This window comes from Ursus arctos, unplaced genomic scaffold, assembly GCF_023065955.2.
Source record: "Ursus arctos isolate Adak ecotype North America unplaced genomic scaffold, UrsArc2.0 scaffold_9, whole genome shotgun sequence".
NCBI lineage: Eukaryota > Metazoa > Chordata > Mammalia > Carnivora > Ursidae > Ursus > Ursus arctos.
This window is the reverse complement of record NW_026623111.1, coordinates 16824820-16896908: the sequence shown is the minus strand read 5'-3', so window position 1 is coordinate 16896908 and position 72089 is coordinate 16824820.

The window sequence follows — 72089 nt, the reverse complement described above, 5'->3', positions numbered from 1 at the left end:
AATTCAGCCCAATCTAAACTCCCTACTCTACTTTCCTTAGAATCTAGCACTACATAATCCTCCAGGATTTTTGTTTACAGTTTTTGGCAAAACCTCGCATTTTTTTGGTAGACAGTTTTCTCCTCTCAGGTCTGACCTTGCCATCTTTTACTCCCCAGTCCTGGGAATGCTGGAACCTGCCTCCAGTTTTAGTCTAAGAGGCAATGAGAGTTGGTAGATTTAAGACAAGAATTAATTACAAGAATCAGCTCCATAAGCATCTTCTGCTAGCAAAGGAGATTCGGGTGTTCCTCTTCCTTCTCAGAGTCTCATTCTCTCCCAGTCAACACCCAGGTTCTCATGTAAGAGACCTAGGCAAGGCCAAGAATTTAACCTACATTGCATTTCAGTAATCTTCCTGATCAAATTTTTGGTCCAATTATAGGCTCTATCAGCTAGCAGTGTGGTAAGAGGTAATGTAGATTAATATAGTTTTAAAAAATCCTTGGTTCCCTGCCTGTGTCTTAAGAATGAAAAACCACGAGTCTGTGATTTAATTGTTAAAATTACCCCATGCAGTTAGAAGTAACCAGCCTATTCCTCAGATTCATGATGATGTTTCTCAGCATCTCTTCTGCCAAAACTTTATCCCCAATAGACACTGCTGTCCGGGAAACCATAGGTAATTCCAAGTCACTGTTTTGTCACTGTGTGCAACAGGTGGCTAGTGTTGCATTCTCTAATGACAATGGTTGGTCACTGACTCCAACTCAGGTCAGTCCCAATTGAGATCTTCATTTCTTTGAGTGTTGTGCCTGCAACCACTTCTGTCAATACTTATCCTACTTGTCAGGATATTTACTTAGAAATAATATATTTCACTCTTAGTAGTTTAAGCAGATAGGACTTTTTTTTTTTTTTTACAAGTTATTCTATTACAAATAGGTAGCTTCAGAATTATTTTTCTGTGGAGGTGGCACTGGAGAATGTAGGGAACAAAATGCAGACAGATGACTCATAACCAGAGAAAAACACATTATGGAAACCTCCATTATACAACAGATTGTTCTAGCAGGAATCTCAGTGCTGCCACTGACCTTCACTCTATTGTCACGGGATAGACACGAGAACCTCTGCCATTAGTGGCCTAAAAGAATCAAGCACTTTTTGCCATTATATTTGAAAGAAAACCTAGTCTCTCCGGGTGTCACCTGTACCTCACTTTACTTTCTTTCACTTTCCAAATCTCACATCAAACCCAACTCACATGCAAAATCCAGGTTTCTAGATTTGGGAAAGTTACGCCTGCTGAATAGGGCAGAAATATGTTTGCACAGGAAAGCTCTATACGGTACACATAAAAATGTTCCTGACAATTATCTCTGGCTGGAATGGCATCTAACATGTCATCTCTCTTGCCTATTTATATCTCTAAATTCTCAATAAACATACTTTCTTTATGAAATAAGAAAACGTTGATTTAAAAAATTCAATAAAAAAACCAAAAATGATATCTTCTGCTTTTCACACACTGTGACTGTCAGATTAGCAGGTATTTGCAACAACACACTGAATTCACTCCTTAAGAGCCAGAGGACCCACATGTCATTATTGTAGTTTATTCTCCCCTGGAAGTTTATTGATAGATTGATTCACCAAACAGTAAGAAGTTGCTAATGTATGATTATTTTTGTTCTAGGTTCTGGAGAATATTTCCAGAACTTTCCCCTGGGAATATGCTGTCTGGACACAGGGGTAGATAAGAACACAAAGTGTAATAAAGCGACATAAGTCAATCAGAGAAAGGCAATTATCATATGATCTCACTCATGTGTGGGATTTAAGAAACAAAACAGAGGATCATAAGGGAAGGGAGGAAAAAATAAAATAAGACAAAATCTGAGAGGGAGACAAACCCTAAGAGACTCTTAACTCTAGGAAACAAACTGAGGGTTGTTGGATGGGAAGGAGGTGGAAGGATGGGGTAACTGGGTGATGGGCATTAAAGAGGGCATGTGATGCAATGAGCACTGGGTGTTATATGCAACTAATGAATCACTGAACTCTACTTCTGAAACTAATAATACACTATGTTAGTTTAAATGAAAAAAAGTGTAATAAAGAGTTACTAGTGCCAAAATTGGCCTGTATACATGAGGCTCATAGCATATGCACACATGGATTTACAATAGAAATTGGACCATTTCTACTAAAAGGAAAAAAAAAGAGGGGTTAAGACAAATATCAAAGAGGTTGTTGATTATTTTGAACTTAATCTTAAAAATTAAATACATGTGTAATATGTGGACAGGAGGGTGAGGGAAGATCATGAGTGATACATAGAATAAATACCATGTTGCCCTCCCTTGGCAGCACTCACTTTAGTATCACACATTACTTTATGATTCTGCTCCTTGGCTTCTTGCAGAAAGTAACAGATTTATAATTATCATAATTGAGTCTCAATCAGAGAATTACACTGAGTCATCTTGAGGCAGAATGTGGGATATGGAATATCCCCACAATCATGCTACAAATAATGAAAAAGACTGCAGAAAATAAACCTAAGAGCTTCCAGTCTGAAGCACAGCACACACCTGCTTTAGATTCTGGTCCCACCAGGTATCTCATCTTGGGAAAATAATTTAATTCCTCTGAGCCTCAGTTTCCCACACCTATCAAGAGAATATCTAAATAGTATCTACTTCTTAGGGTTGAGGAGATAAATTTAACAAAATAATGTCTACAAAGTACTTACCTGTTCAGTTCCTGACCTAGAATAAATACTCAATAAATATTAGCTAATATTATTAGATTTATTTGACTTGGCTTTCATTGTGTGACTCCAAACATCTAATCAGTCCTGTGCTATCTATTCTGTGAAAATTTAATTAATACCAGACAGCACTTAAGATTAACTAAGAAAAGAGATTACTTGAGAAACACAGAATCCTCCAGGTAGGCATGCATGGTTTTCTGTTTTTTGTTTTTCTCCCCCTACTGATATTGCTTGAACTGACAGATTCATTGTAATGTCACTTTCAGTGACACACACGGAGTAGAGCATTTAGGGATGGGGTAATCACAAACTCCAGTTGACTGACTCAAAGACACTGTCCTCTACAGGGAGCAGCTGTGTGCGTGGTCTCAAGAAAAGCTGAGGTAATTCAGCACCAACACAATCATTTGAAAAATGATGTCAAACAATTAGTCACCTCAGAAAAAAATGAAGCAGATAATTTGTAATTTGACAAAAGTCCTCCAAGTGTGGAGTTCTCTTTCCATGTTTTTAACCACATGTGTTGGAGTCCTGGGCAAACTGCTCTTGGTCAATGCGCTCAAGGCTGTGACTGTGGAAGAGGCTGTTGACTGACCTGATGTTCTTACACAAGAATAGACCTAAAATTATCTCAAATCATAAGAAAAGGAGGCAGTATGGTTCAAGTGGGAGAAAATGGATCGTCAATTGCTTTATACGCATTAGCAAAATGACAGTGTAACATGGTGTTGAAAGGTGAAGGCCAGAATGCCTGGTTTGCACTTCTTTCTCATCCATTTACTATCTGTGGGAACTCGAGCAAGCTTAATTTCTCTTTGCCTTAATTTTCTTTACCCTAAAATAGGAATAATAGTACCTCGCAGGACTAAAAGAATTAGCACATGTAAAGTGTTTAGAATCGTGTCTGGACCTAGTAAGCTTTCAATCAACATTAGTTATTTTTGTTAGCTTTGTGATTTTGGCCTAATTGTCTCTGAATCTCTATTTCCTCCCATGTACGATGGGGATAAAAGTAAAACATACCTTAGGTTCTCCCTGACCATAAAATGAGAAAGGTATATGTAAGCGTGTAGGAAAATACACACACACACACACACACACACACACATGCATAGCCATATTCATCCTTAACAAAAGTAGCTATTGGTCCATATTGCTCTCTGCTGAAATGCTGCAAAGCACTCACACATCCTCTGCAAGGAGGACGAGGGATGCAGGTGCATGGCCTTCCTAAAGAAAGAACAAAAGCTGGTGGTGGAGGCATTCCCTAATTTTAGTTTAAATATGGCAAGTTTAAGGATTAGCTGTTATTCGGAAACAATGTGATCCCTAATTCCCTGTGACTCCAACTAAAACAGCTCTCCTAAACTTTATTATCTGAATGTTAGGATGACATTATCATTCAGAAAACCTTGCTTTATTTCATTAGTTTATGCTTGTCCTTTGAGAATTTTTTAATTTCCTTCATTTCATTTTATTTTTGGTTATAATCTCTTGCAAGACATTTCATAGAAGATTGTAAATGAATGTTACGGATGAAATGTATCAGATCATTTTTAAATAAATAGAATTTAAATCTTTCCAATATAACCTAAGTTCTTTTAGATGTGGGGTTAACATGACAGATCAGGCAAACTGGAGAAAAGTGTGAATTTCAATTCCTGGGGGCACCTGGGTGGCTCAGTCAAGTAAACATCTGCGTTTGGCTCAAGTCATGATCCCAGGTCCTGGGATCGAGTCCCATATCGGGCTCTCTGCTCTGCAGGGAGTCTGCCTCTCCCTCTACCCCTCCCCCATTCATTCTCTCAATCTCTCTCTCTCCCTCACTCAAATAAATAAAATCTTAGAAACAAAGAATTTTAATTTCTGTCCTCCACCCAACAAATATTTGAGACTTCCCCAGTTGCCCATGATGGGGCATGGGTTCCTCTCCTTCCTCGTTATATTCAGCCTGAACAAATTATGTGTCTGTTCCTTTTTATTGTCTCTTCAAAACTCACCTGTCCAAAGGTCTTACCTCAATTCCCAGACTTTTCAAGCAGTTGGAACTCTACTGATGGAATTAACATATAAGAAGTTGATAATGTCTAAATATAAGGTAAGAATAATATGTAATGTAATCTCTCTAGATAATGATTATTTTTACTGTAATAGGAGAAAGCCAATGCCTTCAAGCAAACTCATTATTAATAATGGATGTTTTAGATTTAGGGAAATGGTTTTGGAAGAAAAGTTCATAGAGTTCTTCAAATCATGTACACTCCTGAGAAACCTTTGCCTGGGGAAGTACAATGAACCAGGAATGGAAGAAGGAATCCGGGGTCCCATTGGCAGGCATGTTATGTAACAGTCAATGGCTATGGAGTCCTCCCTAAGGGTCCCTGCATTTAGCATGGGTGTTAGCTTATTTAATTCTCATAACAACTCCATAGAGTAGGTAGTGTAAAGAGTCTTATTTATGAATGAGAAAATGAAGGGACACAGTAAGTGAGGTTACACTGCTAGTTGTCCTACCAACAAAATTCAAACCCAGGCTCTGTAGCTTGGAAACCTTGTCACTTGCCTCCTCAGCTATGTGGCCTCCCAGGAAGTAACTCATTCAGTCCCCAGAGAAGCCATGAACTATGTCAGTGCTATTAGTTCCACTTAATGGGAAGAGTATTTGCGCAAGGTCCCTCAGCAAGGAAACAGAATTGGGATTTAAATTCAGCCTTGCCTTTTCCCAAAGGCCGTGTTATTTCCATGTTACAAACTGCTCCTACGAAGGCCTCTATTATATGGCCAGTTTCTCTTGCAATGATTTCCTTGCAGTGAGGTTGATACAGACGATGTACTTCGGGCAAAGGGACACCCGTCTTTGGTCATTCATTTTCCTGATGACATCTGGCTGCAGGTGGGGTCTCCCACCTCGGAAACATTTTCCAGAGTGCTTCTGACAAAACAAGTAACTGTGGCCTCTTCTAGCCTTAAAGCTGCCTAATGACCAACTTCACAAACTAAAGGTGACTTTACTCAGATAAAGTAATTCCTCTGGCACTCCTCTAAAGTGATTTAATGTCTCGTAATTCCATGTGCCATTAAGGGACAATTAAAAGCAAACACAGTAGGATTCAATTCTCTCCACGCTGTAGCACCAAGTCACAGATCTTAATTCCCATTTCATTTGTTTTTAGTGGCAAGGCAATCAGGGCACGGATCTTTCTTATTTCTTTTTCTGTTCCTCATTAGCCTTCATATCCCCCCTTGCCATTTAAGGGACATCCGTTCCTGTGATAAATCTCCAGAAAAAAAAAAAAAAGGATTAGGATGATACAAGGTATGAGGGGTGGAGGTGGTATAGAGAATAATGAGTTCAGAATAATCCAGACAGGCTCTGATTTCCAGAATGGTTTCTCTTCCTAAACCCCTCTTTTCAGCTCTTCAACCATGATTGACTGAATTAGCCTTTTATTACACTGAGGGAAAAGGCCGCAACAGAAAAATGGCCCCAGGAGAGGAAAACTCATGATGGGAGTATAAATGATGATTTGTACCAGATTCCCCCCCACCCTCGAGAGCAGATTTTATTAGGGGGAAAGAAGAGGAAGGGAGTTCACAGTTTTGAGTATCTCTCTGCCTCTACCAGCATTGGGATGAGCTACTGTTTATTTCACCTTCCAGAGACTTCTGAGAGCTAGGTAATTAACATCTGGATTTTACAGTTGATGAAATCACAAGGAGGTTCAGTGACTTGCCTGAGGAGATACAGTCAGAGAGGTTCAGAAGCAGGAGGCAAATCTGACTCTAAAAACTGGTCTCTTTGGAAGTCATCATCCTTTAACTTTTATCAACAAGTACTTTTTGATCAGGGCACTGCTTTTGATACTGGGTATGAAAAAGGCTAAGACATGAATGCTGCCCTCTATTGGAAAAGGGTGGAACTTTTCCACTTTGAGCCACGCTCCCATTTGAAAGGACCCCTGATTAGAGTAACGCTCCTCATGTTTTGCCCTGACCCTCAGACCCTCACTGTCCTCCAAGGCAGAGGAGGGACTCCTATGACTGGTGAGTTAGGGAAGAAAATATTGAGTACAGGTTAGCCCTCTTCTGTTTTGGGAACTGCCTATTGGCGGAGGGGATGTATCCTTCTTCATCTAGTCTTACCTTTCTGGTACTTCTAGGTTTAGAAGCCCTGCCCTTGGGTGTGGGGTTGGGTTTTCAGTTCCGCTCTTGAAGGGTGAGTAGGTTTACCTCTAGGGTGTATTCCTATTAGCAAGCCGATAAAACCTTCTCTCTATGCCCTGCTTTCTTTCAATATCAACTTGAGCTCTGATAAAGGTAATAATTCACACTTCCAATCTCTATCTGCCTGACTGTTGCTTTGTCTATCAATTAGTTGCAAAACGAGTTGCAACCCCCAAACCCTCAATGGGTTTGATCTCACAGGAAAAGCCAAATGTAGGCCATGATAAGATAACAATGCATCTGTCATTAACATGTATTAATTTCTTTTTTTATAATAATATTTTTATTATATGTTAGTCACCATACAGTACATCCCTGATTTTTGATGTAAAGTTTGATGATTCATTAGTTGCGTATAACACCCAGTGCACCATGCAATACGTGCCCTCCTTACTACCCATCACCAGCCTATCCCATTCCCCCACCCCGTCCCCTCTGAAGCCCTCAGTTTGTTTTTCAGAGCACCATGTATTAATTTTTGTAGAAAGAACCCCACATGCAAGCCTGAATTCCTAGACTTTGGTAAAATAGTCTCTTAGTTGAATAGCTGTGGTTTTCAAAATTCAAAAATGTTAACACCCTAGTCCTTGTCAACACAAAGAATTCTGATGAAGGGAAACATCAGGTCAGTCAACCTTACTTCTCAGGATCTAGAGAAACACTGTCCTCCTTTAAACCAGAAGCTTTGACATCCAGAAGACATTGTCCTTTTTGGTATCTCACCCTATAACCACCCTTACCTACAAGATGCCAAGTGAAAGCAACAGAATCAGCCAGATTTACCGTAAATCAAGCAACACATCCAGATGATTAATTGACATTTTCTAACAATCATCCTGATGTTTTGGTAATTGGCTAAAGAGGCCAGCTTTCAAAGAAGTATCTTCGCAAGTAGTCACTTTGAACATCAAATATTCATAGAGTGGCAAATGTTAGCTTTTACCTAAACATGTTGGCAGATACGTTTTAGTAGATAGTGTCGGTGAGTGCAGATTTTTAAAAAATTGTAATTATCTAGGTCATTCAGAAAATCGTAAAATTCTTTCTTCATCTGAAATACTCAAAAGATTGCGGTTGTATGGCTCTCAGCTGAGTTCTTAGTTCTGTGAACTCATTTGGGCATTGTTGGAAGGTGATTCTAAAAATAACCAAAGTCTCAAAAGGAAGGGGACTGAAACCATATGTAGATATTTAGATATATCAGAATCAAGTCATCTGTTCTTTTTTATCTGCTTGTTAAGTGGAAGCTTTGAAGCTGTATGTGTTGCTTCTTTTCAAAAGGCAGGCAGTAAAGGAAATACTTTTAATCAGGACTCCATTCTCCTGTATTTTACTTAATGGGTTACCTAGGTAACTCACCAGTTTTCAGTGATCCTTAAACCTCCCATTTTTATCTTGGAAGAGAAATGCTTTATAATACACTTCGAGGATTTATGAAGGATGCTTTAATATCTCTGGCTGAAGAGAGTCTGCATAATCTTTTGGTTTGGACATTAATATACCTTTACATTGTGAATGAATTATTCATACATTTATTGAGTATCTACTATGGTCCAGGCACTATATTGGGCATTGAAATGGAAAATCTTTAACATGTTTTATTGCTCATTTCCTTGTGATTTAGAATTATGTACATATTACGTAAAATTACAATATATGTGTGTGTGTGTACTGAACCACATATTGCCTATAATTTTTGTTCACCATGTGTAATCTTCTATGTTCTATTTCCTGTTCTCAGTTCACAGACACCATGTTCATCTTCTTAAACACCAATTTTGCCAAGTCATTTCCGTGATTAAAAATCAACATGGCTCTTTATTACCTGAAGGATAAAGTTAAAATTATTCACTCTGTCATTTAAAGCTCTTCCGGTTCTAACCTATATTTTATGCCACGTTTTCTTCTCTTTTTTTTAATGCCACATTTTCTTTAAGAACCCTAACAAAATCTTCTTCCACTGTAGTCAAACCATTTCATTTGCATTTTCCCCAAGATGTTTCTTGATTCTTCTACACCAAGCCTTTTGCCAAAGGCATTTTTATTTTCTAGGAATGTCCTCCCATTGTCTTCTGCCTCTCTTAACTCTATCTTTCCTTCAAGGAAGAGAAAACATCATTCCCTGATACAAAACATCTCTGATTTTTCCCTAACATGGACATGAACACTTTGTCACTTACCATGTATGATACTGGCTTACACTGTTGTCTGATTTTTTCTGTCTAAAGATCTTGGGCCATAATGTGATGGGACTGATTCCACTAGCTCTGCTTTAAAACTACTCTTGCTATTTCATAGTCCAATGAAGGCTTACCTCTTCTTCTAGATTGCATTCATCTTGTAGGAAAGGAATATGGTCTTGTACATTCTTGCCTCCATATATCACCAAGCACAGTACCTGGCTAAAAATAGGCTATCAGTGTGTAATTTTCTCTTCTTTTCTTTTCTTTTCTTTTCTTTTCTTTTCTTTTCTTTTTTTTTTTAAGATTTTATTTATGAGAGAGAGAGAGCATGGGCAGAAGGGCAGAAGGAGAGGGGCAAGCAGACTCCCCCTTGAGCAGGGAGCCTGACACAGGGCTCGATTCCAGGACTCCAGGATCATGACTTGAGCTGAACGTAGACACTCAACTGACTGAGCCACCCAACCGCCCCAGTAATTTTCTTTAGTGTGGCAGCAGGAACAGTGGAAATGGTGCTGGATTGAAAACCAAGAGGCTTGGGTTCTAGTTTTGACTCCGTTAGTTGTGTCCTCTTGGGAAATTCTAATATTTTTCTGGACCTATTTCATCAGCTGTCTAATGAGGGACTTGATAACGTGATTTTTTTTAGTCCCATTTCAGCAATAATAATACGTGATTGGTTTGGTAATAAAAGTCTTATATCTCCCTCCACATAAATGCTGGAGTTAGTGGAATTTTATATAGCTGCGTGAAACTTGTAAAGGATTGATTTTTCTCATGCAGCATACCAAATAGGTAAGGTGTTCCAGGGCTGGTTCAGATAACTTTTCACTTTTTGCTCTCTCATCTTTAGCATCTGATTTTCTCCCTCTCAGTCACAAGATGGCTGCTGCACTTCCAAGCCACTCATTCATGCTCTTTAGTCAAAAAGAAAGGGGAAAGGGTGAAGGGCACCCTTCACCTGAGCACACCCCCTTTTACCAGCAAAAAAATAGTTCTCCTAGAAGCCCCAATTATAAGACTTCCATTCTCATCTTCCAGCCAATTGTATGGCACATAGTTACCCCTGAAGAAGGTCAAGAAAATGAAGTTTTTAGCTAGGCATGGCCATCTCAGTAAAATTAATCTCAGTTTCTCCATCTCTCTCTTATTTGGCCTTGCTTGTTCTCTGTCTTTGTCTCTCTCTCTCTCTCACACACACACTCTCTTGCTATGGGATAAATGGAGGATAAATTAATAAGGTCTTCATACTGGCACATAAATATCTGTATCTTCACATCTTTACATTTTGTTGATTAATTACTGTGATGAGACAGTCTACAAACAAGTAAGAGCCAACAAAACATTTTGCGGAGAAGAGTTGAAGGACTTCAGACAATTTGGTTTTGGGTATGTGCTACCATGTCTCTTGATCTTTGGATTTTCTTGTCCAGAAGGTTCTATTGTATTTTTAAATCATAACTTCATTGATGCATGATTTCTGTACAATAGCCACATTTATTTGAAGTGTATAGTTTGAGTTTTGACAGGTGTATTATACTCATGAAACTACTATAAAAAACAAGACACCAAATATTGCATCATCCCCCTCAAAATTTCTCTTGCCTCTTTGTAACCCATCCCATTCCCAACTCCTGCCTCAGACAACCACTAATCTGCCTTCTTTTACTACATATTCATTTGGATTTCTAGATCTTTATATAAATGTGATCATTCAGGATCTACTCTTTCGTGTCTAGCGCCTTTTCCTCAGCATAATGATTTTGAGATTCATCCATGTTGTTGCATTTATTAATAGTGCATTCCTCTTTGTGACGGAATCATGTTCTACTGTATGGGTATATCACATGTTTTTCATTCACTTGTTGATGGACTTTGTTGTTTCCTATTTTTTTTTAAAGATTTTATTTATTTATTCGACAGAAAGAGAGACAGCCAGCGAGAGAGGGAACACAAGCAGGGGGAGTGGGAGAGGAAGAAGCAGGCTCATAGCAGAGGAGCCTGATGTGAGGCTCGATCCCAGATCGCCGGGATCACGCCCTGAGCCGAAGGCAGACGCTTAACCGCTGTGCCACCCAGGCGCCCCTGTTGTTTTCTATTTTTTACTATTAAGAATAATGATGCTATGAACATTCATGTGGAAGGACTTGTTTGGACATATACATTCATGTTTTCTTGGTTAAATACATAGGAACAGGATACATAATTGGTAATGTAAGTCTGACTTGTAAGAATCTACCAAATTATTTCCAAAGTTTTGTGCCATTTTATATTCCTATCAGCAATTCATAAAAATTTGAGTTGCTCCACATTTTTGGTGACACTTGGTATGGTCAATCTTTAATTTTAGCCATTCTGATGGGACTGGAACCATTGGATTTTGTATATTCATTATGATCTGACCGTGTCACTGGAAATAAATTTCCATATTTCTGTGACACTTAAGTTGATTATTTTTTTGAAGTATTATCTGAAAATGATGGATAATTTTGTTTCCTTATTTCCAATTATATAATTTAAAAATTTTGCATCTCAATGCAGTGTTAAAACTTCTAAACTTACATTAAGTAGTATTAGAGATAATGAATGTTCACTGTTTATATAATATTTAACCTATTCCCAATTGAATGGCAATTTATTTAGTGATTCAGCATTTGGGATAGGTACCTTTCATCACAGTAAAAAATAAGCCTTTGAAAATTGTTGACAAAGAGGTTTTTTTTAAATCATAGCTACATGATGAATTTTTTTAAAAAGTCTTTTTGGCATCTAGTGATGTGATTTTATCCCAATTTGATTCAAATTCCTCAGATGAACTCTTTTTGAGTACATATTATTATAAATTTTCATTTGTTAGTACTTCATTTATAATTTTGTCAGAAGTATTCATAAGCAATATTGATCTTTAATTGTCGGGTTTTCATATCAGCATTGTACTATCTTTACAGAAATCAATATGGAATCTTTCCACTGCATGCATGATCTGAAATAATTTATACATTATTGATATATCACTTCTTGAATATTTGGAAACTCATCATATGAACTTACATAGCCTTTTGGAAGAAAACAACTTTTTTTTTAAAAGATTTTATTTATTTATTTGACAGAGACAGCCAGCGAGAGAGGGAACACAAGCAGGGGGAGTGGGAGAGGGAGAAGCAGGCTCTTAGTGGAGGAGCCTGATGTGGGGCTCGATCCCAGAACGCTGGGATCATGCCCTGAGCCGAAGGCAGGCGCTTAACGACTGCGCCACCCAGGCACCCCAGAAAACAACTTTTCTGAATGCGTTCTATAATTATTAATCTATTAAGATTTCCTCCTTCATGAGTTTTTATTGTTTTTCACCATCTCCTGTTCCCTCTGACAAACACACAAAGTCATTCATTTTATTGCATGGTTAATTTCATTAGCACAGGGCATTATTTTTGTGCTTAACAATTAAGAAAAAAAATCTCTGCATCGGTGGTTTGGCTCATTTCTCTTCCTTAGTTTCCTGTATTGGGCTTTTCTTTTATTAGATCATATTAGATTTTTTATTTACTATTTACTAATTTCTTAGTTTTTTCAAAAAATATTATTGGATATGTTTATACATTTAGTATTTTTGCTCTTTTTAAAAAATGAATTGGTATTCACTTCCTTTTCTATACCTAATTGCAAGTAGTATCTGTTCTAGTCTCAGGTGTCCCTTTCTTGTCCCCACTCTTGGGGGTTAGCATTTGGGGGAAGGAGCCATTAGGAGGATAGAAGTTCAAAGAAGATATCATGTCAATCTTTCCAGTGTTGTCTGCCTTGTTTCTGGAGATTGATTCATCTGTTTTTGTTTTGTTTTGTTTTGGTTTTTTTTTTTTTTTTGGTGGTAAATCCTATGTTTCCTGGTATTTTACTTCTACATAGCATTCATTCATTCAACAGGTATTTTTTAAGCCATTTTTAGAACTGCAGATACTGCAGCAGTGTGAAACAGGGCTTAAGCAAAACAGATAAATTCCTGCCTTTGTAAAATTTCTGGTCCAGTAAGGAAGAAAGGTAATCAACATATGATGATGATGAAGTGTAATGAAGGGTCACATTGAGAAAATAAAGGGTGCTATGGGAAAAAAACAAGAGAATGTAACCTAGATTAGAGCGCACAGGCTTCGTTTCTGATTTTTGTTCTAATCACTTGTTTCCCCATAACATCCAGGAATAAGTTACTCATTGGCTTTTATGAGGTACTCTGAGATCATGAAAGATTAAGTCGTGTTTCTCATTCTCAGATTATTTTCGTTTAAGCCACTTTGTTTGGGAGGAAGAGCTGAATCAATAAAATCAATAAATCAGTAGTATTTGTGCTTCAGGTCTAAATTGCAAACACACCCTTAAGCAGAAGTAAAACTAAATGTAACAGTAGTGAAATTACAATTGCAGGGAGATTAACTAAAAACTGGAATAAAAAACACTAAAAGCCACTGGGGTTGTGTTCAAACATAATTTATGAGAGACTGTTAGTCTTCATGTGGATAAAGCCATATGGGTGGAATGAGGGAGAAAGCAAAGAATAACACATCCTCTTTCGGCCCAGTATTACTGCAGCTACTGAACTATCAAGACAACATTTCTCAGAAAGCAGAGTCCAACACCTGCTGCTAAGGGTGGGAGCAACTTTCTTTGACGGAGTGACCAGCCTGTCATAAGTGAAATATCTCTAATTTGGTGGTTGCATCCAAAAATAATGAAAGAAGTTTCAATAGGAAAATCAGGTTATAGAACTGAATATTTAGCATTGGTAGGATTTGCAGAGTGCAAAAACTCACCATTCTTTCTTCTATATTCCAGACCTATAGAGAAATAGACACAGTAGCCAGGTGAGAAGTAAAGTACAATATTTCCTAATTTTTAATTAACTGGATTTGGAGAATCCAAATCCCCTTCTGTGAGGGCCCCCTATAACCTCCTACAACTCTAGACTTTGAGATTTAGTTGGGGATGAATGAGTGTATAGAGCAGCTCCTAACTTAGACCACAGTGTTAGACCATGCTGCCTTAGGCATTGTTGAGTCTAAGAACCATGGGTGAGGGCTCACTTCTCAATGACAACTTGTAAGTACATGAATCCTGCCCCATGGAGAAACATGAAAGAATGAATATCAGGCTCTCATTATCTCAGCAATCAGAGGAATCCTTCTCCTCTCATGAGAGGCATAAGTATGTGCATAGAAATAGCAAGAACTACTTCCCTTTAATGCTTTTTTGAGAAGATGGAGGTTTGGGAAGATTTCTTATTGCACGAGTTGCTGCAGGAGAAGGGAGACTGGGTTCTCTTCCAGTGTATGTAAAAAAGTATAAACATGTAGTATACATGTATAATTCCTGGGAAAAAATCCTGGAATGGAAATTCACCGACATTTTGAAATCAGTATCTCAGTTGAATGACTTTTACATTTTTAAATTGTTCTCCAATGGTCATGTGTTCAATAATGGAGAGCAAGGCAATCCCATTTATTTTTAAATATATTCATAGTGATGGATTGTATTTTGAGTTTTCCCATAATAAAGTAATTCCTGAAAGCCCTTTGTTTGGCAGACAGAAGAATATTAATTCCAAAAGGACAGGGATTTATAGTCAACAACAAATCAATGGATAGACAGTTATTTGACACCTACCATAGAGCAGACATTATTTTATGTGCTGCGAGTACCCTGATGAACAAGACAAAGTCCCATCCTTCTAACAGTTTTTATTCTAGTAGAGGGACAAACAACAAAAATAGGTGCAAACAAATGAAATGCATTTCTGGGTACTGATAATTTTGAATATAAAAATAAAGTAAGATCAGGTGACTATGTGGAGGTGTGCTATTCCACATGGAAGGAACTGAAAGTATGAAGGCCTCACATTTTGGGGCTGTAAAACCAAATGATAGGAGAGGAAAGACCAGTAACCTAAGTCATGAAGCAATAGGAAGCCGTGAGAACTCCAATGACTTGGAAAGCGTAGGTCCCATCTGAAGGAGCTGAGTGTCAGAAACAGGAGACTAGTGCTGCTGGGTATTTGGGATCTTTTTTGTCCACGAGAAACTGGAAACCCATATTGTTGACAAAAATCTTCCAATTTTTAAATATTTGCAGACATTTTACAGTGTTTGGGGCCAACAACAAATAAAAGCGCACAAATATATGTCTGAATTGAATCAATGGCTTCCAACTACTACCTTCTTTCATAAACCATAATGTTTAAGGGAATTTACAGATCGTAAAGTTCAACCTAAGCAGTAAATATATGAGAAAGTTGAGGCCCAAGCAGATTAAGTGATTTAACTATGGACGTACAGCTGAGACAATTGTTCAGGCAGGATTAAAATGTGCTTTTCAGAATTTTTTCTCTTACACAGCAGTGTCTGATACATGTCTTATTTTCTCTGATCTGAGCCGTGGATTATATTCCAACATATCATAATAAATCTTGTTTATTTTTTCTCCTTTCCATATACCGATGTCTGAAGGGGAAAACTAAGCACATCTCAATATGTTTAATAATCATAGCAGTTACTGGCATAATGGGTGAGATACTCGATGTTAGGATAGCTTTCTAAAGAGCCATAAAACAAACTGTTTAGGTATGGGAGTATTACATCACCTAAAAAGTCATTGAGTCCATATAAAAAGGAGTCAAGAAAATCTACCACTTTGATGTCAGACACTTTAATGTATGCTTTTACTAAGAGGAAGTCTACCAGGTAATGTCTCTAGTGTCAGAGTGGCTGGAAGGGAGCTTCTGAAATAGAAGCAGTCTCACTTTTCCTCTTTGTTGGCTTCACGAATGGTCTCATTCCCATTCTCAAAGATGACTTTTTATTGTTGTACCTGGTAGCAGAGGAAGGTGACATAATAGCTGGTGAAACAGCTTAGAGTATCAAGAAAGAGTGAGAGCTTACCTTAGGCAAAAAGCACTCTGAACTTCTTTTTTGTCATAATTTTGCAATTGAGTTTCATTCATCATTGGCAAATGTTGGTTTCCTGGTAAATTCCATGTCTGTCTTGCTTTTGGTTGTGTCCACATTTATGGAATGAGTGGAAGAATGAAAACACAAACAGAATAGAACTTAGCCTGGGTGAAAATAAAAATAGTTTAGCATTTGGGGCGCCGGGGTGTCTCAGTGGCTGAGTGTCCTATTCTTGATTTCAGTTCAGGATATGATCTCAGGGTCATGAGATCAAGCCCCACACTGAGTGTGGAACTTGCTTAAGATTCTCTCTCTCCCTCTCCTTCTGCCCCTACTCCCCCCCACCCTACCCTGCTCACGCACTCTTTCTCTCTTTGTCTCAAAAGAAAAGTTTAGCATTTGAATATTCTAGAGAGAGGCAATTACTTTGAGTGAGCAAGGCAGAGGTATCAGTAGAACTGGAATGGAGAGTTTCTTTCAGTCATCTTTGGGCACCATTTCATGTTCTAGAGATTGGTCCTGTTAGGAAAAGTTGAGAGAGAGTGAGGCATACAATTCAGGAGACATGGATACTAGAACTGGCTCTGTGGATACCTAATGTTGGTTTAGTTCTTGAATATTCTGTATCTGTTTTCTCATCTATCAAATAGAGCCAATAACTGTATAAAATGTGATGCCAGGGGCACCTGGGTGGCTCAGTCATTAAGCGTCTGCCTTCGGCTCAGGGTGTGATCCCAGGGTCCTGCGATCGAGCCCCGCACTGGGCTCCCTGCTCTGCTGGGAGCCTGCTTCTTCCTCTCCCAATCCCCCTGCTTATGTTCCCTGTCTTGCTGAATGTCTCTCTCTCTCTCTCAAATAAATAAATAAAATCTTAAAAAAAAAAATGTGATGACAGACCAAAAGCTTTAAAGATAGAAAGTGCTAAACAAGATGCCTAGTTACTGAAGAATCTCAATTAATATGAAGCCTCTTAGATGGGATGAGTCTTAGGAGTTGGTGCTTTTCTTTTATTTATTTTATTTTTTAAAATATTTATTTATTTGTCAGAGAGAGAGCACAAGCAGGGGGAGCAGTAGGCTGAGGGAGAAGCAGGCTCCCCACTGAGCAAGGAGCCCAATGTGAGACTTGGTCCAAAGACCCTGGTATCATGACCCAAGCCAAAGGCAGACAGTTAACCAAATGAGCTGCCTAGGCATCCCTGGAGTTGGTTCTTTTAATCAGTGAACTAAAGGTATTTATTTTCATAGGATTTGCTCCTGATGCAGCCAAGAACTGTTACCTATATTAAATGAGGCAATTTATGTGAAAGAACTCACACACACACATTACACATATATACATATATATGTATATATATGGCATAAATATATCAAACTAAATCAATGTTGGTTTAGTGAATTGAAAAGAAAGGCTGACTGGTTGCTACATGCATAGCCTCCCAGTTGAGTCTTATCTTGGTGGAATTACCTTAGGTCAGTGTGATCTTACTTGCTTGCTGGTTAGCTAGCTATCATGTATCTAAAATGGTGTGGGATCTAGGAGACTGATTTACACTAACTAAGCTCATAAGAGATTAGTGTAAAACTGGTTTGGCATTCACCATTGGTTAGCTGACTCAACAGCCACCCTTCTTCCTAGCCACGCCTCCAGGAAGGATGGTGTTTGTCGTACTTCTGACTAATAGATATGAGTAGAAACATCTAGCACAGGTGTTCCGGGAAGTTTTTGCTTTCTTAATGAACAGAGACAGATTCAACAGGCACCCCTATTGCCTTTCATTCCTTAGCTTTCTTTCTTATTGCTTGTTTGGAATGAGGATATCACGCTTGGAGGGATAGCAGCTGTCTTGTGACTGTGAGGTTGCTCATCTAAAAACAGAAACCAAAAGAAATAGAGAGTCTAGGTTCTTTAAGGGGGTGTCTCTCAACCTATCTGGGGTAAAGATCATTTAAAAAACTATTCTAGTCTATTATAGACTGATTAAAATACAACAAAATAAATAGAAAAATCAAGTGAAAAACATACAAAATACAAGTCCAAATATTTTATCATTTGATTCAGCAGGCATAAAATAATTCTGTCAAATTGTTAACCAAGTCTCCGAGTGTTTACTCTTATTTTCTATGCTTATCTCGTCTGTATTTGTTTGCTGGAGCTGCCATGACCAAATACCACAGACTGGGTGGCTTAAATAACAGAAATTTATTTTCTCGTAGTCCTGGAGGCCGGAAGTCCCAGATCAAGGTGCCAGTGGATTGGGTTTCTCCTGAGACCTCTCTGCTTGCCTTGCAGGTGGCCGCCTTCTCTCTGTGTCTTCACATGAGCTTTTCTCTGTGTGTGTGTGTGTATCTCTGGTGTCTCGTCCTCTTGTAAAGACCATAGTCCTATTAAATTAAGACCCCACTCTTAAGACTTCATTTAACTTTAATTACCTCTTCAAAGGCTCTATCTTCAAATATAGTTACAGTAGGAGTTAGATTTTTTTTTAATATTTTATTTATTTATTTGTCAGAGAGAGAGAGAGAGAGCACAAGCAGGGGGAGAGGCAGGCAGAGGGATTAGCAGGTTTCCTGCTGAGCAAGGAGCCCAACATGGGACTTGATCCCAGGACCCTGAGATCATGACTTGAGCCGAAGGCAAACACTTAACCACCTGAGCCACCCAGGCGTCCCAGGAGTTAGAGCTTTGACATATGAATATTGGGAGGACATAAGTCAGTCCCTAACATTATCATAGACCAGTAACAACCAGCAGCCCTGGGGCCACACTTTGTAATCACTGCCCCAAGATGCAAGTGGTTATATCATCAGTCCTGGACTAGAACTTCCAGAATTCTTGTTTAGTGAGAAAAACACACCTCAATTTGTTGAAGCCACTATATATCCGGTTTCGCTTACTTGCAATTGAAAGATCCAAATGGATACAACCAGAAAGCACATTTAAAAAAAATTTACATCAGGAAACATAGCTCCCTTGAGAACAAAGCCAATCACATCCATTGGAGAATTCATCCCTTGTTTGAGTCCTTTGCATTCCAAGCCTCCGTTCTCCCTCTTCTGATAACAGACCTTCATTTTACTTTGGGAATTCTCTTACATTGCATGCGGTTTTCATAGGACTCTCAGTCAAGGTGCTTTGTCCTCCTCTGGGCAAAAGACTCAACCCAGTACAGGCCGGTTCTGTTTCCTTGATTAGCTGGTGACCTTCCACTGACAAAGAAGGAACGCTGTTAATAGAGTCGGTTAATTCAGAGAAGTAAACAAGGACTATGGAATTTGCTCAGTGAACATGTAATAACAAAAAGGGAGATACTTGAAGCAATAGCTCAAACACAGGCCTCATTGAGAAGGCTCTTTAGCTGATTGGGACACTTGGGGTGCTTCATCTTATGTGTTTACAGCACTTTGTATGTGCTTTCCCCAGAGTGATTATGGTGCCTTCTAGCAAACATATGTTTGTGTTTCTCCTGCCCAGTTGGTCAGCATAGTCCATAAGGAGGAGAACTAGCTCTCTTAATCTTTGTATTTCTAGTACCTAGCATAGTAGAGATGCATAAGAGGCACTTACTAAATCATCGCTGAATGAATGAACTGAATATTTCAATATTACCAATTTCAACTTATTGATCATTTCAGTCAGGAAAAGTGGTTTAGCTTCCAGTATGCACCACAGAAGCAGTGGTAGGGATATGAGAATGGATAAGGTATAATCCTGACTGAAGAACTTTGTGGTCCAGGGGATGGAGAGTTGCCATGAGATAGCAGCCCTTGGGAGCACCCAAGTGGCTCAGTCAGTTGAACCAGATATCTGACTCTTGATTTCAGCTCAGGTCATGATCTCAGGGTCGTGAGCCTGTGTCTGGCTCTGCATTCGAGGCAGAGTCTGCTTGAGATTCTCTCCCTCTCCCTCTGCCCTCCCCCATTCATGCGCTCCCTCTCTCTCAAGTAAATAAATATTAAAAAAAAAATGATAGCACTCCCTCGAATAGATTATGATGATGCAATAGGCCTAGGCAAGTGCGCATAATATTTATTCACCAACCCATGAGACAAGTAGTATCTATGTAGTACTGTCTATGAGTCAGGCATCATGACCAAGTATGTACTAGCTATGATGGGAACAAACTTTTAAAGCACCGTATGGAGAGGGCAGAGAAAGCTCATTGAAGAAGGTAATATCTGAGCAGATCCATAAAGAATGAGAAAATAATTTGAAATAGTTGCAGAAGGAGATAAGAGTTGGCTGATGATACAATGAAATCCTGTTGAGCATATTTGAAATTTCAGATGATGTTTGAGACAATACTTCATGGTAGCATCCAGGTGCATGACGGTGTGGTTTTCCTCGATGTTCAGCTACAGAGTCTTAGAAGCCAGGAAATTGGATGGATCTTAACATTGACCCAACATTAGAAATTTACTGAGTGGGTAATAATAACATAATGCCAACAGTTAGGTCCAGCCTGGGTAGGATAGAAAAATCAGGAGGAAGGTGACCAAAGATGGAGGACACCAAGGGATGAGAGGGGCTCCACTGTTTCAAAGAGCTGATTAAGCTACAGGTGTGTATGGTTGTGCTTTTTATGCATGATCTTAGAAGGAGACAGTTTTATTATCTACATTTTTTAGGTGAAAAGAAATTGAGGTAACGAAGTCCAGCCATTTACCTGATATCATACGCTCCATAAATGATGGAGGTGACATTTAGATAGGATCCAGATCACCGGACCCTAGAGCCTAAATTTTAAACTGTGTTAATTGGGAAGTATATTAAATCCTTAAAATTGAAAAAATAAAAACAACTTGTTTATAAAACTATTGTAACATAGAATCAGTGCATGTTCTCCCAGAAGTCATGCCAAATAAGTATTGGAAAATCTTTGCTTTTACACATTTGCTTTTGCTGAAGTATTTTACATTACTGAAATTTCAACACTTCTGCCCTCCAAAAACATTTGCCATTTGCCATGGTTCAGCAAAACACTACAATGTTATGGCATCGGATTTTTGTTACTCTTGGTATAAATGGCATTAACTCATGCTGGGCACATGATGATACACTTGACCAGGAGACAATGTCCTTTGTCCACTGAATTCAATTCATATCATTATGAGGATCTATCCTCACTTGGGTGAAGACTTGGAGACACTTTAAGAACCACACAGTGAAAAGGCCCTTCTGGTGGGTCCCTCTGAATGAGGACTTGGGACTCCTTGGGGAGCATCCCATTTACAGCTGAGAGTCTGCCATGTAATTGTGAATTCTTTCTCCTGCATGCCGTGTGCAATGAGAGAATTTAGGTGAGCCGAGAGTCCTGGACAACATGGGTCTTTTAACTGGTAATTTATTCTGTGTTGGTTATTGAATATCAGACTGTGGAATTTCAACGTTATATATAGAACAACATTAACTGGGGCTTGGGATAGTGCTTTGAAATGATCGGAGGTAGTATGATAAATGAAAACACAACAGAGGCACAACTTTTTCCTTGGGATACATCATGTGAGAGCATTTGACTTGATGCAAACACCTACTAAAAAATGAAACCCTCAACTGTTGTTAGTCCTTGATTTATAATTTACAAACATCATGCAAAAAGAACTTTAGGGCTTGGGAGGCGGTTAAGTAATATTGCAATAGCAAGTCATCAAAAAATTGTGAAAACAGCCACTTCCTTCCTCGTACTTCCTTCCTTTGTAAAATCAGCTTATTTTGTCACTCAGTCACTTGTTAGGAGTCCTGCCATCAAGAGGGACTGACCTAATTCTGTCTTCTTTCTCTTGTCATCCCTGCTAGAGAGAGGTTGGGGAGAAGCACATTTACTGTGTTAATTAAACTTATTCTTTATCCACTGAGAACTAAAGGAATACTTTTCTTTATTAATTTTGATTATGTAATTGTTCATTATGGCAATTACTAAAATCCTTTCTCCCAGCGGTGTTAAGATTTTTGATATCAGCAATAAAAATATGCTCAAACTTATATTTAAATTTAAAAAAGCCCTGTGATTTTCTTAATCCCTAACATCTTTCTGCTTGGCTGCAATAATTTAGGATAGTGAGTACTGCAATATGGGGCACTTTTTCTTCCGTGATATAATACACTGTCAAACACTATAAAAGTTGACCTTGTTTCTCTAATGCAGGATAACCACTCTCCGGGGTCCTTATCATCTTTTTATACTGAAGGAATAAAATTGGTGTTTTCCCCAGAAGCATTCTGATTGTTTATTTAAAAGTAGTGTTCTCAAGGCAGATGTCAGAACTAGTTAAGCAACTAAATCAATTAAAGCAGATATTTACTGGGACGTTATCTTCTTGCTTCGAAGGCAGGAAATGTTGATGTCTTCCTAAAAGATGTTTTTTCTTTCCACAGTTAGGATGAAAGGGATCATATGATCCACGGATATGTTTAAGTTGATAAGGTCTTGACAGATGGAGAAATGGGGGCTCAGAGAAGTTGAGGGAATACTCAAGTTTACCCAGCTGGTAAAAGGAAAAGACAGAGATGCTGGTCTTTTTTGGCTCCCAGTCCAGCCCTCTTTTTGCTGTACCGGGACTGACCTAGTTCTTTATGGAGCGTGTTACCTCTGCTATCTCCCCACTGCCGAGAGACTGCCAAAGAAGAGGCAGCTCTACCTTTAGATTCACATTGTATGAGGATAAAAGGCAATGACCATTTTTCCCCCAGGTGAAGGATCTTCCAAAGAATGCTTGTGATGACAGGATTATGTGTCTGTCACTGCTGTCTGGAGGCCTAATCCTCTGTGAACTTGTAGCAGGGACTGCACACTGAGAGTCCTTCCATGATGGACTACACCCCACCCCACCCCCTGCCCAGAGCCAGGCTCCTCTGGGAGAAGCAGTGGTGTGAACTTGAGGTGACTTCTTGGGTGAGAGCTTTGGTTCTTGTTTACAGTGTTACAGCTGCTTCTGTGTGATAAGTTGGAGGGGTTTTGTTTAAAGGCTTCCTTTATGATATGAATCCTGCTAATTGATTTCTGTTTGGTTTTCCTCTTTTGTCAACCTAATTTCCTTTGTATATGAATCAGTAAATCAGCTCACAGATATTTATTAAACATCTACCAAGGACATGGTCACCGTCCATGGATTTCATTAAGAGAAATACAACATGAAATCCCTACATTCAATCAAATCATAACTCAGCAATTCAGAAAGTGTGTTCAGAAAGATACCAGCCAAGAGACATACATAGGCAAATATATCTGTTAAAATTTGAATTAAGGTAAACTGTATTCTTTACTGTAGGACTTTTCACGCTCAGAGTATGTTAATATGGATTGTAATCCTTCCCAAGGGAACATATAGTGCAATGTTTTCCAAATGTGATGAACCATGTGAAGTTACTTTGCACGGAAAAATTCAAAAGACTGTATTTGCTTTGAAGATACTTTGGGAAATATTCCACAATTTGAAGAGATGTATTATCAAAATCCTCCTCTATGTGGCTTAAATTCTGTGCAATTTCTTGATGAAATTTCTTGTGTTTGGAATAATGTGTGTGCTTGGAATAATCTAAGATGACCCAGGGGTGTGCATATTCCTGGGATACACAAAATCTTCTAAGAAGTACCTGAGAAAATGGATAGTTTTAAGAGAATCAATTTATAGATTCTCGATTTCCACACGTAATTTCTATTTTCCTGCAAATTGATCTGGGAGAGAATGAGCTTGGTTTTGAGGACTCTGGGGAATCCCACTTCCTTTTCACAATATCCCTTCTCTTACCTTCCAAAAAAATCCTGACTCTAACCCCTCTAGATTCTCCCCATGGTGCATTGCCAGTGGAAACCTGACTCTACACCAAAAGAAAAAGACAAATGGAAAAGTTGGTGACATTGTTGAGAAGGGAATGACTTTAATGCTTGGGTAATTTTTTTTTTTTACACGGCAGATGTTTTCAATTCAACAATATTGCAGGAGTGCCTAATTGACTAATTGTCTGATAGATCATTAAGAATAATTTTTGATGTGATTGCTATGTGACATTTTTAGCAAATACATGGACAGAGTGGAAGAATTAAATCAAACTTTTTCCATTTCTGTCTATTTGTTTAGATGAACAAATTTTTCCTGTGTTTAAATCTATAGAAGATATAGGGACGCCTGGGTGGCTCAGTCGTTAAGCATCTGCCTTCGGCTCAGGGCCTGATCCCAGGGTCCTGGGATCGAGCTCTGCATCGGGCTCCCTGCTCCGCTGGGAGCCTGCTTCTTCCTCTCCCACTCCCCCTGCTTGTGTTCCCTCTCTCGCTGGCTGTCTCTCTCTCTGTCAAATAAGTAAATAAAATCTTGAAAAAAAATCTATAGAAGATATAAACTGGGGGTGGAATTACTGCTGAACCTTTTCTTATTAATATAATAATATTTACAGTAATGGTAATGTGTAGTATTCATTGCTGGATATAAGAACCATATAAGGAGAAAGCCTCAGCCCCATCCATTTAATTAAGGAATTATTACCAATAATATTTTATTTCTTGCATTAATTATTTATGCTTTTTAAATGAGCACAAAAATATTTATAATTGTAACTCAATACAAATAATTTTTAATACTTCAAGCTTTATGGTCACTGGATGTTTAAAAATAATGTACCCTTCAATTTGCATACAGAGTTTTTTGTACTGAACTATGACTCAGTGATCATTAAAGACTTCCAATCACAAAATGTCTTTTTTTAGGATGAAATTCTGTGGGGGAGTTGGAATGGAATTGTGAGTTTAAAGGGAATAAAGAATGATGTGAAATTTTTGACTGCAAAAGAAGAGAGCGCATTTATTTATCAAATGAGTGATTGTGGTTCTCAGATTGCTGTTGTGTTGAGATGACTTTGGATAGATTTTACAGAGTAATCTGACAGGTTAATTAAAAAGCGACATTATGGGATGCCTGGGTGGTACATTCAGTTAAGCATCTGACTCTTGGTTTCAGCTCAGGTCATGATCTCGGGATCCTGAGATCGAGCCCCATGTCAGGCTCCCTGTTCAGTGCAGAGCCTGCTTGAGATTCTCTCTCCCTCTCCCTCTCCCTCTGCCCATCCTGCTCGTGTTCTGTCTCTCAAATAAATAAATAAATCTTTTTAAAAAACGTTATTTGTAATATGCCAGAAATTATGCCTTTTGCAATTAGTTGTAAATTAAAGATGAAATTTTAGACGTCAGTTTATAGATGCACAATTTTTCATGAATCTTTTTCATGGGAAAAAAAAGGCAAAAAAATGTTTATTTTTTAAATTTTTTTTAAAAAGACTGCTTAAAGACCACTGATTGAAGCTACAGTCCATGATTATTATCCTACCCTTATAATCGCCTCATTTACTCTGTGTATTTGGAATTTACACCGTGAATTTTAATTATTCTTGGATTTTTTTTTTTTGAACTGTGATTTGCGTTCTCCAATCAGTAAGTCATCACACATAACACTTCCTTAAACTGGTATTAATATTTGCTTTCCAGGTGTCAATCTTGAAAATAAAACAGCCAGTCAGTTATTTTGCCAGCAAAATGGGTTTATTTGGAAATGACAGACGAAGTGCAGTGGACATGCAAGCTATGGGAAAACCACACAGGCAAGTCCAGAGAATAAAGGAGAGTAACATTACTTTATTGAGAAAATTGGGAGAGGCTGCTTTGAGTGAAAGTCCATTGGAGGAAAGTAAGATGTCAAGGTGGTGAGGGTTTCGCATTGGCTGAGTTGTCGCAGTTTCTCATTGGCTGGGCTGTTGCTAGATGAGGAGAAAACCTTCTTCCTGCTGGGATAGTAAAGTAGGCTTATTCCTGTTGGAAAACGTTAGGTACCTTTCTTCCTTTTAGGGTCTGAATGAGAGCTCCCTCTTCAGGGTTCCCGACTCCATTTTAGATGAAGTTTTCTTTATTCAGTTTCCTACAGGGCAAGGTGTTGATCTCTTTCATCTACATGGTAAGTTAACCCCATCTTCCCTTGTCTCTGAAAATGATGTGAAGTGTGAAGAACTTGCTTATGTAAGTAATCTCAGGTATTTAGAAAACAGAGTTGAAATAGGATTCAGTATGAAAGAGAATGCCAGTTTTTGGAGACTAAATTCAAGGTTTGTGCAACCTTGGACAAGTCATACTACTTCTTACAGTGTTAACATGTAATTGATTTATCAGTCAGATCCCTTTAGCACTAAGATGATTTATCTTTAAATAAAAAAATAAATAGTTTGGTAAGAACATTTATATGAGATCTACCTTAACAAATTTTTAAATTTAATTTTTTTTAGCTTTTCATTTTGAGATAATTTCAGAAGCTGCAAAATGAATTTTTATATTTCCTTCATCTGGCTTTGCCAAGTGTTAACATCTTACATAACAGAAGGTATTTGTAAAAACCAAGAAATTAACATTGATACAACACTACCATCTAATCTAGAGACCTTCTGAAATTCCAATTGTCCTATTAATGTCTTTTTCTTCCTGGTCCATGAGCCAATCCAATCCTTTGTTGCACTTAGCTGCCATGTTTCTTTAACCCAGAACGGTTCCTAAATCTTTGAAAAATTGAGAACAATTCCTAAATTTTTTTTCTTTCATAACATTGACCCATTAGAAGAGTAATGACAAAAATGTTTTGGTTGACCAAACTTGAGTCAGGCTCCTGAACCTTCTCCCAGTCCCATCTGTGCACTTCCTTATGAAATCCAGTTTCAGTGAGAACCCTACTAAGTCAGAACACCCCACCTGGTCACGCTCTATACCTGATCAGGTTCTTCATCCCCCATCATTCTCCAGATGATGTCTGATATCGGTTTAGCTCAGTTTAGCCAGAATCCCCTTTTACCTCTGATGCTTCCTCTTGGTAGTTTTCCATCCACAGACTCCTGTTCTGGTCCTTGGCTATAAATTCCCACTTGTCTATGTAGTACTGAGAGTTGAACCCACTTCCTCTCTGCCCCTCTGCAAAATCTCAAATAAAGGGCTCGAATATAGTCTGCCTTACCTTCATTAAATGTATCATGAACTTTTTTTTTTTCTTTAACAGTGCACACCAGCTATTTTGTAGTGTGGGTTGGGGGGGTCTTTCTCCATGTTCAAATTCAGGTTTTGTATTTTTGGGCAGAATGTCACAGAGGATGTTGTGTCCTCAGAACAGCCCATGAGGAGTTATCTGGTATCAGTTTGTCTGTAATGACTGGTGACGTTAACTTTGATCATTTGGTTAAGGCGTTCTCCACCAGGTTTCTCCAATGAAAAGATGAATTGAGTTTTTTATTAGCATAGTTTTACTTTGCAAATAAAGTCCTGCATGGAAACTTCCAATATTTTTCTTTCTTTTTTTTTTTTAACTCATCAAAATGTATAGGATCAGAACTTAAGGTAGTTGGCGTTCATCTCTGACTTCACGTATCTTTTTTTACAAAGAATTGTAAAATAGAATGTTATTTAGACTTTTCATGAGGTTTCTCTGCCAAACTACAGGTATAAAATTAGAGAATGACACATTAAAGAAAGTATTTGTAAAAAATACATAATTCTCTATTAAAATAGATAATCTTATTCTATTATCTAATTTGTATATTTTTAAAAAGTGATTTTTGAATCAGTAGACCAAAGATCAAGGCCCTGTTCTAGGCTTAATTAGCTTCATGAACTTTCTCTATTTTTGTATCTCGATTGCCTCTTTTATAAAATGAAAATACTTAGCCTGCATGAATTAGCCTCACAGAGAGGTCCTGTGACATTCAGAAAAGATAAGTGTGTAAGTGATGTCCTGCCCTATTGGGTGTCTGCACATCTGTGACAGGAAGGTGGGGAGAGCCGCTCAATGCTCTGTACACTCTGGGTACCAAACTACCCGGTTTGGTCCATAGATTCAGCTTTAACAAGACTGGAACTAAGTTGTTAGAATGACCAGAAATTGATTAGCCAAATAATGTTGTAGACTGTCTTTCAAACACACTCATATCCACACATCCCAAACTACATTAAATGCAGATATAATCAGAAGAGAATACTGGTGTTGAAAACAAACTACTCTCCATTAAAGCATCAGTGAAGGTTCTTCGACATCAGAGGTCAAAAGGTATTCCTACCCCCTTTAATGTCCCAGGCTATGTCATATCAGTTTACATGGGACTTCTTTCGTTCTAGCAGTTTCTTGGCAGCTGAATTTCTACAACTGTAGGCAGTTCTTTTCCTATTTATTACTGAACAATTCCATGCAATCACACCAACTCCAGTAGCTGTGGCTCTCCACTTTAGAAAGAGGTCATCATGAAATCAGAGAGGGAGAAAAACCGTAAGAGACTCTTAATCATAGGAAACAGACTGAAGGTTGCTGGAGGGGTGTGGGGTGGGGGGATAGTGTAACTGGATGACGGGCATGAAGGAGGGCATGTGATGTAATGAGCACTGGGTGTTATATACAACTGATGAATCACTGAACTCTACCTCTGAAATTAGTAATATGCTATATGTTAGTTAATTGAACTTAATTGAATTTAATAAAAAAATTTTTTAAAGTGGTCATCAGACCCCCTTAGCGCTGCCCGGGAATCTCCCTGAGCACCTACCTGTCCCCACCATCTCCACAGCTGTCTATGCTGTGTTCTATTCAGGTGCTTGACTTTTATAGACAAGGGAACAACATACTGTCAGATATTATCCAAGAAAATGTCTCCCCCTCATTCTCTCCAAGTTATTTCCTCTTTAGTTATCCCCTGTACTGTTTATTCACTCATTAATCATTCAACAAACATTTAATGAGCACTTCATATAAACTAAGCACTGTTCTAGGAGGTGGAGACCTCAAGATATCATGGGGCTTATAGTCAGGTTCAGCAGATGAAGGCAAAACCATATCCCCCAACTTTTTATGATTTTGTTCTTTATTCCATGGCTGTTCCCATGTGCATTATAAAATAAGCATTGCAAACAGTAAAGAGTTATAAAAATAGATTCTGATTATTGGTATCGCTTTCACTGTATGGGTACAATTGCTAAGACAACTGATTTGGGTGATATCCATTCGGGTTGTCAACAGGGAGAAGTACAATGAATTATACCTACTGAGTAGCTGTTGTCTATCTCCTGACTCTGCATACCTCTTTGATTATTGTCTTTAGTCTCCATGTCCACCCCTTTTTCCCACCAGGAGTCATTTAACAAAGCCACAATTGCTGCACGTCACTGCTCAGCTTAGAGAATGTCCAGATTGCCCTCCTTTATGAGTTCACATTGACTCCTAGTGCTTGGTGGGTCCTCCATACTTCCCATCTGGAATCACGTCTTTGGTGTTTTTCCAAAGGACAACATTCTTCATAAGTAGTAAAATACCTTAGATTTTGATTCAGTGGAACCAGAGCAACACCCAGGAAACAGCATTTTTTTTTTAAGATTTTTATGTATTTATTTGAGAGAGAGACAGAGATAGCAAGAAAGAGCACATGAGCCGGGAGGAGAGGGAAAAGCAGGCTCCCCAGTGAGCAGGAAGCCTGACATGGGGCTCGATCCCAGGACCCTGGGATCATGATCCGAACTGCAGGCAGATGCTCAGTGGACTGAGCCATCCAGGTACCCCGGAAACAGCGTTTTTAACATCACGGGATAATTTTATTATAACTGCTCAAGACTGTAAATGTTGCCAAAATGCTACCACAAACCATTGTTTATTTTTTCCTTTCTTTTTTCCCCCTTCCTTCCTTTCTTCCTTCTTTCCTTCCTTATTTGTTGGTTTGTTTATTTATTTATTTATTTATTTATTTATTTATTTATTTGGCATCCCTTGTCCCTATCACAGTAGTGTCTAGGACTCTTCACTCTATTTAAATGGCTGACATTACTTGAAGATAAGTATCCATATCTATGTCTCTCCGGTGCTCAAGAAAGAAAACTGAGGTTACATTGGGAACATGACTCTTGAACAATTACTCAAATCAAGACATTTGTCTCTTGAAATGGGTTTTCAAAACCATATTATTTTAAATGGAGAAAAAGACTGAAAGTTTGATGCAGTCATTTACTTTTTTGGTAGAAAACCACTGACCCTGTGTTCTGCCAATTCCGTTTTATTGCCAATAAAGCTGCCCTTTGAGTAGCACAGGATTGAGGTGAGATTCATGTATAGTAAGAACCTAAAAGAATCAGTTGATGGTGGATGGCTCTAGATTTGTGTTGTCCTGTTTATTCCTCCCTTTGTGGTTTTGCTTTTGCACTCCCCACTATCACATTGTTAATGTCACCTAAACCATCAATAATAGGGCCGGCCCAGAGACGTCAAAAAAAAAATCATTGTTGCTATTTTTATATCTGGAACCCAAATCTACTGGACTTAAGTGGGTGTGAGTTACAGTTATTTAGGCATGTTGATTTCGTGTGTGTGTCTGTGCAGAATGTGGCGGTTGCCATGGCATCTCCGTGCATGATTTCTGTGAAGGTAGTGCTGATTGAATCTATAAAAAGATGAGCAAGAAAAATATGTTTATAAAAACCATTTTTCTGTTGCAATTGTCAAAGTGATGCCAATCTATGTGTTTGTTTTTTTCAGTCCACATTCCATTATTTAATGTTTCTTAAAATCATAGAGTTTTAGATTGCTGTAAAGTTGATTGAAGCTCTTACTGATGATTTATTAGCTCATAATGCTCACTGGTGTGCACTAAGAAGAAAAGGTAGTTTTTCATACAGTCTAGTGTACACGTATTCTTAGGTTTTAGGCATATGCTATGTCTCTGAAAAAGATGTGTGGAATCAAATTTTTAGAAATCAAATGAGACATCTGGCTATCTAAAACAATTCTATTGTAACTTCACATGTAAAGTTAATAATCACTCTCCCTGTCCCACACTGTGAACCTGAATGACAGACTGAATTATTTGAAGTTTGGTTTTGGAAGTCTGACATCTGACTGAGTTCTAGCATTATCTATGGGACTTCAGGCAAATCATTCCTCCACTCGGGACCTCCATTTCTTCTGCTCTAAAACTGAAAGGGTTGGCCAAGGTAATTCTAGGCTCCCTTCAGCAATTAAATGTAATTGTGTGTGTGTGTGTGTGTGTGTGTGTGTGTGTGTGTGTGTGTGTAAACATATATTGTTACATGTCAGATTTGCTTAAAGGAAGGGCCGTTTTTTTTTAGAAAGCTGGTAGTTCACACTAGATATATTTTAACAAAATACCATTTGTTGAAATTAAAAGAATGGCATTTGGTTTCCCTCCCTATTCACAAATTTGTTACTAATGTAAGGGTAAAGCACAGTAAAAAAGAGGCTTGACCTTGAAGTCACACAAAATGGGCCTGAAATTGAGCTCTGCTACTGGTAACTTGAGTAGATGAGAGACTTGATTCTGACTGTAGGTAAAAGTTCAATGCCATGTTAGAAAAGACAGCACATGGTGTACATGGTTATCTCTCAAGTGAATTTTATAGACTGAAAAATTTAGGAAGGACTTGCAGAAAAAGAGGTATCCACAATGAGGGGATTCTTATATACCTGGAACATCGATCAAGACTCAACAATTTATGAATCAAAAGTTCCAGTTCCACTGAAGAGGAACATCCTTTTGGTGACACAGAAGCGAGTGGGTCAAAAGTTCATGTGAGCGTTTAAATATCTGTTGAAATGATGCTTATTGTCTTAGATTGGGTTCCTAAGAAGCAGACTCCATGGCGGAGAATTATATAGAGAAACTTTATTGGGGCACGATTTGGGAGAGAGATGCCTGGAAGGAAGTAGGAAGTGGGGAAGTTGGGATGGGACAGAGAGATAAGCCGTCCTGCTTGTAGATGCCGCTGAGTTCTTAGCTGATCCTACAGGAATGTCTAGAGGTTTGATGGTCTTAAGATTTGTCTCACACTGAGACAAGAGCGGTGAGCCTTTATATTGGGTCATCTGCCGGTAATTGGCCGCAGGTCAAGATCCTGAGGGCAGTTCCCTGATGCTGAGGGCAATGGCTAGTGAGCAGCACAGCAGTGAGCTGATATTTTCAGCAGCTGGGGATGAGTGCTTTGGCTCCGGAAGGGGATCCAGGAGGAGCACATAGTATGCATTATACTTATTCAATCCATATTAAGCAAAGTGTACCTTATACAGTGGTCCTTAAATGTGAATTTTCTGTTAAACTGGCAAACATGTTCTCCTAGAGCACCATACACCATGTTGTCATGCTAGACGTGCCCTGAGACCACATGCTAGACATGCTGTCAAGACCTACCAGAAAGGAACTTGTATAACTAGATGTTCCCCATCCCATCTCACCACAGAAACTTATTTTGGTATAACACCAAAGAGCAATATGCAGAATTAGATTCTGTACAGCATTCCTTGGAAAATGTTGATTTATAAATAAATTACTAGGGTGACTACTAAGTAATAGTGTCAATACCTAGAAAATACTTTATCATTTCAACCATTCCTCCAAATGAAATATAATACACACACACCCACACACACATGTACACACATGCACACCCACACCCACACGCACACACATGCATTTATCATTCTTCCTCTCTAAATCATGAGTTGGTTGACTTGAACTGGTAGAAAAAGACCAAGGTTAACCCTGTAGTTAAGTTTAGTTATTTTTACCCCATAAAAACATATCTATCCATTCACACATTCTTCTGTTTATTCAACTATCCGTTTATTCAAAACTCATTTACCGTGTATCTGGATATCTGCTATATCTGTAATCCGCTGTATCTATATATGTGCTCTCTTCTAGAATAAAGAAGCTAGAACGTAAGCTCCATGAAGGCAGGAGGTTTTTTCTACCTCGTTAACCACCTCTAATCTCAAGCACAGAATTTAGTGGCATAAAAATATTGGTTCAATGGATGAATGCCTAGTGGACGTAGGTAGGCACCATGCTAGGCCTACAAGGGATGCAAGGAAGACCCAGATTGTGTTTCCAGCCCTACAGAGGCTCATCTCTAGCAAGGACCTTCATGACAATGGAAGATCTAGGATGGAACCTACTAAGGAAATGATTTAAAAAATATTAACTTGTGGTAATTTCTGAAGACCTCACACAGATAAAATATGCAGTAGGTGATTCCCTTCTCATGCATATGTAATACTTGAGAGCTTGCAGTAATAATCTTCAGTTCTTGTTTTGATATCATTCTTTAGGGCTGCTAGGAGGGGAGGTTGTGGGACAGGAAGGAGACAGAGGTGGGTGGTTAGAGTTGGCATCAGCTGTAGGAAAGGGGCAAAGTCATTATGTCTGATGCTGATGTACATTCTTTCTAATTCTTTGAACATGTAGTTAAATGGACTGAGAGAATTTAGGGAGAGTGAATGATAAGATTTGGAACCGGGCCTAAACCATAGGTTGATAATGGCATTCGGGCTGTATTTCTACAGCCTTCTGGCTAGTTCTGGGGCCCAACCACGCTAGCACATCAGACAGCACAGTGTCTTCTCAAACTGCCGACCTCATCTCCTCTGCTCTTTGGCTCTTCTTGAAGAGATCTCTCCCTGCTCAATTCTGCTAAACTCCTCAAAGCCAACGGGAGCTTGGCTTTGGGTTGTCAGCAGCCGATATGTTCAAAGACAGATGGCCTAGGATTTGAGGCAATGAAACACCTGTAGTATGGTCAATGCCAGGAAATAGTCAAAGGTGAAAAATGAGAGGGTTTGGCAATATAGCCTGTGTGTGAGGAAATGAAACAAAAATGACAATTATGGTCGGTCTGACCCAGTATTGCCTACATGTCTTTAGGTAAAAATTCACACCCTCTATCAGAAACCTAAAATCTAAGTTGGCCGTCTCTTTGTTACTCTGGCTTTTTACTAGGTCATCACTTCGATCTTCTGCATGCCCTTTATCATCTCTCCTTCTGTCTGATTCATATGAATATGCATAATAAATTTGAAACAGGAAGCGGAAGATCAGCAAGTTCTATGTCTTTCGGTTTCTTCTTCTTTTTTTTTTTTTTGCTTTTTATTCTGCCTCAATATATTGAAATTTTTTTCTTGTTGATAAAATTTCCGATTTTTTGTACTCCTTATTTTTTACTTACTTGTGACTCATTCAATAAGAAAGCTATATCCACAGCCCTACAGTAGCTTCTTTCCCTAAAACAGATTTGGAATCAGACAGCAGAGCTGACTACTAATTCATGTTAGATCTCCAACCTCCTGATAGAACTTTTGAATCAGTGAAGATTGCTCTGATTCTCCAGTTTCCACAAAGGTGAATACACTCAAAATTCCGACTCTGTATGAAGTAGTTAAATTATTCTTCATACTGGAAGTAAGATGATAACTAAAATATAGATTAGAATTCAAAGAAATACTGCTGCCCAGGTATAAGTAAGAACACTTACAAATGTTGTAACTGACCTGGATTCAACACTGCCTGCTTTAGTCTTGGGATGAAAATTTCCTCTGACTTACATTTGTCAAAGGCTTTGCCACTGTGTGCTTTCTTGGTTCCCCTAGCTGGTGGATAGCTAAATCCAAAAAGCTAACACCCTAATCTGCTCTCCTTGAGTCTCCTCTGACTGGTCCTATAATCTTCTGTCTTTAAACAATCTCTAACTTCAAAAATTATTCAGCGAAACAGGACTTCTCCAGTCATCAAAAAAATCTAGACACTTGATTTTCCTTCTCAGTGTTAGAGATCCTTTTGCTTCAGTAAGTCTGTGGAAATGACAGTTGTCAGCAAGCGTTCCTCCTCCTTTGGCCCTTGTTCATTCCCCCTGGAAAGGGAGTTCCAAATTCCAATCTGCTTTTTCCCTCCAACCCTATCCCCTCCCTATATTTGTTTCTGGGTCATGAGAGAAGGAAAAAATGAACAAAAATCATTCAATTTCCTCTTTTCTCTCCTCCACTTATGATTTAAGAACTAAATACCTTCTGCTCAGAAAAGAGTTGCTTAACTGACAATGTGGGATTTCTAAATACTTTCCTCAGTGCCTCTTACTTGATCATATTACCTTCTTTCCTAATTAATAGCTCATTAAAACTGGGAGGCTGATTGCTGAAAATAGAAATGATAGGTGCCCTGCACTTTTAGGACATCGTGAAAACTGATTATCGGTTACTCTTTCCCCTTAAAACAAAAAACATCATTCTCAAAGTACGTTCAACCAACGAATAATGTTAAACAGTATTTGAGGATTTTCTCACAGATCCATAGTCATGTATCTTTCAATACATTTGTAAGGGAATGGAGTGGGGAGTAGAGTGGAATCATTATCTGTGATTTAAAAATATCTCAAGGAGTTTTGTCTAATAATGTAATTGAAAAAGTGAAACAAGATGAATAAAAGACTAAAATCTGTCTCAGAGCCGCAGTCCTACCCTGGAGGTCCCTCTTCCAGGGAGACACCAGTATAGATAAAGAACACAGACTGTAATCTCTTGGCCTTGGATCAGATACTGACTCAGCTGCTCTTTAGCTGTGTGTCCTTCTGCACATTACTCAATCTCTCTGTGCCTTTTCTGAAAAAAAAAAAATGGGGATACTCAAAGCGCCTCCCTCATAGGATCACGATGAGCCTTAGATTTTGCTCATATAATCAATGCGCTAAGAGCCATGTTTGGCATGTGTGGAGTGCTCTGTAAGGGCCCCTCTGACTATTATCAGGCTTCATTTAAATTAAATTTAAAAAATGGAGCAACAGTTTATTAGGAGATGGAAACATTCTGTCATTAAAGTCTAGTAAGTCAGCTTTAAATTTTACTGAATGTTAATTATTGTCCTTCTGTTAACACTGGTGTGTCTCAGCTTGCTTTTTTTTTTTTTCCTTGAAATTTAGAGAGGAAGCCCATCGTGTCTTGCAGTGATAAGTGGGGGAGATGTAGCGCTTCCAGGGTCCATTTCGTCCCGGTCTATGTTTGCGATGAGGCTTAGTTTGAGCTGAGGCCTCGGAAGGGAATCCTGAGCTGTAACTAAGCTCTCAGTGGATGTTTACAGGGTGACCTCAGGGGTTCTGAGTCTGTGGATTCAAAGAGCACAGGAAGAGAAGCATAAGAGAAGCAGGGAGAGCAAGATCAGAATCACTGCGAGAGTATGTTCTCGCATTCCTTTTCTCTCCTTGGTTTCCTTCAATGCCCAATCTTTAAAGTGGGGTCACATGGTTTCTATTTGGTGGTTTGGAACAGATTTTAAAAAGAATCACAGGCCCGAAGACACACTGGAAACATCTTGCCTATGGCATAGATTTAGACAAGCTAATACAAGCAGACTTTGGAGCAGTTGTTTCTCATCTCTTGCGTATGGTGATAATGAGGAAGGGGAGGGGGGAGGAGGAGGAGGAGGAGGAGGGTGATGATGATGCTACCAGAAGCTACTATTGAATGAGTCCCTACCATTTGGAAAACACCATACAAGTGTTCAGACATGTTGGATGATTTAGTCTACACCACAAACCTGTGAGACATTCTCCCAATTTCCTGGACAAGCAAAATGAAATCAAAGAGGCCAGTGGCTTTCAGAGGGTGGACATGGAACAGATGGGCCCCAGCTTCCAAAGCCCAGGCTCCCCCACCTGCCAACATCCCTTTGTTACCTATCAACACGTTTGCCATTCGGCGTAGTCAGAGTGCCTTCACGCCTCTCAAAGTCAAGATCCCTCGTTGTCTCTTTTATGTGTTTCTCTTTACTGCCTGATAGTAACTTCATGTGAATGTACATCGCCTTGCTTGACTCCACGGTATTAGGTTATTTGGCGTTGTTATTCTACTGCGTGTCCCTTTGGGCTATACCTACAGGGGAAAACGGACCTTGCAAAGCTTATGCATTTCCAGATGAGTTTATAAATAGAAGCACCATCACCCAGTCTCTTGAAATAGAGAGACACCGGAGCGAAGGCATTCTCAGGCCTCTCTTGCCTTGACCAGGTCACTTCTTATTGTGTCCTTATTGATGAGTGAAGTCAATTGATAACCCTGTCTTTTGAACATTTCCTGGATGCTGTTGGCTATAGAAAGAAGCTATGGAATGCTGTTAGCCTCTGCCCATTCATCTCCTTCTAGTAGCAAGGTAAAGTCATACTAGCAGGTTGGAAGAGGACAGTGGGATGAATTTAGCCCAGTTTTATTTGATTCAACAAACATAAGCAAATGATTAGTCAGGCTTTAAGTGTAAAAGACCGTAGAGCACATTTACCGCTCTGGGTCATATTGCACTCAACAGCAATGAGAACAGAAATTCAGTGCAGTCTTACACTGAGTCATACAGTAGGGGGCATGACTTTATATATAAGATGTATATTTAAAAACTAGCTATCATTTAATTCCAACTACTTTTTTTTCACAAGTCAAAACAAGACATTTTCTAACAGCATTTCCTGGCTTGTCCCCCATCTGCACTTTGTACAGTATGTGTGCTTTCACCCCCTTCCACTCTAGGCTTATTTGTTGGGATTCATGTCAGACAGATAACTGAATTTCCAGTTTTCTGACTATCTATCTTCTTGACCTCATGCACTGGAATTAATGGGACCTTGGTAGCAGGAAAAGCAAGAACTTTGGAGGTAGAGGATATGGGGCGAAACACTTTCCATATTTTACTATCTTCTCATCTCTAAAAAACAGAAGCAAGGATCCCAACCTTTTGTGGTTATTGGAAGAGTAAAGTGGGATGGGCTATGTAATAGCCCAGACTGGTGTCAGTTTTATATATACATACATATATATATAATACATATATATATATTATATATATATATAGTGTATAAGTATATATATATGTAGTATATAAGTATATATATATAGTATATAAGTATGTATATATATATGTGTGTGTGTGTGTGTGTGTGTGTGTGTGTGTGTGTGTATACATATATATATATAGTATCTCCTTTCCCCATCACTGCCCACCTCTCCACCTCTCCTGGTACTAAAGAACATCTGAGATTTAGAGTCATATGAGAATACAGGTTCCAAAGCTGGAGTTCAGACTTGAAGATCTGTGTCCACTGCATACGAAGTCTTTCAAGCCAGAGCAAGTTGTAGGTTTTTTTTTTTAATCTATTTGGAGTCCCCAATTTCTTATTTGTAAACTGCCAATTACAATAGCATCTCTATTTTAGGGTTGTTTCAAATAGGTAAGGCATATAAAACATATAGTGTCTAGCACATAAGAAGTATTTATATATCTTTGATATTAACATTATTAATGGAGATGTCCACTCAAAAGGGCCCTATCTTATCATAAGAACACATGGCCTCTCAAGTGGCAAGTGCAGTTCTAAAGTCTTCTGTTTGAATTAAGTCCTCTAGTTCCCTTAACAACTGGATGAGGTAGGTATGGTTGTTTAAAAACATACCCATTTTTGAGATGAAAATATTGAGGTCAAAAGAGAATCACTTTCCTAGAAGTCTGCAACTAGGAAATGACAGAGCTGGGATTTGAATTCTGGCTATTGGGGTTTGAAACCACATTCTGAGTCATTTGCTGCACCTTATCTGCCACACGTGTTACTTTATTTATTTATTTAGATTTTTAAATTATGTTCTGTTAGTCACCATACAGTACATCATTAGTTTTTGATGTAGTGTTCCATGATTCATTGTTTGCATATAACACCCAGTGCTCCATGCAATATGTGCCCTCCTTAATACCCATCGCCAGCCTATCCCAATCCCCCACCCTCCTCCCCTCTGAAGCCTTCAGTTTGTTTCCCAGAGTCCATAGTCTCTCGTGGTTCATTCCCCCTCAGTTTTTACCCCCCTTCATTTTTCGCTTCCTTCTCCAACCAATCTCCCTGCTATTTCTTATGTTCCACAAATGAGTGAAATCATATGATAATTATCTTTCTCTGCTTGACTTATTTCACTTAGCATTATCTCCTCCAGTGTCATCCATGTTGCAGCAAATGTTGAGAACTCGTTCTTCCTGATAGCTGAGTAATATTCCATTGTATATATGGACCACAACTTCTTAATCCCGTCATCTGTTGAAGGGCATCTCGGTTCCTTCCACGATTTGGCTATTGTGGACAATGCTGCTATGAACATTGGGGTGCATATGGCCCTTCTCTTCACTACGTCTGTATCTTTGGGGTAAATACCCAGTAGTGCAATGGCTGGGTCATAGGGTAACTCAATTTTTAACTTTTTAAGGAACCTCTACACTGTTTTCGAAAGTGGCTGTACTAACTTGCATTCCCACCAACAGTGTAAGAGGGTTCCCCTTTCTCCACATCCTCTCCAACATTTGTTGTTTCCTGCCTTGTCAATTTTTGGCATTCTAACTGGCGTAAGGTGGTATCTCAATGTGGTTTTGATTTGAATTTCCCTGATGGCTAATGATTTTGAACATTTTTTCATGTGTCTGTTAGCCATTTGTATGTCTTCATTGGAAAAGTATCTGTTCATATCTTCTGCCCATTTTTTGATTTGATTATTTGTTTCTCATGTATTGAGTTTGAGAAGTTCTTTATAGATCTTGGATACCAGCCTTTTATCTGTAGTGCCATTTACAAATATCTTCTCCCATTCTGTGGGCTGCCTCTTTGTTTTGATGACTGTTTTCTTTGCTGTGCAGAAACTTTTTATCTTGATGAAGTCCCACAAGTTCATTTTATCTTTTGTTTCTCTTGCCTTTGGAGATGTGTCATGAAAGAAGTTGCTGTGGCCGATGTCAAAGAGGTTACAGCCTATGCTCTCCTCTAGGATTTGGATGGATTCCTGTCTCACATCGAGGGTTACTTTAAAACAGCTCAGGGAGGCATATAGGTAGAGCATCTACCAACATTTCTCATTTTATAATGAAGAGACTGAGCATCCAAGAGGTCAGTCTTCTTGGTGAAGCTGCTTCTCTCAATCCTTGAAAAAAATGAGCCAAACCTTCCTTCAGAGTTCCCAAAAGAACTCTAAGAATTCCTGACCACATGTTTTCTGTGCCTATCGGGAAGACGAGGAAGGAAATTGACCTGAAATCTCATGTCTGATTTTAAAAATTCACTTTGTTTAACATTCTACTCTATAATGTAACTATTTGTTTAAATATAAAAATTACATTTAAAATTTCTTAGTGTTGAGTATAATGGATGATCCAGGAAGACGTGCCATGTTTTTCCTATGGATTTTGTGTCTACCTGTTTAGAACTTGGCCTTACACAAAAACAGACACATAGACCAATGGAACAGAATAGAGAACCCAGAAATGGACCCTCGGCTCTTTGGGCAACTAATCTTTGATAAAGCAGGAAAAAACATCCGGTGGAAAAAAGACAGTCTCTTCAATAAATGGTGCTGGGAAAATTGGACAGCTACATGCAAAAGAATGAAACTTGACCACTCTCTCACACCATACACAAAGATAAACTCCAAATGGACGAAAGACCTTGATGTGAGACAGGAATCCATCAAAATCCTAGAGGAGAGCATAGGCAGCAATCTCTACGACATCAGCCAAAGCAACCTTTTTCATGACACATCTCCAAAGGCAAGAGAAACAAAAGATAAAATGAACTTGTGGGACTTCATCAAGATAAAAGGCTTCTGCACAGCCAAGGAAACAGTCAAAAAAACTAAGAGGCAGCCCACGGAATGGGAGAATATGTTTGCAAATGATGCTACAGATAAAAGACTAGTATCCAAGATCTACAAAGAACTTCTCAAACTCAATACGCGAGAAACAAATAAACAAATCATAAAATGGGCAGAAGATACGAACAGATACTTTTCCAATGATGACATACAAATGGCTAACAGACACATGAAAAAATGTTCCAAATCATTAGCCATCAGGGAAATTCAAATCAAAACCACACTAAGATACCACCTTACGCCAGTTAGAATGGCAAAAATTGACAAGGCAAGAAACGACAATTGCTGGAGAGGATGTGGAGAAAGGGGAACCCTCTTACACTGTTGGTGGGAATGCAAGTTAGTACAGCCACTTTCGAAAACAGTGTAGAGGTTCCTTAAAAAGTTAAAAATTGAGTTACCCTATGACCCAGCCATTGCACTACTGGGTATTTACCCCAAAGATACAGACGTAGTGAAGAGAAGAGCCATATGCACCCCAATGTTCATAGCAGCATTGTCCACAATAGCCAAATCGTGGAAGGAACCGAGATGCCCTTCAACAGATGATGGGATTAAGAAGTTGTGGTCCATATACACAATGGAATATTACTCAGCTATCAGGAAGAACGAGTTCTCAACATTTGCTGCAACATGGACGGCACTGGAGGAGATAATGCTAAGTGAAATAAGTCAAGCAGAGAAAGACAATTATCATATGATTTCTCTCATCTATGGAACATAAGAACTAGGAAGATCAGTAGGGGAAGAAAGGGATAAAGAAAGGGGGGGTAATCAGAAGGGGGAATGAAGCATGAGAGACTATGGACTCTGAGGGCTTCAGAGGGGAGGGGGGTGGGGGAATGGAATGGACTGGTGATGGGTAGTGAGGATGGCACGTGTTGCATGGTGCACTGGGTGTTATACGCAACTAATGAAGCATTGAGCTTTACATCGGAAACCAGGGATGTACTGTACGGTGACTAACATAATATAATAAAAAAAATTAAAAAAAAAAAGAACTTGGCCTTAAATGTTAGCAATGCTAAATTATAAAGAATCTTGGGCATCAGTGGACTCTATCTAACTTAATATCAGCTTTTGGGACCTTTTTTTCATACAATAAAGATGTCACCTAATGGTATACATTAGAGAAGAGCCAAGATAAGCAAATTATCCTGGCATCCATCCTGGTGAAGAAATAGCACTTGCACTGAACTCCTGAACCCATACATCGATCACTGGGAAGAACAATTATTAGCACAACTGGAGTCATTGCTCATCGCATTGCTTATGGTGGATTAAAGCAGCCCAGGGCTGGTGAGCAAATTCCGAGTCATACACACTCTTCCTCACCTTAGGCACACTACCTGTGCTGGATAAGTGGGGCCTCTTTGGATGCTGTGATCTTTCTCCCACCTCCCACCTTTGCCCATGCTATTCCCTTGCCTTGGAATATCTTTCACAAGTTCAGAATCCAGCTTGCATTAATATGGACTTTGCAACCTCCAAATGTGGAATGAATCCAAATGATTCTCACTGAAGAGAATGATGGGCGTGATTTAAGGATTTGGTATAACAAATGTTTATTGAGTATTGAGCGTCAAACATTGCAGAAGGTAGAACGATAAAGAAGAGGTAGAGCCTATACACTTTATATTCGAATTAATAAAGAACTACTGGTTACATATTATAAACCAGTGACTCTATTAGGTGTCTACAATACACGCATGAATAAGATGTTTTCCATGACTTGGAAAATCTTACAGGTTGTCAAGGGAACCAAACATACAAACAAACAAAAATCCCACATTAAAATGTAATAAGAGATAGTAGAAAGGTGGAGGAGGGGTCTAAAAACTATCATGGAGAGATAGAAGGGCTGGATCGCAAAGAGAAAAATAATGTTTGCTGTGGAAAAGTGCTTCGGAGGACATCCCAGGGAGAAAAAAACAGTATGAGCACTTTGTCATTTAGCGGGGGGCCCAGGAAAAGTTTTTGTACCAAGAACTAGGTATATAGAAAACCATTAGAAAGATGGAAGAGCGAAAGTTATGACTTCTAGTTTTTGATTACGCCTCCCCATCTATGATCGGCGGCAATTGGTGCATCGTCAAGGTTAGACACTGGACCACAGTGAATGGAATTCAGCTGCTATAAATATTCACATCTGTACAACCTCCTTGTCCACTGCCACCATGCAAGAAGCAAGGTTTCTTGTTCCCTTCCCACCTCCCAGGTCTTGCATTTTTATCTTATTGGCAGAACTGCTGATATTCTGTATTCACAACCATAGTCACAGAAGAGGCTGTAATATATTGTTTTTAGCATTCCATCCCATCCGATATGGTGTGGGAAGAACATAAGAAGGGGTGGAAATGACGCTAAGGCTCAATACGTGATATCTCACTCACCGAATGTACTAAATCCCTTTACGCGAGAGCAAGTGTCTTTCATGTATCAGGCACATGGTCCTGCAGATACTAAGATGAATGACACGGGCTCTGCTTTCAGGCTGCTTCCTTTGTCAACACGAGAAAAGATGGTTTGAAAGAACATTGTGCTACCTCAGGGTAGACATTTAGAAGCTTTCTTTACAGGGAATAAAAAGCAAAGAAACAAAGAAACTGGTGTGGGGGCCATTTGTAGAATTTACCATTCTGTCTCCATGGCCCCAAGGAAAACCCTTCATCTTCACGAATCAGAGATTGAAACACATCTGTAGCCATTGAGGCTCTGGATCTTTAAAAGCAAAAGTATTAGAAAGTGTAATCAATAAGCACTTGATACGATTTGAACTGAACCCTCTAACAACTTACAGAGAAATGTTCCATTTCATGCCAGGAAGGCTGTTTGGCAGATTGTAATGTTGCAAGTAGTGAGAAAACATAAGTCACCTTGAGAGCTGATTGAATATAATCAATGATTAATGGCAAATTTGTGGCTCTTTTAATGACCATAGCTAAGTCAAATCAAATTGAACCATAAATTTGGGTGCTCTCTGGAATTGGGTCATGTGAAAATAAGCTTTATGAAGAAGAAAAATCAATTGTGTAATATTACTGTGATCAGACTCATAACTCACATTTGGATTCTTTCATTTGAAGAGTTTTGACTCTTCTTTTTGATATTTGCATATGTTTAATTGGGGTGGCGAAGTTGTGTAGACATAGTCTCAAAGGGTTCAGTTAATAAACATACATTTTCTTTTGGTTGATTTTATTTCCACTACATGCACTAAAATCAGCATGGGTTCAATCACTTAAGAGTAGAGATGCTTTAATTATCATCTCAGTGAAAGACATAAGGAAGTGGACTAGTTTAGCTCTCAGTACCAAGGCCTATTTGAAATTAGTTGGTTGCAAGTCCTCTCTGGTTCCTTCAAAATAAACTTAGCAAAATCATCATCATGTTGTGAAAAGTATGCAATTGTATCGATCTCAGGATTGCTTACAACTGCATGGGTACTATCTCTGAGGCTATGCTGTCAATTTCTAGCTGAAGTTTTGGAGTAAACAAAAATGGTTCTTTATGGAACCATTAGCCAGATCAGAAAAAATAAATGTGGGGAGAGTAGGTTGAGAGAGAGAAAAATTTGCAGCAAACACAAGCCCTACTGGATGGTTAGATGCCACCAAGAGCAGTTTCAGTATTCCTGGTCTCACAACTGTCACCCATACCCTAAAATGTTTTTCTAGAGACTGCCCTGGGCATAGGCACCAAAGAGAAAGGCCACATGATCTGTCGGTTCTCTTGTGGGTTCAAAACCAGGAATCAGAGGCTAAGAGTAGAATCAGCAAAAGGATTAGGGCAATGGGAGTAGACTTGAGAGGTGGGAGACTGGGTACGTAAGGGCGTCTACACCACATGGCACTCAGTTGTCATCTGTCAATGTAGTGAATGGTATAGAGAAAAATGTGCTCCTTTTCAGTCCGTCAGATGTAACACCAATGACTGATGCTTGGCTGAAATTTTAATTAAATAAATGGTGGTCTTACATCCACCATAGTGAAGCTCAGTAAGTAGAGACAGAAGAACTGGATTTCATAATATCTTTGAGACAGCAAGGAAAATTACTAAGGTACAGAGAAAATAGTCTTCGGCTTTCTGAACTAAATAACAGCGCCCCCTTCAGATGAGTTGCACGTTCTGGTTGGCAAGGGTCCAGGCTCCTGCTGTCTGAAAGATACCAGCATTCTTCTCCTTGCTCAAACCCAAGGCTTGGAGTCTTCCTTGGCACTTTTCTTCTTCTCACACTCTTCATCCATTAGTGCAGAAATTTTTTTTTTAAAGATTTTATTTATTTATTTGAGAGAGTATGAGCAGGGGGAAGGGCAGAGGGAGAAACAGACCCCACACTGGGCATGGAGCCCAACTCAGGGGCTCAATCCCAGGACCCTGGGATTATGACCTGAGCCAAAAACAGATGCTTAACCAACTGAGCCACCCAGGCGCCCCCAGCAATTCTTTATAGTCTATCTCGAACGTATATCACAAACCCTGTCCTTCTGATTTGCCATTTCCCCCCCATTCTAGCCCATAGACTGCATCAGCGGGCTCTTGCACTGAAATCAAAATTTAAAACATAAGCCTGATCCTGTCCTGCCCTGACTGAAAACCTTCAAAAGATTTTCAGCTTAAGCAAAATAAAATCAAAACCTTTAACACACCTCCAAGCTGCGAGGGTCTTGCCACACTTACCCTTCCAAAGCCAGCTCCTACTAGTTATTACCTCACCCTGACCCCTCCTGCTCCTGAGCATGTCCGCGATGTGCGTCACTCAGCACTTGTCTGTCTCTTGTTTGTCTCTCTTCTTGAATGTTGTTCCCCCAGAAATTTGCAAACCTTCCTCCTGCGTGTCCTTCATATTCTGCTCAAATGTCATCTCCTCAGTGAAGCCTTCCCTTATCTCTTATTTAATATCCCCCCAGTGGTCACAATTATTTCTTTACCCTGCTTTTCGTAAACCCTTAAGGCACATACATAACTGACTTGACATCATATCTTTACCTTTTTAGGGCTTTTTCATATCATCCCCATAACCTCCGTGTGGTTAGGACTTTACTTTCATTACCTGAAATGGTGCATGGCACACACTAAGTACTAAATGTTTACTGAATAAACAAATGTATGAACTTCCACTTAAAATGGAGCCTGTTTCACGATTGTGGTGACTATCAAGATTCTTCCAGGCAATCAGCTTTCAGAGCCATGTTTTAGATAATACACAAAGAAGGGCAGTGTGTTACATAATTTCCCAGCATAATTTAATTATTCTGGTTGTTCCAGTGGCATTGAAAAGGCTCCTCTGTGTTTTGACCTCACCAGGGAGATCTATGGTAACTAGTTGACGTTTACAAAGACACAGTATTATCCGCAGTCATGCTTAGATCGAGTTTGATTTATTTCCGAAATTAGGTATTATCATCATGTTTGCCAAATTTGTCTTTACTTTTCCCATCTCCAAATAGTAGAGATTCTATAATTCCAGGCCCATTACTGACTACGGTATTAAACCTTTCCTTTCTTTTCTCTCGGAGTAGCACCTTAGGAGTTCATTCTGGCGTAGACAGCTTAAAATAGAGTTGCACACAAGATCACAGCAGCAATAAACTTGAAAAGGCTTCTAACCATGGCATGAAGGGAAAAGCACAGTTCAGAGGAAAACTGCTGGAACATACAAGAGCATTTACCTTCTACAGAGATATATTTTTAGAAACTTTTCTATAGCAGGCTTGGGGTATGCAATAGTGTGACAAAATCTATTGCCCCACAGCAAATTTATCGTTCCCACAGGCAGAGGAGAAAGATGCTTGCATATGGTGATTTTAAGGTTCCTAAATATCTTTTCACCGTTGGCTTTTTAGAATTTTTTCAAAGTTATTTTCACTTTGCGTTTAGGCGATAAAAACCAGAGCCAACATTTCAATGCAATGTTGGTGGGAGGAAAGGAATGCTGGAAATTCAACTAAAAGCCCTAGATTTGAGTACTTTGCTCTGCTGCTTATTGAAGCTGCATGACCTAAAGTGAAAGTACCCAGTGTGGTGGATGGAGGCTTGTGGTTGCCGCCTTCTCTGGTTGTCCCTTCTTCCTGGACACACAGCCCATAGCAGCTCTGTGTGAATGGTCATGTAACCAGCGTGCTCACTGTACTAGTTTGCTAGGGCTCCTCTGGCTCCAAAATACCACAGCCTGGGTGGATTAAACAGCAGACATTATTTCCTCATAATTCTGAAGTCCAAGATCAAGGTGTTCGCAGGGCTGGTGTCTTACGCGGACTCTCTCCTTGGCTTGAAGGTGGCCGTCTTCTCCCTGTGTCCTCACATCATCTTCCCTTTCAGGGTACCAGTCATATTGGATTAGGGCCCACCCTAATGATGTAATTTTAATGTAAAGTCACATTCTGGGGTACTGGAGGTTAGAAGTTCAACATAGGAATTTGGGGGGGATCCCATTCAGCCCATAATGCTCACCAGTAGCCACCAGAGTAGAAGTGATTGTGCACAGTTTCCATCTCGTCCACCTAGAAGATGCTTGTATGTATGTATTTTTATAATTTCTTTCCTCCTCCTATCTTCTCTCTTTATGGAACTCGTAGTATTCAGACAGTGGGGCACTGAAACTGACCTTTAGTTTTCTAATTTTTTTTTTTTTGGATAGCTTTCTGGAAGAGTCCCTCAACTTTATATTGCAAATCTTTTAAAATGTTATTTATTGGGGCATCTGGGTGGCTCAGTTGGTTAAACATCCAACTCTTGATTTCAGCTCAGGTCATGATCTCAGGGTCGTGAAATTAAGCCCCCAGTCGAGTCCCATCGGGCTCCGTGCTGGGTGTGGAGCCTGAGTGGGATTCTCTCTCTCCCTCTCCCTCTGTCTCTCCCCTCCACTGACATGTTCTCTCTCTCTAAAAAAAAATTTTTTTAGATAAAATAAATAAATAAGTAAACAAATAAATAAATGTATGTTATTATTGAAATGCTCATATCTTAAGTTTTTAGCACCATTTTGGTGTCTGTTGCTTTTTATTTCATTCAATTCTGTCTTTGGTTCCTGGTTACAGTGTTGTTATTCTTTCCTCATAGGCTGATTGGATTCCGTAGAGCCACATTTATCAAAATCCCCCTTGGAGGGTGAGACGTGAATGCCAGCATTGCAAGAGCTGGGTGGGAGAAACACAGGGTTCCAGGGTCCACTGTCCACAAGTACACACAATTCTCCTCTTCTCATTGTGGTGGTTCCAACTTCCTTTTTTTTTAAAGGTGTTATTTATTTATTTGAGAGAAAGAGAGAGTCATGTGTTCACGAGCGGTGAGAGGGGCAGAGGGAGAAGCAGACTCCCCACTGAGCAGGGAGCCCATGACGCAGGACCCTGAGATCATGACCTGAGCCAAAGGCAGACACTTAACCAACTGAGCCACCCAGGTGTCCCTCCAACTTCCTTTTTTACCTGGTGTCTTCTAGTCCAGAGATCCATTGTTTTATCATCTCCAAAACATGAAAACTCCAGACTTCGCTGAGGTGGGGATAGGAAGACACCTAGGTGCCCATACTGGGGAAAAAGATCTGAGGGTGACAGGTTATAAACACACGTTCAGTCAGTTCCTTTCCGCACTCCGTGATTCACCCCTATATTTAGAGGTGATTGGTGCTACCAGTTCCTGGGCCTTTGGGAGCTGCTTTGTGATAGCTGTGTTTTCTTCCCCTGCTCTTCTCATCCCTACAGACTTAGGTGGGAAACAATTTTTCTTTCCTGTGGTTGTGGAGTTTCAGGAGACCATAAAAGTGAGAATAAGTTGATTCCCCTGGAATGGAAAACTATGATTCTCCTGTTTGGATAACCTTATCTATACAGAGAGGACAGAATCATTTCTAGCTTTCCCCAGACGCCAGAGAGTCACTGTTCGTGTGACCCACTAAAAAATGATCATACTTAGCTTCCTTATATATGATAGGGGATGACCAATACCTGCGAATTAGGGAATCTGACAAGACCAAGTGAGGTAAGCGACGTAAAGCTCTTAACACAGTATCTGGTACGTATTAGGCATTCAACGAATATCATCTCCTTCAAATCCTTTGGAATGAGGTCGCAAAACAATTTTTAAAAGACATTTCACTCCTAATGCTAAGGACCTACCTCCCAAAGCTGATAAAATTCTCTCCCTAGGATTATCATGTCCTCCCATATTCCATTCAATATCAGAAAGGCTTTTTTTTTTTTTTTTAATGTACACCGGTTTTATACAAATTAAGCTTCTCAGTACTGGTAGTGAGGTAAGATTTGGTAAAACCTACGCCCAACCTCAGAAAGCTCAGAGCTGAAAGCCTGGAAGCAGGAGTTTATTGTTTGGGACAGGGTCTTCTGATCCCACGTGGGCTGCTAAGGACTCTGTTAGGAAAATCCAGTCTCCCTCCTGGGGACCAGAGGCTGTGAAAGTGCCCGTATTGATGTGCTGCCGGGGAGTTTGGGCATTTGTTTGGACTTAATTAAATTGGAAAGGTTTTCCACAGGTGAGGCAGGATCCTGTTTCTTTCCCCTACTGCACATTCTGGGAGGAGGGAATTTGGTTAGACGGTGACAGGGGATCTTGAATGTCTTCTTCCCCTCTTGATACGTCCAACAGGAAGCCAGCCTTCAAGGTTCAGACCCGTTCTCTGGGAACTTCCCACCACACCATCTTCCCCTCTGAAGCACTAGCTCTGCCTAGCTCCTTCTTTCTGCTCTTCGGCAACCCCTCCTGTCCTCCTACCTTGATAAAGAGTGGCTTGCTTGCTTCTTCCCCCAGCTGCATGCCTTGGAGTTCCTCTGGGAGAATGAACACATTCATGCAAATATGACAGCAGAGAACATCTCCATGAATTCTAAGGACCCAGCTTAGGGAAGAGGCGGGTCCTCCCCCACTCTGCCCTTGTGTGTATTTTATCTCCCTGACAAACTTGAATTCCTTGGAACCAAAAATCAAATGCATACATATTTACTCCTCAGGGTGTCAACACCTGTTTAATCACTAACAGTGCAATAAGTAAATTGTACCATCAGGATTTTGCAAACCAAATGCAGTAGATTGAATGATTGGGCTGGATGTCCCTCTCCCCATGGGTCATAAGCAGTGTTGGGCATCCATGCTGTTCCCGGTCCCTCTTGGTGGGTGGAAAGTATTTCCCAAACTTTGACTTTGGGCACGGCCACAAGGATGCCGGTGCAATCAGGGTCTGGAAGTCAGTTATGCAGTTGGTCTTACCCTCCTGGGCTTCTGATGCCACGAGAAGAATGTGTTGCAGGAAGCTCTCCCCCCAGCTCCCAGTTTCATGGCTCCTGCTGACCTGCAGACCCCCCAGCCTGTGTTGGAACCAGCTCAGCTGACTGGCAGATGCACGAGAGAGCTACATGCTTGTTGTTGTAAGCTTTAGCGTTTGGTGGTAGTTGGATATGTACCATGATTGAAAACGTTGCAGACTAAGGCTAGGGGACCTCGATGGTGATGTATTTTTTTCAGCTGCTAGCGTGGCTGATAATGTGGATTTATTTTTTGAAAGGTCTTCGTGTTACATGTGATCAAAGTACTGCGGAGGTCCCTGTCATTATTATTGAATGATGGCACTACCGACTGCCGTTCCTATTTAATGTCTCTCTTATTTAATGTCTTCTTTTTCTGCTGATCTCTGAGTTCTGTGAGGTCAGCAATTATGTCTGATTTATTTCTTACCATACCCCAGTGACTCTCATGAGATCCAATACATAGAAAGTACTCAATTAATATTAATAAAATCAATGAATAAATAGATAGTAGATGGGCAGACCCCACAATGCTTGGAAAAGCTATGTATGCCACATCAGAAAAATGAATATAAATATGCATGTACATACTGGCATGTAATACAAAAGGACTCATAAGACTTTAAAATCTGTCCAATTCTTGGGCTGAAAGCTTAGAACTCATGAGTAAGATAATGCGGAAACATTTCAGACACCAGAGCCTGAAAAACCCCTCATTTTTGCTGTGGAATGTTAGGAATAAATGTCTATACATTGGCAAGACTCAGTAATTTTCCAGGGGACAGGTTATTTGGCCAGATGAGTCATTTTCTGGTCATGCTGTGTATCCTTCTGTAAGTTATTTCATCTTCTAGTCTTCAAACAGGCTAAGAGATAGGGCAGGAACAAAAGGAAACAGACTCAAAGGTCATTTTTCTAGGACCCAGAAGGAGAGAGACACTATGACCAGAGAAAGGTAACAATGAATACAAATGGCCATCGCGGTTGAGAATGTCATGCATTATATTTAGTGAGTGTGAAGCTGTGTGCCTGGAAGAGAAGAGAGAAGGGTTAACAGTAGGGTAGCTCTTTGAGGGTATTTGTACCTACACAGAAAGAGGGCAGAATGTTCTCATCCTTAATTTCCAGGTTGTGCCTCTTTGAAGCAGGCTATTCCCAGTCATACTGGGAAAAAATGAAGGCAGCTCAGCAGGCTGAGAAGGGGCCATTTGTTAGAATTAAGTCCATTTAAATTCGGATGGGAGGGAATTTCATGTGCGGCCCCATGGAAGTGGAGAGAGAGAGCTTTAAACTCCGGTGGGATGGGATTGGGGCTGGGAATTCAGATGGAGGATGAATGGACCATAGGCCAGTGAGTGCTTTCTTTTTGAAATCATCTTTGAATTATGCAATTTGTGGTGAGTCATTTGCTCTCTCTTTTATGTCTTGAAATGATCCGGTTTGTGGTTTGATTTTGACTTCTATGGTTGCAAGTCTTGTCATTTCTCCACTTTTAGACCACTCATTGTGACTCTCAGGGTGACTTGCGCAAGGTGAACAAAAGAGGGGAGGGACAAAATAGATGCACAAATTGCAACCACAGGGAGACATATGGTCTGTTCCTAATGGTGTGACTTTGAGGAAGACACTTCTCCTCTCCAGGAAATGGCCTTTGCATCCCTTGAGATTATAACCTTCATTACTTACTTGCCTGGTTCCTGTTGAGATGATTCCTGACACCATAGGTCCGTGGGAACCCTGCCATCTACGGAGTAGCAGTGACTGAAACATTCAAGCTCATGTAAAATTTCAAAGAGTTAGTAAGCCAAAAAAGAAAGAAACAAAAGGAAAAGAAACTTTCCCTTTCATCCCAGACACTGAGTAAGAGAGTGAGGAAGCTTATGGAATTGGCTGGTGTTCTGGTTGTCTGTAGGCCTAAGTTTGCATTTTATTATGAACAATGGAAATAAAATCCATGTTGAAAAAAGCAGCCTTTAGTCCTGGACACAAATACTAAAAAAGCTTGTCCACATTTTGTTAGGTTTACAAAATGCTTGTGTTTTATCAATAGAAAAATTCTCCAACGGTTTTACATAGTAATGTCTCATTTAAATTCTGTGCTTGACCTAGCAACACATTAAATGACAAATTTCTATCAAATCTATTTGCTAGATAACTGAGGAATATATTGTGTTTAAATTAAATAATATTCCATGGAAATCTTTTAAGAATTCATCAAGTGCGTTTTTGCCTCATTGGGGAGATTGTGCTGAATACAAGCTAATCTTTCCTCAATTATTCTTATGTTCATAGTTATTATAATTGACAGTAAGGTAGCATGCTTTTCTTCCACCTTTATTGCTGATTACTAGCTCTAACTTTTTCTGTGTGCATAAACTCTAGCTAGTTTCCTAAACTTAGGAAAGGTCAGATGAACAAGTTCTTAGGATGGCATGTGAATTAAGAGTCAATAGGATATGAATGAAAATCCAAGGGACCTAACAATAGGAAAAGAATTTTAGAATGTTTAGCCATTGTCTGTGAGAATTTTGCTATTTAGTTCTTAACTTTTCAAAATCACATTCTTGATATGTGACATTTGCATTGTGTAGGCTTAAATATATGCCTGTGCATACATAAAGGTGTGTACGTGTGCTTATGTGTGTGTATGTGTGTAGGGGTCCAACATGGCATTGTGGAAGGAGCATGGCCATTTATCGTCAAACAGACACTAACAATACTCCACTTATAACTTCAAGTTCCTTGTTCTCCCTTCCTTGATGGTTAAATGGAGAATAGGGAGTGTTACTTTATATACTTAGGACATTTTTTGAGACATGAAGCTCTAAAAATATTAATTCTGTTTCTTCTCTTCTTTATAAAGATACCTGGTCTAGTCCTTCACCCTGTATCTACCATCAAACACACTGCTACTAGAAATATCAAACTTGCTTGCTATTATAATTAAAAATGGCAAAGTGAGGGGCACCTGGGTGGTTCAGTTGGTTAAGTGTCTGCCTTTGGCTTAGGTCATGATCTCAGGGTCCTGGAATCCAGCCCTGCACTGGGCTCCCTGCTCGCAGGGAACCTGCTTCTCCCCATCCTCCCTGCTCATGCTCTCTCTCCCCATCTCTGTCTCTCTCAAATAAATAAAGTCTTTTAAAAAAATGGCAAAGTGATTTCTTTAATTCAATAATTACCTGTCAGTTTATTTGTTTAAACTACTTTGTCTGAGAATTGTAAATTCATGGCATATATGTTAACCAGTTTTTCTTTCATAAATGATAATGATTCTCTTTTCTGGGGAGTCTAGATGAAGCCTCTGAATCCTTTCAACACAGTGCCAGATTCCACAACCAATCCGCCAGAACTGGTAATAGGATGAAACCCAGATCCTTGATTGAGTCACTACAATGATGATTTCCAAGATCATCATAATTCCGACTCGTGGAGAAGCAGGTGAATTGAGAAGCAGGCAGAAGAGCTTCCCCTAATGTGTTAGTGGGTAGTGACAGGAGAAACCTCAAGATCTGTTTTGGAACAGAAATATTCTGTGGCAGAAGGAGCACAGTGAGGGTCTGATGAACATTTCCCGTTACTCTAGTCAGCATCCTCGGTCATGATGCCAAGAAAATAAGCTTGCTCAGCCCTGGCACTGCTAACAAGTCTATCAACTGTTCTCATCAGCCCTCGCTCTGAAAGACAGTGCTGTTTTCATGTACATCTTACAATTTAGATGCCCTTTCTCCGCCCCCCCCCCCAGTTTTATCATTCCAGAGGGAATATTGTCATTTTTCAGTCCAATCAGGTGAGCATGTATGTATAAAGCACCTACTGTGTGTCAAGCATGCAAATCACGCCAAGTGTGTGAGGCCGCCCCAGCTCTCCCGGTGCTCATAGACAGGGGGTGATACACACCTGTGGATGCATGGATGCTGTCCACTGCGAGAGGTTCCCTGAGAGAGCAAGAGCACATTCAGTCATTGATTGTTCTACCCTCTCGTCGTCTTCCAGAACTCAGTAGGCGTGTAGGTGGTCTAATTTCCTAACTAGAATGAACTCCAAAGTCTTCATCTTAGATGTTACTAACCAGATTGTTGTGCTAGCTTAAACAAGTCATCTTCATCAGCATTGCCCCCTTTAAAAAGTCAGTCAGCCCCGGAGGCTAAGCAGACTCTAGGCTCTGCAATGTGCCGTTGCAGAAATGAGTTCTGTAGCTCATTCTTTTGGAATAATCTTTAAATTTATTTGGCAAGTCTATTATTTCCAGGGAGTGAACTAAGCACTGGGAATACAGAGGGAAACAAGATCTATGACTGGCTGAGCTCCTGGGTCTAGGGAGATAACCAACATGTAAATAAGGAATTAGAATAAAAGGAAGGCCCCAGAAAGCCGTGGCATTCGAGTGATAGGATGGATGAGCAGACTCTCATCAGGTAAAGACATGGGATAAGGGCGTTCTAGACACTCAGAAGAAGGCTATGGCAAGGCAGCAGGCACCAGGACGATTTATGAATTAACAGGGATATGAGTTATCTGCCGTGTTAGTACTTGTGAGGTGAGGAGTGGGTCCAGATGGGATTGAAACCAAAGTTCAAGTCATGAGAAATGTTCAAGTGCCTATCAAAAAGTTCAAATTTTAACCATAGGTAAGGAAGCTGTTCTGAAAATGTAAGCATGCAAATGACATAATTCTAATGGTCAGCATTTGAGCACATCTGGTATCCCTTCAACGAATCCTCATGAAATGACATTAAGCTGGTGCTTCTAATAGTTTCCCCATTTTACAAGGTACAAAACTGAAACTTAGAAAGGTTAAGTAATTGTTTTGGGTAATAAAGTTAGTGAATGTCAGAACCAGGACATGAACATTTTTGCTCGTAAGCTGTGAACCTATGGAATGGAAGAAGAAAAGACTAGAAGCAAGATGTTTTAGGGGGAAATTGGAATTTCTTAGGCAGGGGATGAAGGCAGCTGGCGTCAGAGCAGTGGGAGTGTGGATGAGTTAAAGACTCTGGTATGGCGTGTTTCGAGGCTAGACACCTGTCTGCCATTCTAAAAGGCACTAAGAAATCACATTCCCATTATTTTACATTCACTCCCTTTTAAATTTTAAAGCACCATTACCTACTTGACCATCAATTTGACTGGCCGCAAAAAGAACATTCAGGGATAAAAATTCTTAACTGTAAAGAAAGTTAAAATGAAAATATTGGAGTCAAATTCTAAAGCCAAAGTCTAAAATGATCTGAGCAACCTCAGCGTTGCTGGAATCATGCATGGTCTGTTAAGGACAGTGATTTTCTCAATCACTTTTTCATGCAAAAGTCCCCTGTTGAGGCCCTACTTTATCTCAGGCCTCTTGCGTGGGGATGGGGATATAGCAATGGGCTATAATTTCGTAAGAACCAAATGGAGAATCTTGTGTCTCAGGATGTCAGCAATCCACATTACTTGGAAAATAATAGTAAAGTAACAGTTATTATTGCAATGCATAGGTGTGATGTTGCTGTTAAAGTATTTTAAAAAATCATTCTCTTAATACCTTTTATTCACATCTCATATTCCAGGCAATATTATTACTAGAAGAAAGGTTCCCATGATGTATTTTGCACATTTATCAAAGAACAGATTGTTGCAAAAGACTCTGCCTCTGTGACAATAGCTTTGATTAACACCTATCAAAATAGAACCATCATTTGCTCACTTAAGCATTTGTTAAATAACCCAATCTGCTACTGAATTAGAAGCCAGATGCCTCCCTCTTCCGCCCTCAACCATGAGTGGCCTTCGCCTACAGAATGTGTCAGGCTTGTTCCAGCCCAAGGTTCTAGGATTCTATAGATTTAGGTGTTTTTTCTGGAATGGCCTGTGGTATTTCCGTGGTCTGTCCCATGAATCAGGTAAAAGGTCTTCTAATGACACACCCACCAAACTTGTACCCATGAGGGGGGACGCCATATTCTGGTAAGCCTTTGTCACCCAGGCTGACTACTGGGTCCTCTGCAAAGTAGAGTGAACACCTGGATCAATAGGTCATATTGATAAAAGGGACCAACTTCACAGAATCTCATTACAAGGGGTGCTCAACCCCTGACTTGCTCCGTGACTAGAACTCTCTATACTAATATTCATTTTCAGAAGATCCATAATCATGAGGACCTGCTTTCTTATACTTGGCTGAGGTCTGCTTGTCATTTTCATTCTGATTTTGTTCTCCGAAGCCAAAGAGTCGTTCATCACGACTAAAAATAGCCAAGCCCTCTCCTGTCTGTATTGGGTCTCCTTTTTTGTTCAATTAAGCAACCAGATTTCCTGTTGTTCTTCAAGTGTCACCATTTCCAGACCCCCTCATTATCTTGAACACTTTCTTCTTGACTCACTCCAATTCTTCAGTGTTCCTCATTAAAATGTGGTACCAAGAATGGAATTTAGCACAGTATCCTAAAAGAAAGCTGGCCAGGAAAAATTGTAGGGCAATATGAATTCCTTACTATTCTATGACTAAAATCTAAACTATCTTTTTTTTTTTTTTAATCTGACAGCCATATTGACAATTTTTAACGAAGAACACTCTTGCCTTAGGGCCTCTGCATGTGCTTTTCTCTCAGTCAGAAAAACCTACCTCAGATATTCATGTGGCTTCCTCTTCACTTCATTCTGTCCACGTGTCGCCTCCTCAGGCACCCCCACAGAAGCAGGGTTCCCCCTTCACTCTCTTGCCCCCTGCATGGCTTTATTATTTTCTCATGGGACTATCATCACCTGATATGTAATTCTTTTATGTATGTATTATCTGCTTCCTTCACAAAATGTGTGCTCCATGAGGCAAGAAACTGTTCTTTGCTGTATCCCTCTGGTTTGTGGAATATAGAAGACAATTAATAAGTATTTACAGATTAATGAAAACCAGGTGTGCAATGATCAACTATAGTTTCTAGAACTTTTCTCATGAAATGCTGTTAGATTAAGTCTTTGCCCATTTTTCACTTGGCAAGTAACTTGTTTTTCTAATTAAAAAATGGCTTATATTTATTGCAAATAATTAGCAATATAGGTAGGTAAAAAAAAAGCTACTCAGATTCTCTTGTTTCTACACAGAATTTAATATATAATTTTCTACACTGTCATTCATATATATATTACTAAAATGAAATAATAGTTTACATATTTTAACCTGAGTTATTTTTACTGTGTATTCCCTTAGCAGAAAATATTCTTACTAAAGAAGACCATATAATATTTTACTATGCAAGTATATCATAATTTAACATAACTTACTTAACTGATCATCATTAATTAGAAATATAGATTATTTCAAATTTATTGTGAACTTAACAGTATTACATCAGACTGTATTGTAGCTAAATTTGTGGGGCATTCAAAACTATATCCTTGGTAGAAGGACTTGTGCATCAAGGAGTATAAAATATACAAGCTGCTATTAAGCATTATAAATAGACACATGTAAATTTTGAACATTGAAGATTTTTGATTTTTAGAGGGAGGGAAGAAGACATATACCGCTAGCAATAGTGTAAACTGACATCGTGTTTTTTGGATAATGATTTAAATTATACCCACCAAACAAGGAAAACAGCAGTAAGTTTTAATTTCTCTGTTTTGTATGTAAGATTTGTAACCTTTTCCCCTTGGCCTAAAGGAAAAATCAAAAAAAAAAATTTTTTTTTAAAGTTTTGTTCCTTCTGTTCTGTTCAACTTTTTAAATTTTTTTGAGTCCCTCGTCTGTACCTGAAATAGGGGTCACTACTCTTAACTGCCTGCATTTGATGAGTAAATCTTCTGAGCCTTTTTATTTGCAACAATTACAACATTTTGAACAAGATACACCAAGTACAAAGTTACCTTGTAAACCATTAAGCACTTTGTTAGGGGTTTAAAAAAAAATTTTTTTTTAGGGCCCCTGGGTGGCTCAGTTGGTTAAGCGTCTGCCTTGGGCTCAGGTCATGATCCCAGGGGTCATGGGATTGAGTCCCTCATTGGGCTCCCTGCTCAGTGGGGAGCCTGCTTCTCCCTCTGCCTCTCTCTCTATCTCTCATGAATAAATAAAAATTGTTTAAAAATGTTGTTTTAATGAAGACTGATGGAGAGACAGGGAGTGACTTTTAGTAGACGGGTACAAAAAAAAGAGTTTTTAAAGGAATTTAAAACAAAGTAAAATATGAAGGAGGGCCAAACAGGCAACAATGATCTGTTTCAATGAGAAGTCCCAAGCACCCTTACTGACATTTCTAAATTGTGCCCTTGGCTGTTCAAACACTTCTGTAAGGCAAATGCTGATCCTATCTCCTCTGAGGATAAAAGAAGACACTCCCAGATCAAGCTTTTGATAAGAGAGAACTCTTTAGCAACACAGAAGTTCAAGTACTAGAATATTCTGCTAATGGAGATTATATAATTCTTATATTTAAGAAATTAAATAAATTCATTATAACAGCTGTGACTGCATAGCCACCTCATGACCCCATTTGCCCCCCTCCCCCTCGCTGCAAATATAGTGGCTTAAAATAGTAATTTGTCATTTCTCACATCTACAAGGTCTGGATCAGGCCTGCTTATTGGCTTGCTTATTTGTCTGTAAGAAGCCCATGGGTTCACTGGGGACTGTCTAGTTTAGGGGTTTTATGCTGGGATGATTCAGTTCTGCTCCATAGGATCCCCAACAGGCTCACACAGACTTCTCAAGGAGGAGGAAGGGTTCAAGAGAAGAGCAGAGAGACACACGCGCTTTTGTGACATTCTGTGTGCTTCATTTGTTAATGTCCCACGTGGACTGCAAGTCACATGGCCAAGCTAGTCAGTGAGGAAGTCGATGACCACAAGGCAAGGATACAGGAAAATGTAAAAAAACAAAACCCAAACCCCCTGGGGCTATTGATGTTTCAGTCGTTCATGTGGGAGTGTCTAGTAAAAAAATCTGGGTCGAAGATGGCCCCCAGCAGTTACTAATGATCTCTGAGTTGATGAGAACAGTGTACCTTGATGGCTCAAGCATAGTCACACCTGAAAGCAGAATGACTGTTTGAGGTGTCATCTGGGCTTGTGACTCCATGGCCTGGGAATTACTTTTTCTTACTACACGAGAGTGACAAGATGGATGTATATGTTTATAGTAGTAGTATATTATGGTCCAATTTCACCATCTTATAACGGGCCTATATTGATAACAGATATTCTTAATGGTCTCATTTGATCTTCGATACTAGCCCCCTATATGGTATATATTTATTTCTCTGTTTATTTGGCTGCATTAGGAGGTTAAAAAAAAGGATATAGCTGCCTAAAAATACCATGAAATGTACTCTCTTCAACTTTACCTAAATTGTTTCATGTGGATCTCAACAGTGGGCAACATCTGCTAAGAATATATCTAGTATAAATAAATGTAGGATTCCACAGTGGCTGAAAGAACACCAAAAGAAGATCTATAAATAAAGTGTCTGAAAAGCGATGTGTTTGGGAAAGCCGAAGAGATAGTTGTTAACTAAACACATTTTTAAAAATTTCCCAACATGGTTGCAAAAACAAACCGGAAGTATTCTTGGAGAGCTACGTGTGTGTGTGGAATAAAGATCTGACTTTTCTCCCTTGCTGGGCTTTAGTTAAAGGGGCGGGGGGTGAACTTGACCAGATGATATGGTCATTATTAATCCGGACTTGGTGAAACGGGAGCACTGTTGGTGGAATGAGAAGAGTTACAAGGAAATTCATCAGCATCTCTGGGATCCAAAAGGATTGCTCTACACCTGCCTCAGTCTTCTAGCTGCCACTGTGGCTGTGCGGTAAATAGAGCTGCCTCCTCTGTGTGTGTGTGTCCTTGGGCATCATGATGCTAATTTAAGTATGCCCATTAATTTCTATTACCCTTGAAAAAAATCCTTTGTGGGAATCAGGTCACATTGATATTATTCCCATTTTACGGATTAGGGAATGGGGGATGGGATACGGTCAAGTGACTTGCTCAAGGTACGTAGGTAGTTGGGGGCTCTTCCTAATCCCAGATCAAGGCTTTCCTTCCTATACTTTACTCTCTGTTCCTATATGGGTTCAGGGTCACAGTCATCCCGCTCCTTGTGACGGCACATGATTGGCTTCCCTGGTCAATTTACGGGAGGGAAGTGGAAGTTTAGGAGAATCAAGCAAGAGATGATTGAATAAGTATATTGAGAAAAGAAACGCACGATCAAGGTAGGAAATGTTATGGGAAACAGGTGGCCTGAGAGCCAGCTGTATTTCTTTGACAACTTCATTTGATCTGTACAATATTTTGAAGCATGATTTGGCAGATGTTTGATTGCGATATAAGCAGATTAGCACCAATGGTTTAACACTTACACTTTTCTATGTTGACGTTGCTTGTTTGGCTTCTGCAGATATTTGGTATTGTGACTCTGAATCTGAATTTAAATTAAGAAATTCAATTGTGCATCTTAAAGGGTAGGTCAAGAATGATGTATTCTTTTAGGGCCCAAGACGTTGGATGGTTCTTGTGACCCTCGTTGGTCAGGTGGTCTGTGGGTATTTGTATGGGTCGGAAATGGCCTCTGAGGGAGGAAACCCTGAATGTGCACACCGAGGCGGAAGCATCCTCAGCGAGTCTGCGCAGAACAGTCCCTGCGCCAGAGTGAGGTCGGCATGGCATTTGGCATCGGCTCCCATCTCCCTAGAGGGATTAGAGCTGTTGAAACACAATATGTTCCCTGAAAACTGGCTCTGAGAGGAGAAACTGTCATTCTAATTATGTCACAGAGACCGAGGACCGTGCTGATCACCAAAGCCAAGAACGAACACTCAAGAACACATAGTGGTGAGTTGACTTTAATCACCTTTGCATTTCAGCTTTGACACTTGAGATGTCCCTTCCCCCAATCCTAGAAAACACTGGGGAAAAAATGAATCCCACTTGACTGAGGGAAGAAGAAAGCCTTTCTAGGCTTAACCACCTATGTTTTGCAAACTCTGCTTCAACATACTCTAGAACAGTCTTTGTAGATATTTTACAAAAAGTAATAAATGGATTCACTAGGATTGACCACATTTTTCTTGATGGACTGCACATTGGATAACATCCTTTTCCAAGTCATGGATATTTTCTGTCCCTCCTAATCACTTATTCCCCTTATGGTTCTTCAAATCATTTGGCTAAGACCACTCGGCTTGTAATAAATGCACTCTGACTTTCCCTAACCTTAGGTTCCCATGCTGATCTAAGAGATTAGGAAATCGGCAGGAAGGGATGAGGGAAAGAAATTATTCTCCTCCCAATGACAGAGACAACTCTTACACAGCACTTACCATGTGTCCAGCAAGGTTGGAAGTGGTTTACATCATCATCTCCTTCAATCCTCAGAACAAATCTATCCCCAACTTACTACTACTGTCCCCCTTATGGAGGAAACAGAGGCAGAGAGAGTTGAAGTGAGGTATCCAACTTAGCACAGATAGTAAGTGACAAGTCTGGGATTTAAACCTGGGCTGTCTGTCTGCTGAGCTTCTGCTGTTGATATTTATGCTGTTCTTTTTCCCTGGGTGAACTGGACATGTCACCCAGAAGTTTTTCTACTTGGGCCCCTGGGTGACTCAGTCGGTTAGGCGTCTGCCTTTGGCTTGGGTCGTGGTCCTGGGGTCCCAGGATCAAGTCCCACATTGGGCTCCCTGCTCAGCCGTGGGTGGAGGGGGTTCTGTTTCTCCCTCTGCCCCTCACCCCACTCTCATGCTCTCTCTTACTCTCTCTCTCTCTCAAATAAATGGATAGAATCTGGAAAAAAAAAAAAAAGAAAATTTTCCATTTAGTGCCTTCGCTCAGGCGCTAAGAAGGAATGTCCTTCCTCAGATTCTCTGCCTGTTGAGGTCAAGTTCAATTGTTATCTCTTCTGTGAAGCCTTATCTAATCCTTCCTAGCCTCTCTGTTCTTTTGCCTCCTCTGTCATAACTCTTATCCTTTGGTGTTTTTATTACTCTCTACTCATCTCTCCCTACGAAGTACAGTCAGATTATTGAGGAAGAGGGCTACCATGTCATTTTTTGTCTCAGAGAATGTGTGGTACCTAGGAAAGAGTACGCATTGCATTGGACATGATTGAATGAAATGCCTGGAGATGCTTATTGATAAGAGTAGGTTTTATGTTTCCTTTAATTCTGTTTTATTTAGTGTCTTTCTCTGGTCTAATAGGAAGTATTTTTATTGGATACTTGTTAGACACTCTGATGACTCTAGGCATATGGGTCCCTATTTATTTTAAAGCTCAATTGAGGGGCACCTGGCTAGCTCAATCAGTTAAGTATCTGTCCCTTGATTTCAGCTGAGGTCATGATCTCAGGGTTGTGGGATTGAGCCCCGTAAAGGGCTCTGTGCTCAGGACGGAGTCTGTTTATTCCTCTCCCTCTGCTCCTCCACTTACTTACATTCTCTCTCTCTCTCTCTCAAATAAATAAATACAATCTTTAAAAAAGATAAAGCTCAATTGAAATGAAAGAACAGACAACCTTGACTTAGGTGAATTTAGGTAGCTTCTAGATCTTGCGTCTGTTTTTTCTGATACTTATTTAGTTACCGTAAATCAGCAGTGGCCTGTGGGTTATTAGACGGTAAAATAAATGGTTTGTTGTAGTTCCTTTATGAATCTCACAGAGTGTCTACATTCCCCATATTTCATTGGATGTCATTATTTTACAATAATTGCTTAATCTGAAATAATGACATTATGTGCAAATTATATGAGACCCCATCCACTGATGTTTGTCTGAATACTTATGGTATTAGACTTCTTTTAATTATTTTTCTCTGCACCAGAGTGCTCACTCTTTTCTCTGCTACTGCCCTGAGTATTCATGGCTGAACAAATCAATTATTAAAGGGAACCATGCTCCTTTTGTGCATTTCCTGGATGTCTTAACAATCTCATTATTTGATGAGTGACTTGTAGAAATATTTAACTCATCCTGTTTGACAGATGTCATGTGTTCAACAAGTATAATGAACGTGCTCTCTGGTATTGAGAAGACTGTGTTTGCAAGGGCTTTGCTCTGATTTCAGCACTGCTAGGGGTGAGAGGTTTCTGTTTTAATCACAGCCATATTTTGGCTCAAAAGTGTTGAATTGTTTGACCTTGATAACTAGCTCCACAGAATACACTTTCAAGGTAGAAAAAGAAAAAGAAAGATTTGCATCAGGTCAAGGTTAATTGTAGCTGGTATTTGCTTAATAATGCGTCTCCTACCATTCTGGCTTGTGATATAATAAATGAACTATTTTGGGGAGAAGGAAGGTCAGTCCTATATTCAATTTACTGCAGCAGGAGAGCTTCCAACTGGGGACTTAATCTGAAGAAGATTTTAATAAAGAAGGAGAGGTGCCGAAAAAATGTCTAGGTTAACATAGCACATTGAAAGACTGGCTCCTGTCTGTGGGATTATTTTATGTTCAAAAAAGGGAACTTCAGACATAGGCTCAGTGACCAGGGGCCTGGTCTTCATTTGAATTCTTGGCTTGTGAATCTTGTTTGAAAACTTTTTCTATCTGCATTTCCAAATGCCTCTGAGGCATGCACCTCTCTAAGGGTCACCACAACGCTCCACAGACAGCACACACCATTGTGCACACCGCACCTTCTAGGAATGGCCTTCTTCCCATACACAGAGGCTGCTGGATGATCCTTTAGGACAGAGACCCTGTCCTGCTAATGTTACTTGCAGCACCTAGCCCAGTGCCTGGGCCATGGTGATGGGTAGTAAGGAGGGCACGTATTGCATGGTGCACTGGGTGTTATACGCAAGTAATGAATCATGGAACTTTACATCGAAAACTAGGGATGTACTGTATGGTGACTAACATAATAAAAAAAAATTATTATTAAAAAAAATGCCTACTTGATTAAGTACATTTTTAATGATAATGATATTGGTGACAAAGCAAACTTTATTGACTCATTCTTTTTCACAAGGTATAAGAATTCCAGCTCCTTTCAAATTAAAATCCAGTATTTCCTTGGAGTCCCTTGAGGTGTTGCTTATAAGCTTCTCATCTTATGTTTCTTCTCCACGGCCCCGCCATGATTCAACTGATGTCCAAGTCAAGGGCATGGTTTTCACTTCTCCCCAAAGTCACAAACCTTCCAAGTAGTAATACAGGGCTGTGTTTTTCAGAGAATCTTCACAGTGCTGAAGGCATGCCTTATCTCTTGTGGAAATGGAGAGAGTTTGTCTCTGCTCCCTTTTGCCAGTTTGGAATTAAAAGTAAACCAAACCATATCCTATCTTTCCCAAAGTATCCTCATGTCTCACAAAGTTCAACCACAGAACAGCTTTTTATCCTTATCTGAAGCTGCTCTCTCCATCCATCTTGAATACGTGTCCATGGTGCCAGGCTGGGTACTAACCTGGTTCCAATCCCAATTTTCATGCTGCCTTCCTAGCCTGACCTCTCCCCAGGGGTCGGCTTAAATATTTCCCTTTTTATTCAGATAAAAAGAGAATTATATTTCCTTTTAGCTACTGTTCTTCTTTCCATCTTCTTTCATTCATGTAGACATTCATTTAACACAGAGTTACTGGACGAAGATTATGTACCAAACACTATTATAGATTCTGGGGATAAACTGAAGAACCAAACAGATGAAATTCCTATCCCTCTGGAGTTTATAGTTCTCTTCACTTGAAGAGACCCAGATACGCTTAGATCCCACTTAAGACTTAACTTGGATTCATGCTAAGTCCTAAAACATGACACATGTTTCTGTCTCTCTTGCTAACACCTTAGTGGCCAGAAAACCTCCTCCCTATGTTGTGATTAATTAGGGCAAGGCATATATCATGTGATCTGAGGATTTGTAAACACAGTAGGAAGAGGCAGAGAGTAAGAAGGAGCAAAGCTAATTATAAGGACCTTCTTTAAGGCAAAGGAGACAAGAACTGTATAGGGAGATAAGAAAGACTATTTGATTATATGATTAGGGATAATGATCTCCTGAAAATTCCTGACCAATATGAGGAAATAGAAGTAGTCTCAGTTAGGAACCCAGGAGACAGCGAAGGAGTTGTATGTAGAGAAAAAGAATAACCGAAGGAGCTGGGCCTCAGAGGTCCAACTCCAATGCGAAGGCAGCCTCCCCATGGAAAACCTGATCAATCTGTTCAAAATCCACCAGAGCTGGATGAGCTGTCTTAGGAAGAACGCACACTTAATGGAATGAATTTTAATTTGCAGCAAACAGAAATAGCGACTTGAAAACAAGGGGACCTGGTTGCCAGTAGTCCCAGTCAATCATGGAGAGATGCCATTTTTCAGGAGTGTGTCATCAAGAGAAAAGTGACTAAGTAGCTCAAACTGTAAATATGAGGGATGGTCACCCATGAGCTGATGAAGTTCCCCAAGAACCAAGGGTAGGAGATCCAAAAGGAGCTTCTTTTCAAAACTCCTGTTACAACTGCTAACATTTTCCTCTTTTGAACGCCTCTTGCCCAAATGGGAAGGTGGAAAAATCAATCAACTAAACCACAGGAGACAAACTTGAATGACACCAAAGGTTGAATTTTTCCTATAGTTGACTCTTGGAAGCTGCTCAAGTCACTGATCACTCTAAGAAGTAGACCATGGCCCAGGGCTGTGAGCCATCAGTCAAACCTCCTAATGACCATGTCACTGAAGAGAAGCATTACGTGGAATGTGGTGCCAAGAATATTCTTTATGCAAATAAAGTGTATAACCAAGGATAATCACTTAAAGGAAAGCTCTCAGAATAATATTCATCCCAGAGAAAATTTTATGGGTGCTGTTAAAGAAGATATATTAAAATAGTACATTTTTCTAACATCATTCCTCAAATTTTCCCTTTTTTTTTTTTCAAGAAGGAAAACAGGTCCTAGAAAGAACATAGCACAAATAAATCTCAGATCCCTGCATGGCTCAATGTGTAGAATCACAAGACAGAAACAGGGTTCAGGGGTACCTGGATGGCTCAAATGGTTAGGTGTCTGCCTTCAGCTCATGTCATGATCTCCAGGTCCTGGGTTTGGGCCTCGAGTCAGGCTCCCAGCTCAGTGGGGGTCTGCCTCTCCCTCTCCCTCTGCCTCTACCCCCGGCTCATGCTCTCACTCTCTCTGTGTGTGTCTCAAATTAATAAATTTTTAAAAAATCTTTAAGAAAAGCTTCAACAATCTAATGATGATATAAACTTGTCAGTGACTTAGCTGAATATAGTAAGATGCCAACAAAGTAATTTAATTCTCTCTCCCATTGTTTCTTCATATTTGCTCTACAGGCCATTTCTCTCTCTGCATCTGGATGAAAACTTAGATTTGTATCATATCTTTTCATCATCTTTAGTTCTAACAACCATCTTATTTTAGTAATTAAAATGCCCAGTCATCAGTGTAATAATCAAAACTGAGCAGGTAACACATGAGGAGACATTCACCTCCTACCAGCTTGCATTGCTTCAGATCTGGAAGCCTCACTGGGAAGAGGAATGCAGTTGGCCCCTTCCGCCATCTTTGATTAGATCCTTGCCTTCTCATTAGCTGGGCTCCTGACCCTGCAAGGTACATTTAGGGAGAGAATAGATTAGGAGAGAAGCATAGCCTTATGTGGCTGGGTGATTATCATCTGTCACTGGCTTTTCTGCATTTGAGAGAGATTAGAATTGACTCATTCTCTCAGGACCTATACTGTGCTTCTCAGAAGTTCTCCTTGTGGTATAATAAAAAGTTAATGTCTGGTCTTTTTCCCAGTTTTGGGCACATAGCTCCTAAAACCCTTGGGATCCCTGAAGTGATGGGTGTCTTACATATGCTAGCCAGATGACTATGACTGGGACCCCTTGATAGCTTCAGAGTGGGGACTGGTCATCAGATAGACCAAGCCCAATTATGGAGTTAGAATTTTTAACTACCAGTGCCTCCCTAGGGAGAGTGGGTGGAGATTGAGTTCAATCAGCAATTGTCAGCGATCCAGTCAATCATGCCTAGTAATGAAACCTCATAAAGACAACCTAAATGACAAAGATTCAGAGAACTTCTAGGTTGGTGAACACACTGAGGTGCTGGAAGGGCATGGAAACTCTGTGCCCAGTCTTCCATCCCTTCTTCCATTTGACTGTTTCTGAGTTGTATCCTTACCATAATAATAATTTAAAAAGTAACAGTAAATAAAGTGTTTCTGTGGGCCATTCTAGCAAATTATCAAACCAGAGGAGGGCTGTGGCAGACACATGGGCAACCTGGGCACCCCGTTTATGGCTGGCATCTGAAATAGAGGCAGACAGTCTTATGGGACTGAACCCTTAAACCTGCAAGTTCTGTTAAACCTGTTTATCCAGCTGTTCTAGTGGTCCAGGGCCTGCATGGGTCCCTTCTCTCAGGATGGGCCAGGAGACCTGTGTGAGCACCAGAAGCCTGAGCCTTGGCCATGCGTGGGGCTCTTTGCTGTGGCAGGATGTCTGTGTAGACGGAGCATGATGACTTGGGTGTCCATATACTTTCTAATGAAGTCCCTCATGGTGCAGAACAGAGAAGGGGTAGAACAAGAATGGGACAGGGATAGATCAGGACCTGGCCTACTGTCCCTTCTCCATTCACTCTGGGATGCAACGTCTAGGAGACCCTGAATTCTAAATTCAAACCTGGCCTTCCAGGTTTTTCCATTTGTCAAAGTAGGAAAATAGGACATATTTTATTTAACTGTTTTTGGCTTGATTTATACTTTTTAAATGGAGACATATGGCATATGGGCTTTCCATGTGACTCTTACCCTAGGCGCACGCAAATTTGGGATAGGCCTGGCAGTAAATGTAAATTCTATTTTCTTCTTTAGTTAGGACTTACAGGATCTTCCGTGAAAGATCCCTACAGGAACTGGATACCAGTCTCACAAAATTATTTTCTTTGGTCCTTAGCTTCATGTAAATAGGCCATAGCAGGTTCCCCTTTGTAGCTTTTTTCCATACCACCCCATCTTTTAATAATATCATAGTGTATAATATGCTTATGTTTATTTTTTACTGCTTGTCTTTCCATGCTTTGCCCACTACCCTGTTCCATCCCTGCCTCCGCTGAAAGGTGACTTCTATGAGGATGTCCCAAGAATTAGAACAATGGCTGGAACATAGCAGGCACACAAGAAATATTTGCTGGATAAATGAATATCCATGCATGTATATGAACATAAATACAGTAAAATGTACATTAGGTATGCTTTAGCTGATAGAATTGACTGATGATTTGTATTCATTAACTATATTTTTACATAGCTTACACACTTTCTACAGTAAATACATCTATTATAATAAAATAATAGTATATTAAATTATAATGGATCTTCCTTATCTTTAAATGCTTTTATATTTCTTGGATAATGAATATTATTGTGCACATTTAGATGATAAAACAAAACTCTTAATATTTCAGCTTGTGAAATACTTGGTGTTTCTCATGCTCTCCCCAGGGCCTTTGCACCTGACATGACATGACCATTGCCCACATGAGATAGTTTTTTGTGTCCTGCCCACTACCTCCCTTTCAGTTTAGTGTTTGCACCTTAGTGGAAACTACTCGGGGTGGTTTTCCTTTGCCTACCAGCCAAAAAAGATATAATACAGGCCATACCAGCCTTGTGTTCAAACATAGGCAATTGTAATAATTAAACCACAATTTCTTGTCAAATATTTAATTTGTGCTCAATCCACACTATAAAAAAGGTGTTCCTCTTCTTTTGAAAGCACACAAGTCAATCATTTCTAAAAATTTATCTTAAAATATAATAGTGATAGAGTAAACAACTGCTATAGTGTACTTGCTTAAAAAAAAAAAGTTCCGTGTTTTCATCAACACCAAAGTACCTGATGAATATGTTACACTTAAAAAGCTGTGACTCTGTGTGCATTGGGAACAGGCAAAGTCATGGCTTTGTTTTCTCTTGGAAGTCAGGTATCAGGGTGCCTGAGTGGCTCAGCTGGTTGAGCATCTGCCTTCAGCTCAGGTCATGTTCTCAGGGTCCTGGGATCGAGCCCTGCATGGGGTTCCCTGCTCATCAGGGAGTCTGCTTCTCCCTCTCCCTCTGCCCCTCCCCCTGCTTGTGCTCGCACTCTCTCTCTCTAACAAATAAATAAAATCTTTAGAAAAGGTAAAAAAGAAAGTCGGATATTAAGCTGTCTAGAAACATCCCGCTTTTTGGCACTGTTGGAAGTAAATAAGCACCTTTCTAGGTGATAGTTGACCAGACTTTTCAATTTCCATCTGGTTGTTCGACCATCAGAAGCTCTCAGAGAATATAGGTATTTACGATCAACACAACCATTCCACTTTATTTTATATTTTGTTTTATTTTATTTGGGGGCGAGAGAGCAGGGCGTGGGGCAAATGGAGAGGGAGAGAGTCTCAAGTAGACTCCCGCTAAGCTTGGAGCCTAACACAGGGCTTGATCCTAGGACCCCTAGATCATAACCTGAGCTGAAATCAAGAGTCAGGGGCTTAACCAACTGAGCCACCCAGGCGCCTCAACTATTTTACTTTAAATATGATGTTCTGTAGACATGAAGCTGTATTACTTGAGTTCCTTTGCATTGTTTAAACCATTGACTACTCAAGGAATAAGGAAAATATTTTTCAGTATACTTTCTTTGATATTCCATAGTACGCAGGGGAATTTTTTTTTAATGTTTCAGTCATCTCAATTCCAGTTTTAATGGAATCATATAAGTCAAACTAGATTGGAAATCAAAACACGAGCACATTTTAATCATGTGCAAATATTATTCAAACCCGTGTTACTCTAGAAAAATTATGACACTAAAAAGCCTAGCCCACAAATCACCTCCTTTATGAAACTGACTGTAATTTCCTTATTTGAAAGAAGTGTCTCTTTTATAAAACTCTGTGATATGTGCCCAAAACCAAACTGGGTATTTCAGGGAGAGTGAAGAAGGCAGACCAGTTCCCATCACAGAGCTAAAGTGCCAACAGCCATCACACACACATACAAATACATATTTTTTATTACACAGGTGAATGAGTGCTATGTAGGTAATAGGGGGTGTGATTAAAATGCTGAGACTTCTAGGAGACATTGAACTTTTTAAGTTGACAAGAGTTAGCCAGGCTCAGCATGAGGCAGCCAGAAGAGGCAGGAGCGGCAGGCAAGGCTGAAGGCCCTGAGGTCCACACAGCTTGGTTTGTTAGAAATTTTGAGGGGAGGTCAGTGTGGCTGCCCCATACAGTGAGTGTTGTAGGTTCTTTGGGGTGGATCTTTTTAGAAAGTTCCAGAGGTAAAGCCATCAAATGCTGTGCTGAGAAACACTGGGATAGAGAATCAAGCTATTTCTGGAATGTGTCAATTGCACTTCTTTTTTTTTTCTTCTTCTTCTTTTTCTTCTTTAATTTCAAGGTAATTAACATACAGTGCACACTGGTTTCAGGAGCAGAATCCAATGATTCATCCATACCCAGTGCTCACACCAACAAGTGCTTTCCTTAATGCCCATCAGCCATTTAGCCCATCCTGCAACCCATATCCCCTCCAGCAACCCTGTTTGTTCTCTTATGACTTGCCTCCCATTCCATTTTTATCTTATTTTATTTTTCATTCCCTTCCCTTATGTTCATCTGTTTTGTTTCTCAAATTCTACGTATGAGTGAAATCCTATGAGATTTGTTTTTCTCTGACTGATTTCCCTAGTTTCATCCACATTGTTGCAAATGACAAGATTTTATTCTTTTTGATCACTGAGTAATATTCCATTGTATATATATATAACCACATCTTCTTTATCCACTCATCAGTCAACAGACATTTGGGCTCTTTCCATAATTTGGCTATTGTTGATAATGCTCCTATAACCATTGGGTGCATGTGCCCCTTTGAATTAGCATGTTTGTATCCTTTGGACAAATACCTTGTAGTACAATTGCTGGGTCATAGGGTAGCTCTCTTTTTAACTTTTTGAGGCACTTCTATACTGTTTTCCAGAGTGGCTGCACCAGTTTGCACCCCCACCAACAGGGTAAGACGGTTCCCCTTTCTCTGCATCCTTGCCAACATCTGTTGTTTCCTGAGTTGTTAATTTTAGCCATTCCAGTGGTATCTCGCTGTGGTTTTGATTTGTATTTCCCTGATGCTGAGTGATGTTTAGCATCTTTTCATGTGCCTGTTAGCCATCTGGATGTCTTTGGAAGAGTGTCTATTCAGGTCTTCTGCCCTTTTCTTAACTGGATTATTTGTTTTTCGGGTGTTGAGTTTGAGAAGTTCTTTATAGATTTTGGATACCAGTCCTTTATCTGATATGTCATTTGCAAAAATCTTCTCCCATTCTGAATGCTGCCTTTTAGTTTTATTGATTGTTTCCTTCACTGTGCGGAAGCTTTTTATCTTGATGAAGTCCCGACAGTTCGTTTTTGCCTTTGTTTCCCCTGCCTTTGGAGACGTGTCTAGTAAGAAGTTACTGCGGCCGAGGTCCAAGAGGTTGCTACCTGTGTTCTCCTCTAGGATTTTGATGGTTTCCTGTCTCACATTTAGGTCATTCATCTATTTTGAATTTATTTTTATGTACGGTGTAAGAAAGTGGCCCAGTTTCATTCTTCTGCATGTCGCTGTCCAGTTTTCCTAGCACCATTTGTTGAAGAGACTTTTTTCCATTGGATATTCTTTCCTGCTTTGTCTAAGATTTGTTGACCATACAGTATGGGTCCATTTCTGGGTTCTCTTTTCTGTTCCATTGGTCTATGTGTCTGTTTTTGTGCCAAAACATACTGTCTTGATGATTACAGCTTTGTAATATAGCTTGAAGTCCAGAATTGTGAAGCCTCCCACTTTGCTTTTCTCTTTCAACATTACTATGACTATTTGGGGTCTTTTCTGGTTCCATACAAATTTTAGAATTGTTTGTTCTAACTCTGTGAAAAATGCTGGTGTTATTTTGGTAGGGATGTGTAGATTGCTTTGCGTCGTATAGACAGTTTAACAGTATTAGTTCTAATCCATGCCTATGAAATGTTTTTCCATTTCTTTGTGTCTTCTTCAATTTCTTTCATAAGTGTTCTATAGTTTTCAGCATACAGATCTTTTACCTCTTTGGTTAGGTTTATTCCTAGTTATCTTATAGTTTTTGGTACAATTGTAAATGGGATCAATTCCTTGATTTCTCTTTCTGCTGTTTCATTAATGGTGTATAGAAATGGAACAGTTTTCTGTACATTGACTGTACATCCTGTGACTTTGCTAAATTCATGTATCAGTTCTAGCAATTTTCTGGTAGAGTCTTTTG